Raw genomic sequence first — 60,948 nt, forward strand, 5'->3', positions numbered from 1 at the left:
TACTGGTGACAACAGACTGGTAGAACATGTGAAGGAGAGGCCGGCATTCTCCAAAGGACCTCAGTCTCCTCAGGAAGTAGAGGCAACTCTGGCCCTTCTTGTGCACAGCCTTTGTGTTGGTGCTCCACTCAAGTCTGTCATCTAGGTGCGCCCCCAAGTACTTGTAGGTCCTCACTACATCCACAACCTCACCATCAATAGTAACATTAAGGGCAGTCCACAGTGTTGTCACACTTCCATTCCCTTCAACTTACTAACTCATACATTTGGAATATGGGATGAAATCGAAGTACCTGGAGGAATTCCACACTATCAGAGGGAGAATGTACAGACTCCTTACAGAGAGCAGCAGAAAGTAAACCACAATCCTACAGCTGGTAGTGAAAAGCTTCACTACCATGCTCCTTCTCCATTTTAGATGTCTATTGGCAGTGATTCCCATGCACTGATGAGGATGTTATACATCCTCAAGGAGACTTTGTTAACATATTTAAATTGTTTCCTCTCCTCACTTGGCAATGCTTTTCTACGGTGGTATTTGAAATAGTGTGGAATTACAGCATGGGATATCAGAGTCAAAATCAACATCAGGTTCAATTTCACTGGCATATGTCAGGAAATTTTCTGCTATGTGACAGCAGTACATTGCAATATATAATAATAAAACTATAAATTACAGTAAGTATATATATTAAACTGTTGTGTAAAAAGAGAGAAAAGAGTGAAGTAGTGTTCATGGGTTCAATGTCTATTCAGAACTCTGATGGCAGAGGAAAAGAAACTATTCCTAAATTGTTTAGTACATGCCAACAGGCTCCTGAACCTCCTCCCTGATGAAGGCATGTCCTGGGAGATGGGATTCCTTAATGATGAATGCTGCTTTTTTGAAGCATCTCTCCTTGAAGATCTCCTAGATGCTAGGAAGCCTAGTGCCCATAATAGAGCTGACTGAGTTTACAACTTTTTGCAGCTTATTTCAATCCAGTGCAGTGCCTCTCTCCTCCCACAAAAGACTGTGATGCAGCCAGTTAGAATGCTCTCCACAGTACACCTGTAGAAACTTGCAAGTGTCTTAGTAACGCACCAAATCTTCTCAAACTCCTAATGAAATATAGCTGCTGTTGTGCCTTCTTTGTAACTGCATTGATATGTTAGGCACAGGATAGATCCACAGAGATGTTAACACCAAGATACTTGAAATTGCTCATTCTTTCCACTTCTGTTCCCTTGATGAGGGTGTGTTCCCCATCTTACCCTTCATGAAGCCCACAATCAATTCTTTGGTTTACTGACATGCAAATAACTTGGCCTATTCATCAGAGCCAATTGAGTTTTATTAGATCTTCTATGCTAGGGATGTTAGCCTGAGACAGGACACTGACTTTAGTTTGAATTTGGATGACTTTTCAGAGACTGCATTTCTCCTGAACTTTCAGAAAGCCTGCTGTAGGCAGTCGATGATCCACAAGCACGTGGGAGTACTGGGATGTCTGCGTCCCGGTAGAAAATGGGTTTTAATAAGAGGGTAAAAGTTTTTGCAGTGGTGATCAGGGATAGGTATGCTCAGTTTGATGGAGCAGTAGATAGTTCCAATTGCAGCCTTCAAAAAAAGAATAGGAGAAGTAAATAATGGCAAAAAATCAAAGAAATGTTGGAAAGGAGATTATTAAATTTTGAAAGACATTAGTGAAACCCATAAAGGAAATAAACTCTGTATTTAAAACACAGAAACCCTAAATGTACCTGTAAAATAGAATAGAGGGAAAAAACCCAGAAAAAAATGAATTGTCTCCAGGGGCTCAGCAGTATAATACTATCAATTTCCTCACAGCTGGTTCCATTAAAGTTAATGCACTGAATGTCACAGAGTGAGTATAGCTGGCAGCTGTACTCACCCACAAAGTGTTTTCATGCCAAAATGGCTTTCTCTCATCTGTTTCTCTAAATATATCACAAATGTTCTCAAGACACCTAGCTGATGCAACTCATCCTTACAGTTTAATCCTGAAAGTCCTGCTGCACTATAACCAAGCCTGAAAAGTCCATGCTGAAATTTTGAAAAGCTTAAGGGTCTCTTATTTTAAAGAGATTCACTATATTTGAGGCATACAGTGAAATGCATCAACTACATCAAATCAAATCAGTGAGGATTATGCTGGGCAGCCGCAAGTGTGCTTCCAGTACCAACGTAGCACGTCCAAAACTCAGTAATGCTAACCGCATGTCTTTGGAATGTGAAAGGAAAGTGAAGCACATGCAAGAAACTCATGCTGGTGCTGTAAGGCGATTGTGTTAACCACTATCCTACTGTGCTGCCTTACCTACCAACGCACCTGTAAAATAGGGAAATAGATTAAAAAAAAATGCATTGATGTGCTCACCTTGGAATCCCATGGAAAGTAGTTGGACCATAAGGTCATAAGACAGGAGCAGAATTAGGCCATTCAGCCTATTGAGACCTTTTTTTGCCATTCCTTCATGGCTGCTATATTACCCCTCTAAACCCCATTCTTCTGTTTTCTTCTTGTGATTGTTGCCACCCTTACTAATCAGGAACCTATCAATCTCTGCTTTAAAGATACCCAAAGACTTGGCCTCCACAACTACCCTCTAGAGACTGGACTTGTTCCTGGGATCTATGTTAAGTGCTGTCACAGGAAAGTAGTATCCATCATCAGGGACCATCACCACATAGGACATGCTCTCTTCTCACTACTGCCATCAGTAATAAGCTACAAGAGCCTCAGGACTCGTGCCACTAGGTTCAGGAACAGTTATTACCTCTCAGCCATTAGGCTCTTGAATCAAAGTGGATGACTTCATTTAACTTCACTTATCCCATCATTGAAATGTTCCCACAACCTATGGACACACATTCAAGGGCTCTTCATCTCATGTTTTCAATATTTATTGCTTATTTATTAGTATTATCTCTCTCTTTTTGTACTTGCTCAGTTTGTAGTCTTTTCACATGGTTGAATGAACCTAGTTGGTGCAGTCTATCAATGTTCTGTTATGGTTCTTATTCTATTATGGATTTATTGAGTATGCCCACAAGAAAATTAATCTCAGGGTTGTATACGGTAAACCTTATGTGTATTACTTTGAACATTGAACTTTAAAAACAGTTATTTGTGTTTAGAAGAGTGAGCAGTGATCAGCTGAGACATACGGGATTCGGAAAGGGTTTGACTGGTAGATATTGACGGGTTATTTCCTCAAGCTGAAGAATCCAATAGGGATGAACATAAATAGATGTCATGGTTGGTATGGATGAGGCCTGCTTCTGTGCTCTGCGTTTCTGTGATTCTATGACTGGGCGGTATAGAGCCAGATCTGAGGTGGGGTAAAGTTTCCTAACTCACAGGGCTACAGTACTTTGGAATTCACGGACCCAGTGCTCTGGTGATGTCCAATCATTGACATGTGATAGATTTTTGAAAGCAAATGAATCTTGGAGTATGAGGGACAAGAAACAGTGTGGAGTTAAGGTACACCGTTAGCTTTATCAGACTGAAGGGTAGAGAAAGCTCAAGGCAAGCTTGGCATACTCTTACTTCTTACTTTCTTCAGAAAATTACTCGGTGTTGAGGCCAGTTCTTTTTATGCTGTATATAAATGATTTAGATGATGGAATAAATGGCTTTGTTGCCAGGTTTGCAGATGGTATGAAGGTTGGTGGAGGGGCAGGTAGTGTTGAGGGAATGGGTAGGATGCAGAATGGCTTAGACAGATTAGGAGAATGGGCAAGAAAGTGGCAAATTAATTACAGCGTTGGACAATGTATGGCCATGTACTTTGGTAGTAGAAATAAATTTCTCTAAACAGGGAGAAAATCCAAAAATCTGAGAGGCAAAGAGACCTGGGAGTCCTTGTGCAGAACACCCTAAAGGTTAACTTACAGGCTGAGTCTGTGGTGAGAAAGGCAAATGCAATGTTAGCATTACTTTCAAGAGGTCTAGAAATCAAGAGCAAGGTTGTAATGCTGAGGCTTTATAAGGCACTGGTGAGGTCTCACCTTGAGTGTTGTGAAGTATTCTGGACCCCTCATCTTAGAAAATATGTGCTGATATCGTAGGGGATCCAGAGGAGGTTCACAAGGATGATTCCAGGAATGAAAGGGTTATCATATGAGGAACGTTTGATGGCTCTGGGTCTGAACTCACTGGAATTTAGAAGGATGTGGGGGGGGGGGGAACCTCATTGAAAGCTTTCAAATGTTGAAAGGCCTAGACAGAGTAGATGTGGAAAGCATGTTTCCCATGGTGGGAGAGTCCAGGATAAGAGATCACAGCCTCAGGAGAGAAGGGCACCCTTTCAAAATAGAGATGCAGAGAAATTTCTTTTGCCAAAGGGTGGTGAATTTGTGGAATTTGTTGCCACAAGCAGCTGTGGAGGCCAGGTCGGTGGGTGTATTTAAGGCAAAGATAGGTTCTTGATTGGACATGGCATCAAAGGTTACAGGGAGAAGGCTGAGAACTGGGGTTGAGGAGCAGACTCGATGGGCCAGATAGCCTAATTCTGCTTCTTTGACTTATGGTCTTATAGATGTGGTCTGAACAGTGCCTTTTAGTTTAATGTTTTACTCCCCCCACCACCACAGTTTGGTTTAAATCTATTTCTTGACAATATCGGTTACTTCTTTTTCATGCCATTGAAAAATTATAATGCTTGCTCTCAGCATATTGATGCTCTGTGATGCCTGGCTTGGTTTCCTCAGACTGTTGCATAAGGCTAAGGTGAACTGTGCATTAATGTTCTTTAAACTAGGCCACAGTTAGTCTGAGTGGTAATAGTATAATTAATAGTATAATTGTTCCGTTTGTTACTCTTCAGACCACAGTAATCATTTGTAATAGTGACAAATATGCAGTACTTTATGTTGTATATCTACTAGTATAATCTCTGAAAAAAATATTTATTCTCATAGACAAGGTGGTTGTTGATTTAACTGACCTCAATCAGAATAGGACACACTATAATCGTTTTACCTTGATCATTTAAATAGTTGTTACAAATGCTAGGTCAAATCAATGAATACAGATTTCTTTGCTTTTACAAACATGCCTGGTTATGTACATGTATAGCACTTTTCACAAACTCAGAAGTCAAAACACTTCACAGCCAATTGAGAATGAGAAGTGAAATCACCAATCGAAAATGCAGTTTTCATCCATCAGCTTCATTAATGTCCCCCAGGGAAGAAAATCTGCCATCCTTACCAATGTTATCCATATGTGACTTCTGATCCAACAGCTCGGTTAACTCCTAACAGCCTCGATGGTTTAGAGGCAATCACTGAGATTGTAAGAATGAATAGTAGGCTGGGGCAGCCATTCTCCCTCTTGCACCTCTCCAACATTCAATAAGCTCAGCATTGGTCTTTTGCTTCAGTGCCACTTTCCTTTTCTAATCTCATATCCCTTGCTACTGCATGGTATGGAAACACCAACGCTCTTGAACAGAAAAGCCTAAAAAAAGTAGTGAATATAGCCCAGTGCATCACAGGTAAAACCCTCTGTAATGATGACTGGGGCTCTGAGGAGGCGCTGGAGAGCATTTTCTGCAGAGGATTTTAGAACACCTGAATTGGTTAATTGTTGATTAATGATAATCATTAAGCATTTGGATTTCTTTGTTTGTTCCTGGAGTGGTTGGCCTTATCAAGAGCGACGAGGAGACGGAGTATAGAGAGGAAGCTGGTGGATTTGTGTGAGAAGGACAATCTGAGCCTGAATGTGGAGAAGACAAAGGAAATCATTGTGTACCTCAGGAAGGTGTGGACAAACCATTCCCCTCTACGAATACACGGCTCATCCATAGAGAGAGATAAGTCACTGGCTGGGGTCCTGAATGGTGGTGAGGGAGGAAGTGTAAGGGCAGGTGTAGCACTTGTTCCATTTACAAGGATAAGTGCCAGGAGGGAGATCGGTGGGAAGGAATGGGGGGGAGGAGTGGTCAAGGGAGTCGCATAGGGAGCGATCCCTGCGGAAAGCAGAAAGGGGGGGAGGGAAAGATGTGCTTGGTAGTGGGATCCCATTGGAGGTGGTGCAAGTTACGGAGAATTATACGTTGGACCCGGAGGCTGGTGGGGTGGTAGGTGAGGACAAGGGGAACCCTATCCCGACTGGGGTGGCGAGTGGATGGGGTGAGGGCAGATGTGCGGGAAATGGGAGAGATGCGTTTGAGAGCAGAGTTGATGGTGGAAGAAGGGAAGCCCCTTTGTTTAAAAAAGGAAGACATCACTTTCGTCCTGGAATAAAAAACCTCATCCTGAGAGCAGGTGCGGCAGAGACGGAGTAATTGCGATAGCATTTTTGCAAGAGACAGGGTGGGAAGAGAAATACAGACAGTCCTTCCAGGTGAGGTGACTCTTCACCTGTGAATCGGCTGGTGTGGTATACTGTGTATACCTTTTATATATTGGTGAGACCTGACGCAGACTGGGAAACCATTTCACTGAACACCTACGCTATGTCTGCCAGAGAAAGCAGGATCTCCCAGTGGCCATATATTTTAATTCCACGTCCCATTCCCATTCTGATATGTCTATCCATGGCCTCCTCTACTGTCAAGATGAAGCCACACTTAGGTTGGAGGAACAACACCTTATATACCGGTTGGGTAGCCTCCAACCTGATGGCATGAACATTGACTTCTCTAACTTCCGTTAATGTCCCTCCTCCCCTTCTTATCCCATCCCTGATATGTTTAATTTTTTTCCCCACTCTTCTTTTTTTCTCTCTCTCTCTGCGCATCACTCTGCCTGTTCTCCATCTCCCTCTGGTGCTCCCCTCCCCCTTTCTTTCTCTCTAGGCCTCCCGTCCCATGTTCCTTTCCCTTCTCCAGCTCTGTATCCCTTTTGCCAATCACCTTTCCGGCTCTCATTTTCACCCCATCCCCTCCGGCCTTCTCCTATCATTTCGCATTTTCCCCTCCCCCACCTACTTTCAAATCTCTTACTATCTTTCCTTTCAGTTAGTGCTAACGAAGAGTCTCGGCCTGAAATGTCAACAGTGCTTCTCCCTATAGATGCTGCCTGGCCTGCTGCGTTCCACCAGCATTTTGTGTGTGTTGCTTGAATTTCCAGCATCTGCAGATTTCCTCGTGTTTGCTGAGTACTATGGACTCACTTTCAAGGACTTCACATCTCATGTTCTCCATATTATGTATTATTTATTTTCTTTTTCTTTTTTGTATTTGCACAATTTATTCTTATTGTTATTGGCTGTTTGTCCGTCTTTCTTTATATGTAATTTCTCTTTGATTCTATTGTCTTTCTTTGTATCTACTGTGAATTCCAAGAGAATGAATCTTAGCATGCGACATGGTGACATGTACATACTTCGATAATAAATTTACTCCAAATTTTTGTAGCAAAAATATCTATTAAAAAACTGAATCTGTCATGATGTAATGAGGCACCAAGCCTTTGTAGTACTTTTAGCCAGAGGATTCCAAGAATCACATCTTTCTGGGTGAAGACTTTTCTTCACATCCCCGACTGTGATGAAGGATCTTCTGCCTGAAACATAAACTGTTTTTCTTTCCACAGATGTTGTCCTGGGATATTTTCAGAACATTCTGCTTTTGTTTCACATTGCAAGCATCTCCAATTTGTTTTTTTTTTAAATTTTCTTCTAATCTCTGTTCTGAATGGCTGACTTATTTTGAAATAGTGATCCCCACTTCTGGAGACCCGATCAAAGGCAATGTCAACTCTGCACCTGTTAAAACATTTCAATAACACAGGACTAGTCTATATAAGTCCTTCTCATCTCAACCTGGTATCACAGAATCAATCTACTGAATCTTTGCTACACTCTCCGTATCTCAAGCACTTGCATGCAATACTCCAAATGCAGTCTCTATGCAATTAGAACCAGATGTCTCAACTCTTATACTCAGATTCCCTCATAATAAAGGCCACCATATCACTTACTTTCCTAATTGCATGATGTACCTCAGATTAACTTTCTGAACATCATTATCATTTAAAATGGAACTGTTTTTCTCTTAAAATGTGGCCTCACATTTTTTACACTATATTCTATCTTTTTGCATGTCCCTATGACATAGAAGGAGGCCATTTTGGTCCACTCAGTCTATACCACTGAGCAGTCCCATTCCTAACTCATTTGCAACTCACAGTCAAAGGGCTATACTGCAGATATACAGGCACTTTGGCCCAATTAGTCCATGACGACTATGGTGTCCATCCAGCAAGACCCAATTTTGTGCATTCAACCCATATCCCTCCAGTCCTTTCTCCTCCACATACCTATTCATGTACTCTTTAAGTGATGCTATGGTACCCGTCTAAACCACTTCCTCTGACAGTTCGTTCCATATACTCACCACTAGAAAAGGTGCCCATCAGATCCCTTTTAAGTCTTTCCCCTCTCACCATAAACCTATGCTCTTTAGATCTGGACTCCCATAATATGGGGAAAAGACTGTTACCGTCCACCTTGTCTATGCCTCTGACTATTTTAAATTAAAAGGTTGCTCCACATTCTCCTGTATTCCAAGGAACAAAGATCTAGCCTGGCTAACCTCTCCCTATATTTCAGGCCTTCTAATCCTGGCAACATCCTTGTATATCTTTTCTTCACTCTTTCCGGTTTAACTTTGTTTTATCGACAACAGGCGGAGACCTAAACTATACATAACACTCCAAGAATCCAAATCCCCTCACATTTCCATCAACTAGCCCCAGATTCTACTACTCATCTGCACAGAGCCATTTTAAAATGACCAATAAACTCACCAGTCTGCACTTCTTTGGAATGGTGGGAGAAACTAGGGTAGCCAGAGGTAACCCAAGGTGCCGTCATTCTGAGAAAATGGAGGTCAGAATTAAACTTGGGTCACTGGAGTTTTGAAGCAGTAATTGTACAGGGTGAGCCATTGCACCACCTTGTCCTCACTCATTCATATAACCTGCCTTTCTCTCATGAAACTCCTCTATACCTCCTTCACAGTCCACACTGTCACCTAGCCTTGTATTTTGGTATTGCTATTTACATAATTGCAATTGGTTTATTATTATCACATCTATTAAGGCACAATGAAAAGCTTTTGTTTTTATGCTATCCAGACATATTATTCCATACACAGGTACAGCCAGATAGTACAGAAGGAACAATAGAATATGGAAAATAGTGTTATGGTTAAAAAGAAAATGCAGTGGTCATGATGAAGCAGATTAAGAAATTCAGAAATCATCATTATACAGTGCCTATAAGAAGTATTTCCCCCCCCCCCAAGGGTTTCATGTTTTATTGTTCTACAACAGTGAATCACAGTGGACTTAATCTTGTTATTTTTGACACTCCTCAACTGAAAAAAAGACTCTTTCACGTCAAAGTGAAAACGGATCTCTACTGTGTTGCCTTTATGGCAGTTATTTAGTTTATAATATTTTCACTTAGGAATTCATTTGTTAGTATTTTCTGGTTAGAATTAGAATTGTTTAAAGTATATTCATTGCCTGTAAAATATATCGGCATGCGATGACGTCACATCCAGTTTCGCCGCGTCTTGTGGGAAAATACCGGTTTGGGATCAACACAAGTGCGGGGGCTCGCACGAGGCAGACCCGAGCAAGAAGTTGTTTGTAAGCATTAGAAATCACAGTGAGAGCAACGCTGTAAGTTAATAGATAATCGATATGTTGAATTAAAATGTTAATGCCGATCCTGTTAAAAGTAACGACGGTCGATAATGTTTATGTTTTCGTTAGTTAAAGAGTTGCGGATTGTTTGCATTGAAGTGCATTTAAAACAGTCAATGGCGTAGGTAAATTCTACTGTATGCTGCACTTTAATGTAATGTAGTTATAGTTTACTTTTACAAGTATTTACAATGTAAATGTGATATCAAGAAGGGAACAAATACTGTATCAATCTTGTATTGTTTTATCAACAGTTTTCACCATATGTTAATGTGAAGAGTGAACAGTAAATGGTTAATCTTACTGCGACCTTGTTCTGATTGATTGGCGTTTAATTCGGCGTTTCCATTACACCCGAGCGAGAACGCTACAGTGAAAAAGCGGCATTATCAGGTGTTTCAAGTGCTGCAATGTCATCTCGATCCAGCATCAAGTCGATGCCACCCAGCGACAAGGGCAGTAGGGCATCATCAAGTAAGGCCGCCCAGGCAAGAGCTAAAGCAGATGCCGCCCATGTGCGGGTGGACTACGTCAAGCGACTAGCAAAATTGAAAATGGAAGGGGCTGCCAAAGAAGCCAAAATCCAGAATGAAGCGGCTGCCAGAGAAGCCGAAATCCAGTTGGAAATGGCAAGGATATCGGCAGAGTTGGAAGTGCCGCAGCTAGAAGGAGAAGAAGAAGCTGCCAAGGTGGAAGCAGAGTACATAGAAGAAGCTGAAGGAATGCACGATCTGGCCGACGTAAGATCTACTTCAGAAAGGACCAGATTGGAACGCACAAGCGACTATGTCCGATCTCAAATAGACAGGAAGGCTCGTCCTTCCTCTCCATACGTATTCGATAACATCCCATGTCAGGAGGAACCTCAGGGAAGCGCAATTGCATCACATCCATACGAGGAAGACAACTTACCCTCGCAACTCCGCGATGAAGTCAAGAATGAAAGAGCTGACGACAAATACTTCGACACCAAACTTACAAGATTTGGGGAGAAGAGATGCAGAGGTCGAATTCAGGACAGCAAATTCCATAGGAAATGTACGCTGTCAGTCATATACGCGCCAACGTACTTCTCCAGCCCGCATGCCACTTACAGTTGATCCCATGATGCAGTATTTAGCACGACGGGATCTCGTCACTTCGGGACTGTACCAGTTTGATGATAAACCTGAAAATTACCGTGCATGGTACTCCACATTCACCAACGCTATCGACGGAGTCCAGCACAGAGCAACCCAAGAGTTGGATCTTATGGCGAAATGGCTGGGAAAAGAATCATGCGAACAGGTGAGACGCATACGTTCAGTGTACATCAACAAACCCGAGCTAGCCTTAAGCAAGGCATGGGAGAGACTTTGGGAGGGCTTTGGGGCCCCCGAAATTATTGAAGCGGCACTATATCGATGTCTGGAAAACTTTCCTAAGGTGTCAGCCAAAGATCACATTAACTTAAGAGAACTCGGAGATTTACTCATGGAGATCCAAGGCGCCAAAGAAGATGGCTACTCAGCTGGTCTAGTATACCTAGATACTCCATCCGGGATTAGACAAATCGTGGACAAACTTCCATTTGGGCTGCAGGACAGGTGGCTGTCTGTTGCCTCAGAGTACAAGGAAGACCACAATGGTTGATTTCCTCCCTTTAAGCACCTCACTAGGTTTGTGTGCAAGGAGGCGAAGAAGCAAAACGACCCTAGCCTCACGGGTCCAGGAAGCAGTACGATTTACACCAAGCCAGGTAGATCCTCTTCGAATACTTTCAACATTGATAAACCTGTCTCAGTGCTCAAGACTGAAGCCTTTACAACTAACAACGACCCTAGCAAGTATTGTCCATTGCATAATAAACCTCACCCCCTCAAAGGATGCAGAACGTTTAGGGAAAAACCCCTTGAAGAGAGGATGGCCCTTCTCAAGGAGAAAAGTATATGCTTTAAATGCTGTTCCTCAACCTCTCACCTCGCCAGAGAGTGTACGATCACCGTGAAGTGTCCGGAATGTGATAGCACTAATCACGATGGGGCCATGCATCTCGGCCTGTCACCGCAAACCGACAACACTCCTTCAACCCCACAACAGGACGGCGGGGAGGGAGAGGCTCACTCCAGGACAACAGTGGTCAGCTCGAGCTGTACAGAAGTTTGCGGTCAAGCTCAGTCAAGCCGTTCTTGTTCAAAGATCTTCCTCACTAAGGTGTACCCTAAAGGAGCCAAAGACAAGGCCATCAAAGCCTATGTAATTCTGGATGATCAGAGCAATCGCTCACTACTCAGTCCAGAGTTCTTTAAATTGTTCAACATTGGGAGTGAGCAGTTCCCATACTACCTTAGAACTTGCTCAGGCAACATGGAAACTCATGGAAGGAAGGCAGAAGGCTTCCAGCTCGAGTCCCTGGATGGTAAAGTCGTCATCTGTCTCCCTCTGCTCTTAGAGTGCAATGAAATCTTGAATAACTGCACTGACATCCCGACGCCAAGTGCGGTGCTACACCAGCCACATCTCCGCCACATTGCCAAACACATCCCAGAACTGGATCCAAAAGCAGAAATACTCCTGCTATTAGGAAGAGATGTTCTACGGGTGCACAAGGTTAGACAGCAGGTCAATGGACCACACGACGCCCCCTTTGCGCAACGCCTGGATCTAGGCTGGGTGGTGATAGGAAAGGTGTGCCCTGGCAATGTACACAAACCGACGGTTAACACACTCAAGACCAATGTGCTAGAGAGTGGCCGCCATTCAATTTTTCAACCCTGCACAAGTTCCATGTGTATCAAGGAAGCACAACAAGGCGTTAACAAGCGCAAAGTAACCGACGAGACGCTGGGCCAGTCAGTCTTCACTCAAATGGAGCATGATAATAAACTTGCTCCATCAGCTCAAGACGTCTTCTTCTTAAAAATGATGGACACCAAAGTCTTCAGGGATGAAGCAAATAATTGGTCGCCCCATTGCCTTTCAGAGAACCACGCCAGCGCTTGCCAAATAACAAAGGGCAGGCAGTCAAGCGGTTCACGCTCTTGCAAAAAACCCTGAAAAGGAAACCTGAGATGCAGCAATGCACCAGATTGACCCACGAGGTACTGTGCACCCTAATGGCAGAGGTCACAGCCATTATAAACGCACGACCACTCCTACCTGTGTCTTCTGACCCAGAAAACCCCTTCATACTCTCGCCATCAATGCTCCTTACACAGAAGGCAGGAGCTCCCCCTCCACCAGGAGACTTCTCAGACAAGGATTTGTACACAAAGCAATGGAGACAAGTCCAAGCTCTGGCAAATCGGTTCTGGTCTCGCTGGAGACAGGAACATCTACCTTTGTTGCAACACAGACAAAAGTGGACAGAACCCCGCAGGAATCTTCAAGTTGGAGACTTAGTCCTGCTCAGGGACAAGCAAATCGCCCGCAACAGCTGGCCAATGGCCAGAATCACTGCTACGTTCCCTAGCGGGGATGGACATGTCAGGAAGATCGAGTTGAAGACTACCGACCAAGGCGATGTGAAAAATTTACCAAAGGCCTTTTACAGAAGTCATTCTACTTCTACCTAATGACTGATTTAGAGACTAAGTTTTGTATTCTGTTCATTGTGACCTTACGAAGGTCAAGCGGGGAGTGTGTTGCCTTTATGGCAGTTATTTAGTTTATACTATTTTCGCTTAGTAATTCATTTGTTAGTATTTTCTAGTTAGAATTAGAATTGTTTAAAGTATATTCATTGCCTGTAAAATATATCGGCATGCGATGACGTCACATCCAGTTTCGCCGCGTCTTGTGGGAAAATACCGGTTTGGGATCAACACAAGTGCGGGGGCTCGCACGAGGCAGACCCGAGCAAGAAGTTGTTTGTAAGCATTAGAAATCACAGTGAGAGCAATGCTGTAAGTTAATAGATAATCGATATGTTGAATTAAAATGTTAATGCCGATCCTGTTAAAAGTAACGACGGTCGATAATGTTTATGTTTTCATTAGTTAAAGAGTTGTGGATAGTTTGCATTGAAGTGCATTTAAAGTAGTCAATGGCATAGGTAAATTCTACTGTATGCTGCACTTTAATGTAATGTAGTTATAGTTTACTTTTACAAGTATTTACAATGTAAATGTGATATCAAGAAGGGAACAAATACTGTATCAATCTTGTATTGTTTTATCAACAGTTTTCACCATATGTTAATGTGAAGAGTGAACAGTAAATGGTTAATCTTACTGCGACCTTGTTCTGATTGACTACGGTTTATCTCGGCATTTAATTCGGCGTTTCCATTACACCCGAGCGAGAAAGCTACATCTACAAAGTGATCTAAATTAATTAAAAGTATAAAACACAAAATAATCGATTGCTTAAGTATTCACCCCCTTCAAGTTAGTATTTAGTAGAAGCACCTATACAGGCAGTGATGCAGCCAGTCAGGATGCTCTCAATTGTGCCCCTGTAGAAAGTTCTTAAGATTTGGGGGCCCATACCAAAATTGTCCTTGGTTCTGCTGGTACATGTTTTCAAGCTTTTGCACCTTTTGCCCAATGAAGGGAGGAAAAGGCAGAATGATCATGGGGGGGAGCGGAAGAATCCTTGATCATGTTGTTGGCAGCAGGAGGGGTAGACATAAAAAGTGGATGTGAGGTAGGTTTATATGAAGGGTTGGGCTGTGGTGCTTCCTCTGGTGCGACTGGGGATTATGTCATTCACAACAACACAGTACTGTACTGCAGTGTTGCTGCCCCCTAATGCAGGAGCACGTGCATTGCTAACACATCCTCCTTGTTTCTTACCGGGAAAGGAACATAAACTTTGTTACTTTCAGTTTGCTGTTGACAAATGTTTTCATTACCTGACGACCATAAATACAATGACACAAGACCTTATCAAAGATCAAGAATCAAGGATCAACTTTATTTGCCATATTCATTTACATATATCAGGAATTTGCTGTGATAGGTTGGTCAGGGCGGAATGTGCAACAACAAAAAATTCAACAATGATAAGAATGAAGAATTATATAAAAAATAAAGTTAGCAGTTAAAGAATGGATATGGAATAAAATGTACATAAATATATAAATACTAGCATGTATTTACATGTAAACAGCATTATAAACAGTGGTTTAAAGTGTTTACCGTGCTGTGCCGTGACAGGCTAACTGGAATGGTTGATCAGATACCTGCCTGGGAGATGAAACTTATAAGACAGTGTGAATTTTTTTTGTTTTAATAGTCCTACAATGTTTTCGAGAAGGAAGCTTTTGATACATTTTGATAACTTCTGATGCATCCATATGCATTGTTGTTACACTTTTTTGCAGCTGAGTGCAATTGACTCGTGGCGACCCTATGGATAGTGTAGTTGTCCGTAAGGTTTTCATAGGCCTGTCTTCCGTGCAGATGATCCTGCTCTCTTGCTTGGGACCCGGTCCAGTTCGAACTCAGGACCATCTGCCTCGATGTCCAGTGCTGACGCCACTACTCCTTTGGCTGGCCTGTTACACTTTGTACACAGACTAAATAAAAACATAATTTGAACCAATTGATTCAGCTCCAAATGAACCTCCATCCACTAGAGCATAATAGCAGATCAGCTGGCCCCTCAGGTCTGCCCCGCCTCTTAGTATAATCATTGATGATCTGTTTCAGACCACAACACTGTTGATTGTTAGTCTTACCAAAAAATCACCTCCCTCCTCTTTAAACTTCCTGTAAGGTGGCAGCAAACTTCGTCACAGTGGCCTCACTGGGCCCAACAAATGGTGATCACAAGACCCTGTTAGACATTGGTAATACAAAATAACAACCGTTCACTGGCAAGACCAATGATGGCGGGGGGCATGACCTCAGTTGATGCACGGGTCAGTCCTTATGCTATGGCATCGCCATTACAGCCACTCAGGGCTTTCGGTGCTGGGGGCGGTGTGAGAGAGAACAGGGGCATAATGAACATGCTAGAATCTGTGCTGGCTTGGCCGCTGGCCCCTGCAGGTCAGCTCCCCCGTCAGTGCTGCTCTCCAGTGTTCACTACCTGGAAGATAAGCTAGATTGCCTTCCTCTGCGGCTGACTCAGCACAAGACAAGAAAGTCCTGCATGCTTGTTCTTGCAGAAACTTGGCTCCAGGACAACGTCGCATGCACTATCACTCTTCAGGGTATGCCACTCAGGGACTTGTGCTAATATTATTTTAGCGACTGCATGTGATATCACAACTACAGTATAAGTGTTTTGTGCTGTGTGTGACTGTATGCTATATGTTGTGTACCTTGTCCCCAGAGGAAGAATGTTTCATTTAGCTCTATACATGTGAATGGTTGAAGGACAATTAAACTTAATCTTGAACTTGTAATACCAAAGATCAAAGGTTGATTGGAAGTCCAGGAGTTGAGGTTCAATGGCCAAAACACTGGGTCTACAAGTCTGAAGTCCAATGGGGAAGTCAAAGGCCTGTTGTCCATGAATTCACTGGAGGCTCCAAGGCCTGTCCTATGGTTTGAGAAAAGGGGTTTGTTTTGCTGTCGTTTTGTTGCTTGTCGTATTCTGTTGTTCTGTCAAGCCATATTGCCATCTGATTGTGTGGTGACACTTACAGGCTCTCCCCAGCAGATCCTTAAGTTGTGCAAATGATGCATTTCCCTGTATGTTTCCATGTACATATAATAAAAAAACTTATCTGAATCTGAATTACCTCCAAAGATCTCAGGGGTACAGAATTCCAGAAGCACCTTAGTTTTAAATGACTGCCTAGTTATTTCCTTGTTCGAGAGTCTCCTGTATTCTGTTACGTTCTCTTTGAATCTTCAATGTTTATTCTATATTGCATATTCTTCCTAAACTCTAAACAATACAGATCCAATTTATTTTGCCACTCTCGATAAAACAACCCTATCATCCTCGTAATTAGTTTGATGAATCTTTTGGACTACCTCCAACCCAGGAAAATAAGGGTAACAAAGAAAGTGTGCACCTTACATCATCTCATATCATACATTTAAAAAATTATATTTATTAAAAACATTATTAAATATCATATTATTAAACATTAATTGTACTTATGTTACTAAGGTTAATAACCTAAATATTTAAAAGCATTTATGTTATTAACCTTTGACACAGCATTATATTATGTTAGCTTGCCTTAGAGGGTTAAATCGTGTGTTTCATTAACAAAACATGGTTCTTCAAATTAAATAGAGACAAAAAGCCGAGAAATATTAACATAGAGCACAGTACAAGCTCTTCCTACTTTTTGGACCTTTTAATCTACTTTAAAATCAATCTAACCCTTCCCTCCCACATACATAGTCCTCAATTGCTCTATCATTCATTTGCGTATCTAAGAATCTCTTAATTGCCCCTAAAATATCTGCCTCTGCAACCCCCCCACAGGAGGGAGTTCTATGCACCTTTCACTCTTTATGTAAAAATCTTACCTCTGACAAACCCTCTAGATCCCCATTACCCAGCGCATGCCCTCACCTCATTTTCACCATTAGGGAGAAGGTAGACACAGACACAGCGTTTTAGGAACAGCTTCTTCCACTCTGCCATCAGATTTATGATAGTCACTGAACTCAAGAACACTAACTGATTATTTTTGCTCTCTCTTTGCACGAATGATGATCTACAAAGGGATCGTCTATTTGTGGCTCTTCAAGTGGCTGAAAAGGCTGATCTAGGATCCATATATTTCCGAAGGACTTCCTTCCAGACCACACAATACTGCCCCGTTCACCATTTGCTGATCATCACAGGACTTAATCAAGGATGTTAGGCTGAATACACTCAATGGAGTAGAACTGTGTGTGACTTTGTTTAACATGGGGAAGTTGATACGGGGCAACCATGGTCCTTGACAGATTGGAGTCAGAGTCCAGTGGCATGGAATGCAAGATGACTGGGGCCCCTTTACTGCTGCAGCCTTCCTCTGCCTTCACTACTGTTGTGATGTATGACCATCTTCCATCATATCTAAGGCTGAGGTCTTAGTTCACTTTGTCTGGAACCTCCCTCTTCACCTTAAGGCCATGTGCTACACTACCAGGAACCAAGAGCCAGACGTCTCAATCAGGATAAGGGTGACAACGCTCAGAGAAGATTGCACTGAACTACAGCCACAAAACAACAAATTTCACGACATACACTGTGATAGTAAACCTAATTTGATTCTGATTCCGAGTGGCATAACTGGTGAGGCTACCACACTGCACAACTGTATATTCATGACAAACAGTGGAAAGCTGATCTGTCTAATCCCACGAAAAAAGGCTGAGATTAGCTATCTAGTCATGCCACAAGGATACACCCCAATAAGTGAGTGCAGCAGATAAAGCTGATGTGCAACCATTTCATTGCACTCATGCTCCATAATTCATCTTGATACAAAATGATGAGGCACAGATTGAGAGGACAGCCAGAGACTTTCCCAGGGCAGAAATTACTAATATGAGGGGCCATAATTTTAAGGTGATTGGAGGAAACTATGATGGAAGCTGTCTTCTTGAAGCTTTTTTTTAAAAGATGTCTTTATTTTCCAATATACTTGTTGGGCACTTGGCATGCACTTCTACATCCCAGTGTTGGTCATGAGCTTGGTAGGGTGAAGGGTATAACAGATGACAATGTCACAGATAGTGGAGGAATACAATTGTGTTGTTACCTAAAACTGCATCAGCTCATGATGTCCAGTTTTGAGCTGCTAGATCTGCTCCACATCAGATGGCAATAGTGCTGCACAACATGGATGATGGAAACTTCAAAAACATTTCAAATTGACTAAATTACATTCAGTCAATAAAGCCAGTATTTTTCCTTTGGTGATGAAATATATAATTGTGCTAATCATATTGTATGGACCAATATACCATCCATTATTTCCCATGGGTTTTATGGAATTGCTCCATGTAAATTTTCTGAAACAGATCTTAAGTTTGATACCTACACATTGCATGTTAATATCGGTGAAGCCAAGTACACATTAAGTGACCATTTTGCAGAGCTTCTGCACCATGTCCACAACAACCATGTTGAGGTTCCAGTTGTATGTTGTTTTAACTCTCCTTCCCACTCCCACACTGACCTGTCTGTCCTCAGGCTTCTCCATTGCTACACAGTGGTCAAATGTAAATTGGAAGAACAAGACCTCAGATTCTGCTTGCATGGCTGTCAATGGAATGAATGTTGAATTTTCTAATTTTAGATGACTTACAACTGAGAGGTATTCTCCCATACACACGCTCATACATCCACCTAGTTTTCTTCACCTTCTGCTCACATTTCCTGTTCCTCTTCCACACCAGATTTTAATAATCCATGATACCCTCCCTATCTATCACCTATCAACCTCTGTCCCACCCTCCCTTGTACGGCTGTATACTGATAATCTTTCCTCTTACTGATGCAGGGTCTCTTACAAAGTCATCTTACTCCCTCACTGCTCAACCTGCTGAGATTATCTCCTTGGCTGTCCATTACTTGCCTCTGGTGCCTCTCTCCCCTTTTCTTCCTTCCATGGACTTCTATCTCCACCTATCAGACTCCCCCTTCTCCAGCCCTGCATCTCTTTCAGCAATCAACTTCCCTTCATCCCTTCCCCTCAAGGTTTCACCTTGTGTTTTTCTCTCTCCCCTCCCCCACTTTTTAAATCTACTCCTCATCTTTTAATCTCCACAGTTTCTGAAATGTTGAATGTACTTTTTTCTATAGATGCTGCCTGGCCTATTGAGTTCCTCCAGCATTTTGTATGTGTTGCTTGGACTCCCAGCAACCGCAGATTCTCTCTTGTTTGAGATTTTCCAGTGTTTTTTTTTTGGTTCCATATTCCATCATCTCGTGACCCTTTCATTTCAGTATTTTTATGACTGGTAGTGCCACTAAGTGGGGATCTGGAAACTGACCAATTCTATTGATTCAGTAGCATCATACTCTCATCTATCTTCACTTTTGATTGATGCTAAAGCCATACAAGGTTTCAAATTCTTCTAAGAGTTCAGATATACTTCATAAGAAGAAAAAATACATCAAACTGAAAGATGTAAGACCAGTTATATAATTGAAAGAGTTCACTACAAGTAGAATTGCATTGAAATTGAAAGTAAATTATTGACAGCCCTGAACAAAAACATGAACTATTGGAAGTCTTATTAAATCTACTAAAGACATTGACAGAATATAGTCAATCTACAAAAAATACAGGTAATCCAATATTGTTCTAAAATACTAATATTTAAAAATGTTGCAACAACAGATGCAAAATACTGTATGTATAGATTCATACACTGGAAATTAGTTATTTTCATGACAAGGTGTCACTTCCTCTAACCTGAAAATTAACATTATTGCTAAAAACGTGGCATTAAATAAAAAGGGAAAAAAAGCAATTTAGCTCAATATTGTACGTTCTCCCACATCATCTCAGTCCATCAATCTATGCTGCTGTTTATTTCTTAAATAAATTTAACTTGGTAATGTATCTACACTAGCCAACTCAATCATTTCATGCTCCACATTATCACCAAGCAGTGTAGAAAATATCCTCCTCCATTCCTTCCTGTGTTTATTGGGTTTCTAGATCTAAGACTTACAGAACATATTCAAAACTCAATAAAACATGCTATAGTATCTGAAGTTGCTATTTTATTTTCAAGGTCATTTGAGGAAACAGCAAGGTTGCTTTGTTCACAGTAGTCTTGATCTGTTGCAATGTTATTAGATATCTGGCAACTCAATGGAAATTCTCAGTCAACGAATTGTGACAAGTGTCCCATTACCAGACCATGATCTCTCAGGATTTTTGCTTGCTTATTTAAATGATGGTACCATGCTGGTGACATGCCTGGTGGTATATTTTGATACATTCTGGGTGGGGTAGGTCTTTTGTACAATCTACAATTAACCAGAATCATAAACTTAATGGAAGTTAAAGTGAAAACAAAAATTTGAGATTGGCTACTAAATTCTAACAGATGATATTTCGTTCCTACCCTTTCCACCCACCTGGTCTACTTGTTATATGACAATAAATACCAAATAAAATAGACATTCAATTTCCAACTCAGATCAATTTTAAATCCATTTACCCGTATCTCTTAAAGGCATAAAACTATTAGAAATCTAAAATAAACAGAAAATTCTCAGGATAGTTAACATTTGAACAGAGGGCAATCAGGTTTTATGTTTCAGATAAAGATAAGGAGAAAAAATACCCGAACGAATCTCAAACTTTTCATTTGGATACTGTTGGGGGGTTGGGGTGGTGTGACCCAGCAGAAGTTGGCTACTAAATTCTAACAGGCCTTTGGCACTGAGTCTGACTTGGCGATTCAGAAGGGAAAAGTGGAGAAGGGGTAAACTGAGGTGATAGGGGATTTTGTTAGTTAGGGGAACAGAAAAGAAATTCCGTGGACGAGAACAAGATTCTGAGTCGTATGTTATCTCCTGGGTGCTATGGACCAGGACATCCCAGATTGAGTCCTCAGCTTTCTTAAGTGGGAGGGTGAACAGCCAGAGGTCATGATCCATTGAGGTACCAATGACATTGGTAGGAAGAATGACGAGGTTCTGCAAAGGGACGTCAGGGAGTTGGATGCTAAGTTAAGGGCAGGACCTCCAGGATAGTGATCTCAGGATTGCTACCTTTGTCACATGACAGTGAGGCCAGAAATAGGAAGAGTATACAGTTTAGTACATGGCTAAGGAGTTGATTGTAGGAGGGATGGCATCAGATTTTTGGATCATTGAGCTCTCTTCCAGGGAAGGTGGGACCTGTACAGAAAGGACAGTTTTCACCTGAACTGGAAGGGGACTAATATCCTGGCAGGAAGGTTTTCTAGTGCTGCCCTGTGGGATTTAAACTAGAGTTGCAGGAGGGTGGGAACCAGAGCGCCAGAACAGTTAAAGGTTTCTTAATCAGTATGTAGATGGTCCAATGAGAGAGTATTTGATTAGGGAATGAGACAGGGCAGGAGACAGAAGTTTGTGAAAGGGATCTTTGCATCTAGTGATCACAAAGCCATTAGTTTCAAAGTAAATATGCAAAAAGATAGGTCCGGTCTGTGGGTTGAGATTCTAAACTGCAGAAAGGCCAATTTTGATGGCAACAGAAAGGATCTGGCAAGTGTGGATTGGGACAGGCTGTTTTCTGGCAAAGGTGTACTTGGTAAGTGGGAGGCCTTCAAAAGTGAAATTTTGAGAGAATAAAGCTGTCAGAATAAAAGGTAAAGATAACTGGTGTAGGGAACCTTGGTTTACAAGAGAAATAGAGGCCCTCGTTAAGGGGAAAAAAGCGGAGGTACGTAGCAGGAATAGGCAGGTAGGAATAAATGAGGTACTTATAGTGCACAAGAAATGCAAGAGAACACTTAAGGAAAAAAGAAGGCATGAAGTTGCTCTAACAGACAAGGCAAAGGAGAATCCTAAGGGATCCTAATTATGTTGAGAGCAAAAGGATTGTAAGGGACAAAATTGGTCATCTGGAAGATCAGGATGGTAATCCATGAGTGGAGCAAAAAGAGATGGGGAGATCTTAAAAGAATTTTTTGCATCTGTATTTACTCAGAAGTTGGACTCAGAGTGATGCAAGGCAGCGTCAACTTCATGGACTGTATACAGATTACAGAGGAGGAGGTGTTTGCTATCTTGAGGCAAATTAGTGTTAATAAATCCCCAGGGCCTGACAAAGTGTTCCCTCAGGCCTTGTGGGAGGCAAGTGCAGAAATCTCCGGGAACCTAGCAGAGATACTTAAATCATCGCTAGCAACAGGTGAGGAACCAGAGGATTGGAGGACAACCAATGTTGATCTGTTGTTTAAGAAATAATTAAAAAATAAATCAGGAGTTTAGAGGCCAGTGAACCAGACATCAGTAGAGGGAAAGTTATCAGAAGATATTCAAAAGGGCTGGGTATTTAAGTATTCAGAACAACATAGATTGATTAAGAAATGTCAGCATGACTTTGTGCGTGGTAGGTCATGTCTACTCAACCTTTTAGAATTTTTCAAGTAAGTTACCTGGAAAGTGGATGAAGGCAAGGCAATGGATGTTGTCTACATCCAAGGCACTTTACCCAGCTGTTCAAAGGGAGGTTGGTCTCAAAAGTTCAGTCGCTTGGTATTCAAGATGAGGTAGTGAATTGGATTATTCATTGGCTTTGTGGGAGAAGCCAGAAAGTGGTAGCAGATGGTTGCCTCTCTGACTGAAGACCAGTCACTAGTGGAGTGCCACAAGGTATGGTGCCGCGTCCATTGTTGTTCGTCATCTATATTACTGATCTGGATGATAATGTGATTAAATGGACCAGCAAATTTGTGGCTGATACCAAGCTTGGGGTATAGTGGACAGTGAGAAAGGCTATCGTGGCTTGCAGAGGATTCTGCATTGGCTGGAAAAATGGGCTGAAAAATGGCAGATGGAATTTAATGCAGAAAAATGCAAGGTGCTGCATTTCAGCAGGTCTTACACAGTGAACAGTAGGGGACTGAGGAGTGTGGTAGAACGAAGGCATCTGGGAATACAGATCCATAATTCATGGAAAGTTCTGTCACAAATAGATAAGATCATAAAGAAAGGTTTTGGCACATTGACCTTTATAAATCAAAGTACTGAATATAGGAGATGGGATGTTATGTTGAAGTTGTACAAGACATTGGTGAGGTCCAATTTGGAGTATTATCTGCAGATTTCCTCACCTACCTACAGGAAACATGAAAACAAAGTTGAAAGAGTACAAGGAAATTTTTCAGGGATATTGCTGGGTCTGGAGGACCCGAGTTATATGGAAAGATTGAATAGGTTAGCACTTTATTCCTTGGAACGTAGAAGATTAAGAGATTTGATAGAGGTTTAGCATGGACTAGATGGGCCAAGGGGCTTAGGTCTGAGCTGCACTTTTCCATGACACTATGTCTCTATCTGTCATCTGTATTTCTGCAGTGTTCTAACTCAACTGAACCTCATTTGGTGCAGCATGTTCCAGACCCTAAACCATTCCATGTGGAATTTGGAACTACCCAATATCCATTCTAGACACTATTGTTCTGTTTTTTTTCTCTGTCTTTTGTTCTACACTACACAATAAAGAAACTGACTCTCCATTTACAGAGTGACTCTTTCTTCATCTTAAATGCCTCAGATAGATCTCCATTTAATTTTCCTAGATTGTAGATCAGGGTATTAGTGAGGTTCACTGCTTCCATGTCTACTCTCCCCTAGCTTTACTGAATCAGCATGCCCAGAAAATAATGGATTGTGCCAAATACAGTCTAAGGACAGTGGCATAACTTCCACCACTTACCTCTTGATATAAATTCATAATGGTCCTGAATTAATTTTAATCACTTTAATGCTTTCTGCATGAAGTGGATATCCTCATACTTCTCTCAACATACCATACTTGTCCCCCATTCTGAAAGTTTTGTTTCTTTCTATGGCTAAATTTCTGTCTCCAATCTATTCACAGCTTTAACTTTTAGAAACAGCCTGGTCAGATTGTTGCCTTGCTTAATTTCCAAGATAAATGTTTTAATTAAGTGAACTGAGGAGATTTATCATGCACAAATGGATGCACAATATTCTGGCTGTGCAAGATGTCAGAAGAGTACAAGTCTCTACAAGGTTCTCCTGCTGAGGATGACATATTGAAAGGAACGCTTTTCACCCAAGGCAAGGAGAGCTGGTTAAACATTTAAAACCTAGGTACTCAACAGATCATTTCAACCAGCAAAACAAGTTGAGTCTTGAGAAGAATGGGATTCTATCTGTCTCCTGGCTTGAAGAAATGGCTGGGATCCAAAACAGAAAGAATATTACAAGTGCTATAGGTAAACATAGAAACATAGAAAATAGGAGCAGGAGTAGGCCATTCGGCCCTTCAAGCCTGCACCACCATTCAGTATGATCATGGCTGATCATCCAACTCAAAACCCTGTACCTGCTTTCTCTCCATACCCCCTGATCCCTTTAGCCGCAAGGGCCATATCTAATTTCCTCTTAAATATAGCCATATAGGTAGGAAAAGGTACAAAGAGATTCCAGGTTTAAAATCTCTTATTTTGGTTTCTTTAATTCTGCAACTTACAATTTAAAATAAGGAACCCCAGCTAAACCTAAATTAGATATTTTGTATACTTATTCCTGTTGTGTTGTAAAGGGATACTGCCTCTTATATCTTTTTAGAAAATCTTATATGGAAACATCCTCCAAACTTCGTTAAAATCTATTTATACACAAACCCTTTCCTTAACTTATATTCCTGACCTAGATTTGAGATCGCAAATGTTTGATGATTCTGGCATTCTTTTGAGGGTTATCGATCTTTGTGAACTTTTTGAAGAAAGAGGTGAACTAGATGTTGTTGTTTCTGACATTCCGCTGGACTCTGAACTCCTTTTAGACCCTGAATTGCTTGAACTTCCAATGGATGCAGATTCTCTCTAGAAGGAAAGGAATTCCTGAACAAACAGAAGATATTGCAATGTTCTCATAGAAAAAAAGGTTTATCACTTTATTTATTTGGAGATACAGCGCAGTAGTAGACCCTTCTGATCCAATGAGCTCACTGCCCAATTTACACCCTTATGACCAATTAACCGATTAAGCTGTACATTATAGGATATGGAAAGAAATTGGAACACCCTGAGGAAACCCATACAGTCATGGGGAGAACATACAAAGTCCTTACAGACAGTAGCAGGAATTGAGCCCAGGCTACTAGCACTATAATAGCACTCACTGCTACTCAACTGTGCTGCCCCTAACCACTATGCTATTGTGCGCTACAGTGCAGATTGCTTCTTCACACAGGCACATATAACTTCTAAGAAATTACATTTTGTTTTGATGCTAAGTTCCAGCACACAGAATAGCTTACCTTTGTCTGACAGAATCTATGCCAAGGTGTTTTGCCTCCGGACTTAACTGTCTTGAAATTATCTCTTTTCTACAAGAAAAACAAAAAATTGAACAGCATTACAAAGAGAAAGGAAACTCAATGCTAATTATCACAAGAACATTTTTTTGGCATTTTTTCCCAAAAATGTTCACTTATTTGAAAAGTTGAGAAGTTGAACGTAACCCTCCTTTTTTAACTGCTGCAGTCTTTATGAAAATGGTACTCCTACAGTGCAATTGGCTGGGAAGTTCTAGTCAAGTCAAGTTGCTTTTTATTGTTATTTAGACCATAAACTGCTGGTACAGTACACAGTAAAAATGAAACAATGTTCCTCCAGGACCCTAGCGCTACATGAAATAACACAAAAACTACACTAGACTACAGACCTACATAGGACTACATAAAGTGCACAAAACAATGCAGGGCAGTACAATAATCAATTAATTTTTCTTTTAAGTGGATTTGAGTTGGTGGATTGATGTTTTTTAATGGAAGCTTGTATGATGCATAGCTCCGGGGTTGTGCTCCCAATGGGTTTTCTTTTCCAGTCAGTAGGGTTTTTTTTTCCCTTATTTTTCTTTCAAAAAATACTCTTATTATTATTAATATATTGCTTAGCTTTGTTAATCAGTTAATTGCTAATTTAATTCCTTATTGTATATAACGACATATTGACTTAATGTATCTTTCTTGTTAATTTTCAATAATAATTAATAAAATATTTTAAAATGAAATGAAATAATAAATAAATAATAAACAACACAATAGGCACAGTAGAGGACAAATTTCAATATAATAATAAATGATGTAGATTTCAGTCTAGACTCTGGGTATTGAGGAGTCTAATGACTTGGGGGAAGAAACTGTTGCACAGTCTGGTTGTGAGAGCCCGAATGCTTCGGTGCCTTTTCCCAGATGGCAGGAGGGAGAGGAGATTGTATGAGGGGTGCGTGGAGTCCTTCACAATGCTGTTAGCTTTGCGGATGCAGTGTGTGGTGTAAATGTCTGTAATGGCAGGAAGAGAGACCCCGATGATCTTCTCAGCTGACCTCACTATCCATTGCAGGGTCTTGCAATCCGAGACGGTGCAATTCCCGAACCAGGCAGTAATGCAGCAGCTCAGGATGCTCTCGATACAACTTCTGTAGAATGTGGTGAGGATGAGGGGTGGGAGATGGACTTTTCACAGCCTTCACAGAAAGTAGAGACGGTGCTGGGCTTTCTTTGCGATGGAGCTGGTGTTGAGGGACAAGGTGAGACTCTCCGCCAGGTGAACACCAAGAAATCTGGTGCTCTTAACGATCTATACCAAGGAGCCGTCGATGTTCAGCAGAGAGTGGTCGACCCATGCCCTCCTGAAGTCAACAACCATCTCTTTTGTTTTGTTCACATTCAGAGACAGGTTGTTGGCTCTGCACCAGTCCATTAGCCGCTGCACCTCCTCTCTGTAAGCTGACTCGGTGTTCTTGCTGATGAGACCCACCACAGTCGCGTCATCAGCGAACTTGATGATGTGGTTTGAGCTGTGTGTTGCAGCACAGTCATGGGTCAGCAGAGTGAACAGCAGTGGACTGAGCACACAGCCCTGGGAGGCCCCCATGCTCAGTGTGATGGTGTTGGAGATGCTGCACACGATCTGGACTGACTGAGGTCTCCCAGTCAGGAAGTCTAGGATCCAGTTGTAGAGGGAGGTGTTCAGGCCCAACAGTTTCATCTTTCCAATCAGGTGCTGAGGAATGATTTTGTTGAATGCTGAACTGAAGTCTGTGCATAGCATTCGAACGTACGTGTCTTTTCTGTCCGGGTAGGTGAAGGCCAGGTGGAGGGTGATGGCAATGGTATCGTCTGTTGAACGGTTGGGACGGTACGCAAACTGCAGGGGGTCCAGTGAGGGGGGCAGCAGGGTCTTGATGTGCCTCATGACGAGCCTCTCGAAACACTTCATGATGATGTATGTGAGTGCAATGGTACGGTAGTCATTGAGGCAGGAAACTGAAGATTTCTTCAGCACGGGGACGATGGTGACGGCCTTGAAGCACATTGGAACGATGGCACTGCTCAGGGAGTTGTTGAAGATGTCAGTGAGAACATCTGCCAGCTGGTCTGCACATCCTCTGAGCACTCTGCGAGGAATATTGTCTGGTCCAGCAGCCATCTGTGGGTTGACCCTGCATAGAGTTTTCCTCACATCGGCCACAGTGAGACACAGCACCTGGTCATTTGGGGGGAGGAGGAGTGGTCTTCCTCGCCACCACATCATTTTCCGCCTCGAAGCTAGTGTAGAAGTTGTTCCACGCATCTGGGAGGGAGGCATTATCAGAACAGGCAGGTGATGTTGTCCTGTAGTTGGTGATGTCCTGAATGCCCATTGGTTGCAGCCTCCCTGAACACGTGCCAGTCAGTGTGCTCAAAGCAGTCTTGAAGAGCAGAGATGGCTCCTGCTGGCCAGGTTTTCACCTGCTTCTGAACTGGTCTGGAGCGTCTGACGAGCGGTCTGTATGCTGGGATTAGCAGAACAGAGATGTGGTCTGAGTAACCGAGGTGAGGGCAGGGCTCCACCCGGTACGCGTCGGAGATGTTTGTGTAAACAAGGTCCAACACGTTCGCCTCTCTAGGACTGAGAACTAGCGGAGGAAACAGTAATACATTTTCAAAAGAAACTGGCATGTGACTTGAGGAAAAGCTGCAGCTAGAGTTCCCATGTCTATACTTCCTCTGACTTGCAGGTGGAATAGGCCAAAGTTTTGGGAGGTGCTGTAGAAATAGCTTAGTTTGATTAACTGGAGTATATTTTGCAGACAGAACACAATGCAGCCAATGTGGAGAGAATAGATATTTATGTGGTGAATGAGGGCATTCAAGTGGGCTGCATTGTCATGCATGCTGTTGTTGGTTGAGAGTTGTTGGAGCTATACCTTTCTATGTCTGGCACAAGAGTCATTTTGACAAAGTCAAAGCTGGGGTGTCAGTGAGCAAATAACATACGAGTTAGGTAATACTTGACGGGACTGTTTATGCCAGCTTCCTTGATGATTAAGAATAGACTGATGAGGTGGCAATTAGTTGGATTGGAAATGTAGTGATTTTTTTTTGTGAACAGCACAAACCTAGGCAATCTTCCACAATGGAACAGCTTGGCTAAATGCTCTGGGACCAGATAACATGTGGTTTATCTACATGTAATTTACTACAAAAATTAATCAGAACAATATTTCAGCAGCAATTCCTCTTTGTAAATTGAACTCTCAACATGGGATGTCTTTTCCAATCAACAAATTAATTTATTATATCCCATGCAGATTTTTCTATTAAAGTGTCCACAGGTAGTTGTTACTTATTGCATCACTTTAGGCACTTATCCTTGCAAGCAGCCAATATGATGCCCCTGCCCATTCACTTTCTCCCTCACCTCCATTCAGGGCCCTACAGGTGAGGCAGCATTTCACCTGTGAACCTGCTGGGGTTGCCTATTGTGTTCAGTGCTCCTGATGCGGCATCCCCTACATTGGTGAGAGCTGTCGTAAGCTGGGAGACTGCTTCGTTGAGAACTTTTGCTCCATCTGCCAAAAATGGAACTTCTGGTGCCCGAGCATTTTGATTCCAATGCCCATTCCCATTTCGACAGGTGCCAAGAGGAGGCCACCCTCAGGTTGGAGGAGCAACACATTATATTCCTTCTAGATTGCCTGCAATCTTTTAGCATGAATATTGATTTCTCCTTCTGGTTAAAAAAATATCCTTTCCTCCCCCTGCCCTCTTTTTCTATTCCCCACTATGGCTTCACACTTGCTTATCACCTCCCCCTGGGTCCCCATTTCCTTCCCTTTCTCCTATGGTCCACTTGCCTCTCCTATCAGATTCCTTCCTTTCCAGCCCCTTATCTTTCTTACCCACCTGGCTTCACATCACCTTCTAGCTATCCTCCTTCCAATTCCCCCACCTTTTTATTCTGACATCTTCCCCTTTCCTTTCCAGTCCTGAAGAAGGGTCTCAGCCCAAAACGTCAACTGTTTATTCATTTCCGTAGATACTACCCTAACCTGCTCAGCTCGTCCAGCATCTTGTATTTCTTTTTTTCCAACCAATAAGAACTTAGTTACTAACAATAAATAACAGAGTGAATGGTAATATTCTCCACGAGGACCAGTGCTATCCTTATAATAAACTTAGGGCATTATGTCAACATTTGGGTTTGTAGCAAATAGTAGCAGGATAGTGAAAGATGAGTTGGTAGAACTGGAGGACAGTTGGCAAATGAAATTTAACTGAGAGGAAATTTAACAGAAGAATATGAAGCAATACTTTTTGGTGAGACTAATGATGTTTAGCAATATAAAGGATACAGTTCTGAAGGGGGGCTAAGAAGAGAGAGATCTGGTTGCATATGTACATAAATGATAGGGGTAGAACAGAGCAGATCTCTATGTTTATAAATAGAAACAGAGTATAAAACAGGCAGTTTATGTTGAATCTCTGTAAATCACTGGCTTGTTCACTATGAACTTGTTACATTCAATTCTAATCATTACCTCAAAGAAAGAAAAATAATAAGATGAAAACCCAAAAGAAATTACAGAATAGATCTCGTGAGTATGAGAAGGTGGGATTGCTCTCCTTACAGCAGAAAAAGTGTTGATATCAGTTCAAAATAATCAAGTTTTCAGACAAAACTAAGAGAAAGCCATTTAGATTGATGAATAGATTGAAAATTAGACAATGCACATTTAACTTAATTGACCAAAGATCCAATGTAATTAGCAGAAAATCTTGGCAAGCAAAGAGTTGTAATGATCTGGCATTCACTGCCTGAAAGGATGGTGGAGGCAGTACAAGTCTCTGGTCTCATTGGATAGATACTTAAGGGGAAAAATGCAAGTCTACAGGGAAAAAGCTGGAGAATGGGAGAACTCAGATGTTCAATATGCTGAAAATTCTCTTTCTGTGCAATAACAAATCTATGTTTTTGATATATTTTCCTGAGACAACAGTGTCTGTCACTTGAACAGGATCAATGACCTGCAACATTTTCTGAAATAGTATGCAATATTTTCACCAACTTAAATCAACACCTTTAAGATCTTAGAAAAGCTTATTCTAATTCTTAGGTGTCCTAGTGATATTTGGGCTTATGTGATGTGGATTAAAAATTTTGTAAAATAAGACTTGCATTTCGAAAGGGCCTTGCAAAATTTTAGGATCTCTTTAAATGGTTTATAGCCATGGTAGCACTTTCAGTACAGTCAGTGTTGTAATACAGGAAATGTGACAGTCAATGTATCCACAGCAAAATTTCATAAGCTGTAATTAATAATGACCTAATTATCCACTCGTGATAATTTGCCTGTTTTTCATAAAAATTGTACATTACAGTATTAGATACAACAGTCACTTGTACATTACTGCAAATAACTAATCAGCCTATCATGGCAGCAACTCAATGCATAAAAGCATGCAGGCGTGATCAGGAGATTCAGTTGTTATTCTGACCAAACATCAGAGTGGGGAAGAAATATGATCTAAGTGTCTTTGACGGTGGAATGGTTGTTGATGCCGGACGGGTGATTTGAGTATCTCAGAAACTGCTGATCTCCTGGGGTTCTCATCACAATGGTTTCCAGATATAACAGAGAATGGTGTGAGAAAAAAAATCCAGCGAGCAGCAGCAGCTCTGTGGGCAAAAACAACTTTTAATGAGAGAGGGCAGAGGTCAGAGGACTGGTTCAAGCTGACAGGAAGGTAAGAGCAATTCAGATAATGACAGTGGCGTGCAGAAGAATATCTTCAAATGCACATCACATGAAACCTTGAAGCGGATGGGCTACAGCAGCAGAAGACTATGAATGTGCACTCACTCAGTGGCCACTCAGGTACCTAATAAAGAGGACACTGAGTGCATGTCCACTGAAGACAACGTGGCTTTAATTTAATGTAATTTTTTTAAAAAAACAGAACCTCAAGAACTGAGAGCTCTTCCTAGACTCCACTATAGCCAAGTGTGTGCTGTGTAACATAATCCCGAAATTTCAGATTCAAAGCTGAGCAAGCTACGACTGAACCAAAGCATTAGCAGTGTAGATCTGTAAACCCTGGTTGAGACTGCAGCCATAGTAACTGATTATCAAGGCAAAGTTAGATGATAATGAACAATTGGATTGCAATCAGGTTTGCTCTGTACACTTGATTACAACTCTAGTTGATCATTGTCATATGCCTGTAACCGTCCCCTGCATTATGCCTGAATGTTACATAATGTGAATCTTACCAATCTTTTTCAAATAAAATTGCATTTGTTAACATTTTTCACACAGATAAAGTAATTGTGTTCATCTAATTATAATAATTATTCACCCAGCTGGCATCATGGCTAGGGCAACGCTATTACGGCTTGGAGGTATCGGAGTTTAGAGTTCAATTCCGGCACTGCCTGTAAAGAGTTTCTGTACATCTTCCCCAGAGAATGTGTGGGCTTTCGTCCGGTGCTCTGGTTTCCTCCCACAGTCCAAAGACATAGGGCAAGTTAATTGGTCATTGTGTATTGACCTGTGATTAGGTTAGGGTTAATCAGGGTTGTCAGGGGCTGCAGGTGCAGCATGGTTTGAAGGGCCTACTCCATGCTGTATCACTAAATAAATAGGTAGATAGATAAAATATTGGATAGTTAGATAAATAAATATATAATCTGCTTTTATTTTCTAAATACAATCACTTGGAACTCAACGTGTCACATAACACATATGGAGAAGAATTAACAATCCACGTTTTTGGCTGAGGCACCATCAGGACTGGAAGGGAAAGGGGAAGGAGCCTGGTGAAATGTCAACTGTTTCTTTCTCTCTAAAGATAAGGCCTGACTTACACAGATCCTTCAGCATTTTGTGTGCGCGACTCCGAACTTCCAGCACCTGCAGAATCTTTGTGTGATGGTATGCTTTGGCTTTCACTGTTATGTAATTCATCTATAAAATATCCCATCAATATCGGCAACAATCATGAAGTTCAGTGGACTGATATCACAGCTCCTTTACCTGTGTGAAGTTAACAATATATCCAATTTGGAATTATACATCCCTTTTCTTAAATTAAAGTCACAACTTATAGTTCTCAGAGTTATCCATGTGCATATTGTCTCTAATATTCTAGGAATTAGTTGAAATCTGTCCTTACTTTTTCTTCTAAAAGATCCTGTTTTGCGAACTTCCTGTCAAGAATGCGCTGTTTCCTTAAAGCCTCCATGTGGAATGCTGCCATGTTCAGACAATGCGTCAAGTAGATCTGATCATGAGCAGAGATAAATTGAAACTTAAACTTCATATTTCTTAGTCATGGACTAATTACTACTAGAAGTATTGTAATATGAGCTGTTAACCTTGCTGATTTTCTGATTTATGTTGTTTCTAGGCAACTTATCAGTTGAAACAGTTCTCAAATGTCTGTTTATTAATTCCTAGGCAGTAAGGATTATTGTTGAAGAATACCTGCAATGTTCATAGAAAAATACTGCAGCAAATCAAACTGTTCTGACCTTTATGCATATGCCAACTCTTTAAACGAACTATCCAGTTGGTAACATTCAATTTATTTTTCATCAAAGTTCTGCATTTTAAATTTGTGTATATTTACAAAATACAATTAAGTTGGTCAGTAAAACTATTGAAAATCTTTTCTTTGTACTTTTGTCAGTTAAATAAAGGTTCATTTTGGAAAATATCCCAACTTTTCTGGAAATGGGGTTTGTATTGTAAAAATGTAAATGATGGAAATCTGTAATAATAGAAAATCTTGGAATGACTCAGCAGGTCAGACTGCTCACCTTAACTCCCTGGTCCATTCATCCTTCCCCACCCCCTGGCACTTTTTCCTGAAATCATGCAAAGTGCAACACTATCATCTAGGGGCCCGGACAGTTCTTCTAGGTAATGCCGAGTTTCATTTACACCTTTGCTAACCTCTTTTACTGCATTCAATGCTCATGATGTGGCCTTCTCAACTTCAGTGAGACCGAGAGCAGACTAGGTGAGTTCTGGAAAGTGTCTGTGCTCCATTCTCAACAGCTGACAGGAGCTTCCATTTGGATGTCATTTCAACTCCCCTTCCTATTCCCATACAGTCTTACAGAACTGGAAGTACAGTAACAGAAGGAAAAATTTATTTCATACAGTAAGTGATTGGAGCCTGAAAAAACAACATCATGGGTTGTAATAGAGACAGATTCAATTGCAGTGTTCAAAAGGGAGCTAATTTAGTATCTGAAAGGAATGTGCAGAAGAATGTGGGGCAAGGAAGTGGAACTAGCTGGGTTGGTTGTTCTATAGACGATGGCTTTCTTCCATACCATACTTCATTAGGAGTTTGATGAAGTTTGGTGTGTCACCAGCAAACTTCTACAGATAGACTTGGAGAGTACTCTGAGTGATCGCACCAGTGCCTGGTATGGAGACTCCAATACACAGAGTCAACAACGGCTGCAGAAGGTTGTAGACTCAACCAGCTCCATCATAGGCACTAGCTTCTCCACTATTGAGGACATCCTTAAAAGACAGCACATTGGTCTCTATTGTGGACTGAGACTGGGAAGAGGGCAGGGAGAGGGGGAATCATGGTTGGGACAATGTGGGAGAGAGAGGGAGCAGGAAGCCGATTCTGTAATGATTATTAAACCAATTCTTTGGAATCAAATAATCTTGCCTGGTGACTCAGGGCTGGGTGTGTCTGCACCTGCCCTTGGTAATCCCTGCCCATGGCATTCCTTCTCTGCCTCCTGTCCCACACCCCTTTCGTGATGCGCCACCCTCACAATTCCTAACATACTTTGCTCCTGCAGATTTACAAACCTGCTCTCCACTGGCAAATACAATAACATGCTAAACTCTCTGTTTTTTATATACATACGCCTAGGACATCTGCATAATACTAAAGTATATTACTAGTCAAAACAGCAGTACAAAATTGGCAGGCATATATCTTCCATTATGATACCAACTACATTTCAAAAACATCTGATTAACTGTAAATTACTTTGGATCTGAAAGCTTCTAAAGTGAAGGACTTCTAGGGAAGTCTGACAAAGACTATGGCAGAGGAGGTAGAGATAGATAGTCTACACGACATGCAATGAAATGAAAATTTAAGTCTTCCATGAAGACTTCAGGACACGAATAAACAGATTCAAGAAAGATGAACACAAGAGATTCTGCAGATGCTGGAAATCCAGAACCTTCTTCTTCTTAAGCCTATCGCCCCCTACTGGGCCACTGACAACAGCTCTCCAGAGTTCTCTGTCCAAGGCCAAAGGTTGATCAGCCCTGTGGTTTCTACATTCACCACACAACTTCATATGTCTTCTTGGTGAAAATTCTTCCTCTCCCTGGGATAAGGTCTTTGGAGATTCTATTGGCTTTTCTGGTATCTCTGGATTTTTATGGGATGGGGTTACTAGCCTGATGCCTAACCCTCCTCCTCTCGTAGCCAACTTGGGGCCATCCATGGCGGAACTGGAAATCCAGAATAACACTCACAAAATGCTGGAGGAACTCAGCAGGCTGGGCAGCATCTATAGAAAGGATTTAAGAGTCGATGTTTAAAGCTGAGACCCTTTATCAGGGCAAGAAGGGCAAATTTCACACTACCCTCTCGGTCACATGTTAAAAAGTAAAATAGCAAGTTCAGACAGCTGAGAACAAGGTTGAAAAGTGTGACGTTCAGAAAAAAAATTTCTGTTTTACAGCCCATTGGCATCATTTGTCAGGGAAAAGAAGAGCTTTTCTGCTCTGTTGGGTTACATCTGAAAAGGAACAAGACAAATCTACTGGTGAAATTGATGAACAATTTTAATTCAGGTGGAAGGGAAGTGAAATATGAAATCAATCAGAGAAGGTAGAAAGTGGATGAGGTCAATACGTAAATAATATGAATTAGCACAAAAGGCTGCATGTAGCGTTGTGTGAGAGGAATAAGATCACTTTACCTGTTTCAAAGTGAAGGAACAAGCAGTTCCTCTGAATGAAACAATGAAAAAGTGCAACTTTGCTGATTAAATAAGCTCATGGACATCAATCATCCTGGAAAATCAGTCTCAGGAATTAGAAACAATTATATCACAGGAAGTTAAAGACTTCCTTCCGTGAAAAGAAACTTGGCTTCCAGTGGTTATGAATTTTTTTTTAGGAGAGGCTGAATAAGTAAAAGCAGTGAAACTAGGAATGTTTGCTGCAGGAAAGGTTGTATTAATATGGTATTCAAACTCCTGGCCTGTTTGTACATCACATTCTGAATTACGAATTCTAACCTGGTCAGGCTTGAACAGAATGATTTCTTTTTGTCTCAGCTGTAAGCTGCAACCTCTCCTTCCAGCGACATCCTGTTAACCATTTTTCGTTTCCAAGCCCTCACTGGGTTCCACTTCACTAAGAATGTTAAGCCTCGGTATATATTTCTCCTCAACCAAGACATCTTGAGGATTCCCTATTTATCCTTTGAGAGGCTCAAATGGCCCATCCTCCACCCAACTGAACAATCTGACAGTAAAGATCTCCTTTTAAGGCATTCAGTGTCTCTGAATGAAAGGTGTCATGGAAACCAATATGATCACAAAAGTCGAGTAAAATGTTCTTCTAAGGGGTTGTCTATTGCTGGGTTCTCATGTAGCTGTAGAGGCAGACCCAGGATCTAGATATTCTGGTATAGTGTCGGCAAGTGTAAGTGGTGGTTGATCCTGGCAATAACTGGTCCGCATATGGTCCAGTTTCAATGCTTTCCTTCAATTTCACCTCCTGCTTAATCTGGGGGTTAGATATAAATTGACAAACTACTACAAAAACTAAACAACTACTGTACTACAAAATTCAAAGTTCAATTTAAACATATTATCAAAGAATATATATACTTCACCATTATAACCCTGAGATTAATTTTTTTGCTGGTATACTCTATAAATCTGTAATAGATTAATAACCATTGTAAAATCAATGAAAGACCATACCAATTTGGGCATACAACCAGTATGTAAAAGATATCAAACTTTGCAAATACACAAAGAAACAAATAACAATACAGTAATAAACAAATAAGCCATAAATATTAAGAAAATGAGACAGAGTCCTTGAGAGTGAGTCCATAGGTTATAGGAACATTTTGATGATAGGGCAAATGAAGTAGAGTGAAGTTATCCCCTTTGGTTCAAGAGCCTGATGGTTGAAGGGTAAGTACCTTGATCAAATTTTCTACAATCTTGATCTTTGCAGGAATTCTATTCCATTCCGTCATTTTCTCTGTCTGCATTGATAATAATATCAACCAAATCAGTATTTTGGATTTTGCATTTTCTTTTGTGGTTACACATTGGACCCTGAATCCTGTTTTACAATTCACACACCTCCCACCACCCCAACATAATCATGACCTCTTGACCTCAGCTACTAATCATCAGACTAAATGTTTAATAGATTATCTTAAAACATTTGTCACCAACAAAAAATCTTCCCAACCCACCATCCACATTGCGACAATCCAGTAGGATTATTTTCTTTGGATTATTTTTGAGTATTCTGCAAGCATCCTCAACAAGCATGCTCCTCTCTGTACTTAGAAACAAGGGCAGGAGGTGTGAGACCTGCCTTTTTATCTCCACTCTCACAAGTAGATAAAAATGTTTGGTGACTTGTCCCAAAACATCGACAGTTTTTTTCCTTTCCGTAGATCCTGCCCAACCTGCTGAGTTCCTCCAGCATTTTGTATGCATTGCTCTATATTTCCAGCAGCTGCAGAATCTCGTGTTGATAAAATACTTTTCAATGTTAGACAAGCATTTGCTTCTTCTCCCTTCAATTAACTGTAATTTATTCACTACAGTACTCGTAATACTTTTCTGATTGAAAAAATCAAATGCAAATGAGCAGATTACTTTGTCGAGCACCACTGCCCAGTCCTCAAATGTGATCTTTGGGTACTATACATTTGATTATACTATACTATACATGCCTACTTAAATTAGCTGACGAAAAGATTAGGGAACAGCACTCTGCTTTTCCATTTGGCACCTTCTGATCCTGGGATTAGATATCCACATGAGTAGTGGGCACGATGGCCGGAGACCTCCCAGGTAGACGAGTCAGTGAATCTGGAGTTGGAGGCCTGGAGCTTTTGGTCCCATCATCAGCGAGTCTGGAGTTTGTGGTCCCGTCATTTGCTAGTCCTGGAGTCAATACCAAAGACTGAAGCCCAACGGTCAATCTGAAGTCCAGAAGTTGAAGGGCAATGGCCGAACCTCTGGATTTCTATTGGAGAAGTCAAAGGTCTGTGGACTATGAGTCTACAAGACTACTGGAGGCTGCAGGCCTGTAGATGGACTGTCCTAGACTTGGAGGACTGCCTCCATGTGTGAATGAATGCGTGTGCTTGGAAGGGAGTAAAGGGGCTGGTTTTGCTGATGTTATTTTGTTGGTTGCGCTCTGTTTGGATGCATTCTATGTTGTTCCATCGAGCATTGTGTGCATGCTACATTGGTGCCAGAATGTGTGGTAATACTTGCAGACCACCCCCAGCACATCGTTAGGTTGAGCTGGTCTTTGACGCAAACGATGTATTTCACCATGTGTTTCGATGTACATGTGATAAATAAATAAACTAAATCCGATTATACAGATCTTTCAAGAAATACTGCCTGAGAAAGTTCCATCAGACTCAAGAATGGCTTGTCGTTAGAATCTTGGATGAACCTCTCAGGGTCTAAAAGATGAACTCTTTATCTCCCAATCTACCCCATTGTGACCTTTGTATTTTAATGGTCCACCTGCACTACTCTTTTTGTAATGTAATTACAACACAAAATTGTAGTGTAATTATAACACTATCCTGCATTATGCTTTTCTTTTCACTACCTCAATGTAATTGTGTATAATATGATCTGTCTGGATGGAACGCAATACAAAAGGTATCATGTATCATGGCCATGGAACACGATTAAACCAATACCAATATATCAAAAACCATACAGATCTTAATAACCCGTTACCTTCTGACTACAGATAAAATAAGCTATTGCTTCGACCCAGCCACAGCACGAGAGTTGATATCTTACCTTGCTGAACATTGAGGGGATGTTTAAAATAATTTAGCAATGACGCTGGGCAGCATTTGTGACATAACTAATCTCCCTTTGACCGATCACATTGAAATGAGTAAAAACATGGCAAATTTTTCCTGTTGCCTCACAGTTTATTTTCTACCTTAGATATATTTGTTACCGTGAATTGCGTGATGCTTCAGAAGTTCTAACACATTTTTTTTCAAACCATTCCAACCACACATAATCCTAATTTGGAGAGGGCACAAACACTGCCCGCCTTTCGTTTGTCAATCAAATCTGTCCTGCAAATCTAATTGGCTATTGCTTGGTTGTCGGCTTTCCCGGCAACCTCTCTTTCCCCCCCCCCCCTCTACGGGGTCTCCCGCCTCGTTAACAGCTCCTGGAGCCTTGTCGGTCCACCTAACATGCTAGCGGCAGTGCCCGCCTTCCTTCTCCGTTTCCATTGGTTTACCTCTGCAAGACCTCGGGCCGCCGCGGCCGCGGATTAACTGCCAGCGTTGTCAATCACGCTGCCTTTCGCTATCAGGTTAGCGTGTTAACGCTGCCGGCTCTCTCCTCCACGGTGCGGGGTAATTTCTTTGAATCTTGAAATAAAACTCTTTCCCGGCGCCGACTGAGGTCCTCGGGGTCACGTAGCCCCCCTCCCCCCCCGGGTCAGTGCTCGTTCGATTCATCGGAGTCCCCAAGCACCCCCCCCCCATTCCTGCGGTGAGTGAGTGTCGGGGAAGTCCGGGCGCGGGGAGGAGGCCGAGGGCCGGGATGGTTGCCGTTTTACCACAGACCGGGGCCTCGCTTCACAACCCGCCGCGTGGTTCCTCCCCCACCCCGGGGACGTAGGTAGGTTCTAATGCGGGTGGGGAGAGCCTGCGAGCCGTTGGCCTCCTTCATGACGGCGCCGCCGGTTATGGGTGGAGGCCGAAGTGCCGGGCCTTTTGTTCCTGCCCGGCCTTGGCTTTCGGGTTGGAACAGCTTGGGGGAGAAGGAATGGAAAGCGACCTATACTTTTATTCCCCGCCTCCCCCCACGGTACCACATGGACGGCCGCTCTCCCGGGTACGCGGCGGGCCCCGGGGCTTTAGCGTGGTCGCACTGTTCTAAGCCCCAACCTACTGTTGCATCGATTTGGGGCATCAATATCGTGGTGCGCGTCGGAGTGTTGCGAAGCCCCCGCGCTTCCCTCCCCTCCCACTTGCGCATGTCTCCATGTTGCGGCCTTGCTTTCTCTCCACGTGTTCGCCTCTTGGCCTGCCTGCCCTTATTCCCGCAATGGATCCCTCGGCTGCAACCCGTGCCGTGAACCTCTTGCACGTCTGATAAGGGCGGACGGTTGGGGGGGGGGGGGTCGAATTAAAAATGGGGGGGTGGAAGGAGAAAGGCATCCAAGGGCCATATGTTGTCCGCCAATCTCTGCACCCTTTTCACTCTCTTTCTGTGAGCTGGTGAGTGGTAAGCGTTTCAGCTCTTAGGAAGGTGTTTTCGATTTAACCGTGCCATTTTAAACGTGTTGAGAATGGATCCAGCGCACTGCATCCGTTAAATTTGCAGACGAGAACAATGCCTGATTTTCCCTGTCATTTTGCAATTAAGTGAAATGGAAAGCCCTGTTGTTTGACGGCACCGCTTTGATAAGATAGTCGAACAACAATTTTAGTCTTCCATTTCTTTGAAGAAGATTGAAAATCTTTTTAAAAAATGAATTATTTGGTTTTAAAAATTGCGCTGTTTTATGACAAGCTAAACAAAATTTGGAAACGGGGTATCCGAATCCCTGCATTGGTCGCTGAATTATTCAGCACGCAACTAAAGATTCGAAAGACATTTCCTATCTCTCATGGTCATTTGGGGAGTGGGGAAACAAAAGGGAACCAGCGTGCAGTGCAGTTGATTGTAGGACTGTTGGATTTAGCTGGTGTGCCTCACATCTAACCATGTAACTATAGGCACATAATCTGGCTATTGAAAGACAGCCGAAAGAAAAGTTAAACTTTTTTTTCATAATTTTGCTTTTTCATTTTTTGAGCAATGAATCAGATTTGGTATCACTGACGTGAAATTTGTTATTTAGTGGCACAAATGCAGTGCGCAGGCATAAAAATCTGTAAATTGCAAAAAGGTAGTGTTGAGGTAGTGTTCATGGACCATTCAGAAATCTGATGGCAGTCTCCAAGCATACTGTTTATAAGTGATATGGGTAGCTATTTTTAAAAAGTGTAAAGCATAAATATCGATTTCTACTGAGCTATTCTGGTACAACTTTGCAGCAAATAGAGAAAGTAAGCTGACGAAAATATCAGTGAAAATCAATAGCTAGTCTTAATGACAGCTAATTTCAAGTATACACAAGTATTGTAGAGATCAATCTACAACTTAGATAATACCACTAAGAAAATATGAATGGAAAAGGTGTTGATGTCTTCAGAATTTAAACATCCTCATTAACTTGTAAGCATTTACTTTCTCCCTTGGCTCTACTTTAAACCCAAGTATTAGCAATCCCACCTTCCACTGATTTGAGAGCAAGTCCAATTGAGTAAGGTGAATCATTTCACCAATGGAGTTGCTCATGGTGATAGCTGGTTGCATTGGGAGATTGTGATACCAGAAACAAGCTCTTAAGTTTATGATGCTACTGAGCCTATTGTCTTGTAATTTAGTTTGCTTAAAAATCTATAGTGTTGATAATAATGCTACATCTGTGTACTGAACACCCAAAGGATTTTATGGATGTTTTCTGAAATTGCAAGGACGAGTACCTGAAATTCAATATTATTTATATAAAAGTTGCAGCACAGCAATGAGCCATTTGACCCAAGTATTTGTGATTGGGTCTACTTGAACGCTTTTTATGTCCCCCTAGTATCATTCTTTTGTCTACTTTCTGGGCTTTCCCTTGACATTTTTGCTAATTGAACTGTTCATTTTGATCCCCTGATTTTAAAAAAAGTTGAGTCCCAGTTGGATTTATTGGCTACTTGTCTCCTTTTGTTTTGGGGCCACTTTGTCAAATGTTGACAAAATGAGTCATTTTGAAAAAGCAGTAGGTGCTGAAAGATCTTTTGCAGACTATTCTCAGTATCTTATGCTCCAGTTTTTAAATGAAACTGTTTTCTTGACCTCAATGGGGTAAATGTGCATTTAGGATCAGGGTAACCATGGATTTCAAAATTCAGTTGTCCCTTCACTGAAGATTTCAAATGTGAGACGTGTGTTAACTGTGGAATTAATTAAATGTTTCTTTCATTTTAGTTCATTCTGGGTTGAGTGCTGAACTAATAAGTTTCAGGTTATTGATTTGCATTGACTAGAATTTGGCTTGAATTTTCCCTGGATTATTAGCTATGAGTTTTAATACCCTCTATTAGTAAAGGTCAGTTCAAGTTAAACTAGTGAGTCGCGGTTACCTCAACACTTGAAACGAGGAATACCATAGCCAGAGTATGGAACATTTAGGGAGCCAGGTACTACCAATTTGGATTTTCACCATCACGCATATCACATCTTCTTTACAACTTTTGTTGCACATTTCCAGTTTATTACTACAGTATGCTTTTCACCCTCAACTAAATTTGGTTGAGCAGATTGGGTTTATGATACTAATACCATATTTTCTAAATTCTTACAGCAACTCTCAGTTGACCAAAGAGATGGTGATGGAGAAGCCAAGTCCCCTGCTTGTCGGGCGGGAATTTGTGAGACAGTATTACACGCTGCTGAACCAGGCCCCTGACTATTTACACAGGTAAGCTAGACTTCTTTGGTGCAGGCTTGTGTTTTAATGTGAATGAAAGCAAAAGTGTCTTTTTGTCCTCTGAATGAGAGAGGCTTATTTAGTCTGTCATTGCCAGACTGGAGGTTGTTGGATTGATTCTTGCTACATCAGACTATATGAATTACCTGGCTGATGGTTAATGCCAAAATATGTATTTTTGTTGGCCATGGCAGCAGTATTCTGAAACTTTGGCAGGAACTAATTTATCTTTTAATGTCTTATAGCTTTGTTTTGTACCGACTTGTTCTGGGTTGGCCTCTTCGACTAAATTAGAATATAACACAAATTAGATATTTAACAAAATTAATTGCAATTAAGTTAATAAATATAATTTGCATTAAATGCTTTTTAATTAATCAATCTGACGTTACTTATACATGGGTAATATCTATCTTTTTGGTATTTCTACAAGGTTCTTATCCATGTTAAGATATTGAAGTGGACTGCAGAGAAGCTAATCCAGAACTGTCATTAGTAGTTCTTTCCTTGAGTGGAAATATTCTTGTGTTATTGCTGTTATCTGGAATATCCTATATTTTAAAGCATAAAAGTAAAGTGTCAGTTCATAAGCTGTGCACATGTTTATAATTTACAATTTTTCACTATTGTGCTATTTTCTAAATATTCTATGATAATTGCAAAAAATAAGTTTTGTTCACAGTGACATGTATTTTCCCTTTCACCAATATTTGTTGACCTGTTGTATTAAAATATCTTGTAGGTTTTATGGAAAGAATTCTTCATATGTTCATGGTGGTTTGACTTCAAATGGAGACCCTGCAGAAGCAGTGTATGGACAAGCGGTAATTAATCTTGGCTGATGGACATACAAATGTATAAGATTGCACACAGAAGCATCTGTTTATTCCAGGCATATGTGAGATTTGCAGCTGCTTGCTGTGGTTCTGATGCTTTCAGCAGTGGTTGCAGTTCAGAGGGAGACTACAAATTAAGCTCTAGTACAGGGGTGGGCAAACCTTTTGACTTGTGGGCCACAAAGGGTTCTAAAATTTGACAGGGGGCCAGACCAGGAGCAGATGGACGGAGTGTTTTGGTAATACACCTCACAAGAGAAAATAAAATATCATGGGATATATAGAAAACATGTGCTTTAATTTCAATTGAAAATGAACAAATGCATTACAACAAAATATCTGTCTTTGAAGTCCCATGGTATTTAGCTATTTATTGAAATGACTTTTAAAACACTGAAAATTAAATGAATAAAATACAACTTTTTTAATAGTAACAGCTATTATTTTAAAGCACTGAAAATTCTGTTATCCTTCAAGATATTATCATCATCACTCTCCTCCTGACTGTCTTTATTTCAAAAACAGCAGGAGATGCAGGTGTACTTGTCCTGCTCCTTCTTATTCAATTGTCCCCTGTGCCAAAACTCAACAACGACCAGCACAAGGACAGAACAGTGACAGCGCACCAGTATGCGGAGCGCGTTATTTGATCTGGAGCGCATTTTTTTTTATTTTGAGAACGTACGTGCACCTGCGCACTACTCATGTCCATCACTTAACAGAAATGACATGTAACATTTAAGGCTTATTGAAAAAAATATTTTCAAATGCATTTTTTACATAACACAAGGCAGAAACTTATTTTTAATTTCAGTGGGAACAGTGTTGTTGGTCTCCCTTTTTAGCCAGCGCATCAAAGTCTAGATTAGTTTTGTTGTGGCGATTCTCAGGATGGATCTGAGGTGTGGGTCAGTTAACTTGGATCTGTGGCTGGCTTTTTGTTGATGTTCATGATGCTGAATGCCTGTTCACACAAATAGGTCGAGCCGAACAAAGAGTAAAGTGCTAATGTGGAGTAATACGCTGCACCTCAACAAAGGTCAGTGTATATAGAGTGCGTCATCTATTGGGAAAACGCCAGAATTGCGAGGAAAAAACGTTAACAAGGTTTATTAATATAATTTCTTCATGTTCTTCGGGCCGGATTAAAAAGCTTAACGGGCTGCATATGGCCCCCGGGCCGTAGTTTGCCCATGCCTGCTCTAGTGAAACAGATTTGTTGTTGTAACATTTAGGATTCAGTGCTTCTTAGCATTCTGCAATCCCTGTGCTCTGTTACTGGATGACTTGAATGTGTTTTGTCATCACGGTTTGTTCTGTTACTTAATAACCCATCTGCTAAAATGAACATGTTTGAACTTGCTCTTGTCACTGTTTGTTCAGTTAGCAACTAAAATCTTCATTGTTAAAGTAATGTAAACTGTGTTTGCAAGGGTGATAGTTGGTATGTCTTTAAATTTTGTATTGTTGATTTAGCAAGTGGGCTAGACTATGGAATTGCTAAATGTCATTGTGCTTATGACTGACAGAAAAAGCAAGAGGCTATGCTAAAGGTATATGTTGATTTAAATTATTGGGTCCTGACTTTTATTAAAATATAAACTGAAATCACTTGAGGTATAAATGTAGAAACTGAGTTATCACTTGTACTGTAGACAGGCTTTAGTAATTGCCCTTTGTGGGTCACATACTGGTAGAAAGTATGTGTGTCAGTCATGATAATGTAATTTGGCATTTATTACTTCCACCATATATCTTTTGAACAATAACTATTTTTGTGTTCGTTTTTTATGTTGCATGGTTGCTAGTACACTTCCCAGATGACTGCTGCTTCCTTCTATATCTTGAATCATGTACGCTATTCAGATATGAAAGTCCCATTTTTTTCTAAATGGTACAACATTTCAATATCAAAGATTGCTTTCATCTTGACTAGTTTTCAAGTTTAAAGCAGTAATGAAGAATCATGGCCTTTTTAATAGATACATTTAATGTCAGAAATGTCAGTATACATCCTGAAATTTTTTTTTTCGCAAACGTACACGAAAACAGAGGAATGCTCCAAAGAATGAATGGCAGTTAAATGTTAGATCCCTCAGCTCCCCCTCTGACACACAAGCGGCAGCAAGGCAGTGACCTAGCCAACCCACCCACCCACCAGCGAAAAAGCATCAGCACCCTCCATCGAGCACTCGAGCATGCAGCAAAGCATCAATAAAGATACAGACTTGCAGTACTCCAAAGACTATTCGTTCACCTGGTATTCGACATACCACACGCTGTCTCTCCCTAATAAGGAATGTGGCCATTTTCTTTTCATCTTATCAATTCCCTCCCCTCTGCTCTCATTGCCTCCCAGAGTTCCCTGCTCATTATCTTTCACCACAGTCGGCTCACTTTTCAACAGATCATTCTTTGCAATTTCTGCCAGCTCTGGTGTAATCCCATGACCAGACAAATTTTGCCTTCCATTTCATTCCAGCCTTTCAAAGAGATTATCTTTGCTGCTCCTTAAATTGTTCTTCTGTCCTTAACCACCACACCATATGGTGTTTCGCTAGGTAACTGCAGGAAATACAATATCTGTCCCTTTGCCTCTGCAATGCCCACTGTCCTAGGACACAGTCTTTCAAAGGTGAAGCAGTAGATCACTTGCTCTCTAAGAATTGTAGAATTTTGATTATAGGCTATCATCATTTTATAATTTTATCTTGTTTATTTCTGTGTTGTAGGAAATCCACAAAAAGGTTATGTCACTTCAGTTCCGAGATTGCCACACAAAAATCAAACATGTGGATGCTCATGCTACACTGAATGATGGGGTGGTAGTACAGGTTATGGGTGAGCTGTCAAATAACAGACAGCCCATGAGGCGTTTCATGCAGACTTTTGTCCTAGCACCTGAGGTAAGTAGAATAGTTGTAATTATCTTGGTTTCTTATGATTTGTGAGACTTCCAATATTGAGAGGTAGAATGCTATAACAAAGGGTTTTAATTTGCATTGGGTTTTCTTGCTACATTTTCCCCACATTTTTAATTATATTTATAACTTCACATAATACATTAAGTAACTAAAATATACTAGAAGTTAAAGATGTTAAACTTGGGAGGACTTAATTGATCTTTATCAGGCTGATTTAATTATTTTCCTGTAGTAGCATGTTTTATACTGTAACAAATTGTTGTCCTGGTGACTCACTTAAAACACCAGAATTCTTGTTTTCATTTGGTGGACTACCGAAAGTACCCCTATCAGCATTATGTGTGAGAAGATGCTAATAATCACTATAATTTCATTAAAAAGTAGACTTGGTTGATGTAATAAATGAAAGCAATAGAATCCTATTTCAATGTGCTGTCTCTACTTTTTAAAATTTGATGGGAAAATTATCTCTATTGGTCTGGTTTTTTTTCCTTTTTGGACTAGACTTCATTATCTAGTGAAAGAAAAACAGATGCGAAGTCCATAGTCCTAACACATTTTAAGAAGAACACACTGATTTTTCTATTATTTTCCTATTGTCTTGTCAGGGTTCAGTTGCAAACAAGTTTTATGTCCACAATGATATTTTTCGTTATCAAGATGAAGTGTTTGGTGATTCAGATACTGAACCTCCTGAAGGTGAGCAAATGTATTTTACTAATTTTTTGTTCAGCAATGACTAAATCCAGTCATGCTGTCTCTCACCAATTATGTAAGTTTTACATTCACTGTACATATACATTAGATTTGATTTGTAGTTTGATTTCCTGAAATGTAGTTCAATATCTTTAACTGTAGGGAGTTGTGTGCTTACCAGAAGTTTTGACTGTTGTATGTTTACAGTGATTGTCATGACTAGCTAAAGATTTTATATAGTTGAGAGATTTTACATTTAACTTCTTTGTAGGAGAGTTTTATGTTGCCATCTGGTTAGTTTTTAAATTATAGATTTTGATTTTTTTTTAGTATTTTTAAAACATTTTAACTTGTTTTCCCTGCAAGATTGGCTATTGGTTTTCTTTGCACCTTTATGTATGAAGACTATTATTTGCCTGATATCTGCATTGTTTTGATAGTGATAGGGTCACTGCAAAACTATCCTTGTTGTCCTATATTGGCAGCTGATCCCCAGCTGAAATTTTATATTTATATCTTGTTTTTGTTGTTCTCTGACCTTGCTCCTCTTTGCAACCTCCTTTGTCTCTAACCCTTTATTTCCCCTTTGTATCCAACAAGTTCTTGGAATGTGGCTTATCAAAGATGTAAGGTCAAAGTTGTCTTTAATCTGGCCTTACTTTTGCCCTATCGTGCAAACCATGCTGCTATTAAAGGCGCATTTCACAGATTATTTCCAATATGAGGAAGTTCTAAAATGGTTTAAATAAATTTAAGTAATATGCATTTATTCAATTCAGTTAAAATACTGTTAAACCCTGAAAAACCTGCAACTCATTTGTTGGAAATCAAATTGTTTCAGCATTTGGCACACTTGTTTTTGTTTCCTTTTAATCCTACAAGAGTCCTGTTAACCATGCTCTCTTTAAACTCACTGCATCCACTGCAAAATTAATTATACTGTGTAACAGCTTAAAAATGAATTGGTATGTTTTTCATATCTCCCCCTGTTGGGCCCTTAGTCTGCCAGTCTGGAATTACAAAAGTCCCAAGGACGTCAGAATTAGTTTTCCTGTGCGTTAATTTTCAATTAATGAAGTGAATATAAAGTGAGTACAAAGATAAACTGACCTTTAACGAAGATCACAAAACTATTGAGAAGAATGGCCAGCTCAAAGCTGAAAAACCAGATGAAATGTGGACCAGGTCTGAATGATGTGGAAAGTTCTGAATGATGGAGATTCAGTGGCCAATGGGGAGGTTAGATATGCTGCTAGTCTGATTTCCAACTAGCTTCTGACTAGACTCTTGCTATCTTCAGAGAAAATAAGAGCAGGAGTAGACCATTCACCCCTTCAAGTTTGCTCTACAATTCAATATGGTCATGGCTGTTCCTCTGTCAATACGGTATTTATGTTCTCTTATACCTTTTGTGTTTAGAAATATTACCTCCTTAAGTATGTTCAGCAACTTGGCCTCTGTAGATTTCCCTGGTAGAGAATTGCATAGGTATCACTATTTGAGTGATGAAATTATTTCCTCGCATCAGATATCTTGTACCATGCCCTGAGACTATGACTCCTCATTCAAGCCTCATCCCATCTGTAACACTGTCAGAACTGTTGAATTTTTCAATGAGAGCCACTCTCTTTTAAACACAAGTGTATAAAGGAAGAGTCAATACCAATATTCATTCAGTGGATGTAGTATTCATAGACTGGACCTGCACTTAATTGCTAATTCCTGGTTGTCTCTGAGATGGGGGTGCTGAGCTGCCACCTTGAACTGCAGCAGTCCTTGAAATGGGGTGCCTACAAGCTTGTTGGGGAGGTGTTATAGGATTTTGACCATGTGACTGAAAAATGGATACATTTCCAAGTTGGAATGATGTTAGGCTTGGGCAACTTCCAGGTGTCAGTTTTCCCATACCTTTGCTGTCCTTGCCCTAACTGCCATATTTCATGTTTAAATAAACTGAGTTTCCCCATTAGAATTAAATACCAGTAATTAGATATCACCTTGAGTTTTGATTTGGATTAAGTTCTAACATTTGATCTAATCAAAAGGTGTAGTTTAGGAAGAGGCCCTAACTAAACATAAGTGTAATTGAACACGTAGTCATTTTGGGGCATATGTATAATCCTATAGGGCTTTGTATTGTGCTACTAGAAGTTGCTGATTGTTTTATTTATTACAGAGTCTGAGGAAGAAGTAGAGGAACCGGAAGAACAGCAGCCATCACCAGAGGCTGTCCAGGATGATAGCGGAGTTTACTATGACCCAGCTGTCAGGTAAAGGAATTTCCAGTGTTTTGCATTATACTTTGAATTTCATGCTCCAGGTTTGTTTATTTGGCTTTGTTTCTGCAGTTTATGTTTCTCATTTGTCAAGAGTTCTTGCTTTCTATTGTCAAGTTCTATTTTGTTGTTTGTGGACTACCTTGTATAGGCTTAGAGGAATAAGTAAAAGAACAGATTAACAAGTTCTTATTTATTGTGTTTACTCTTATAATTGAGGTTCTCAAGTATCATCTCTTGGGACTTGGTATTTTAACTCATGAATATTCAGTAATGTTTCCTCCATACTGCCAATTTTTTCTTGTGTGAATAATGCAGAAAATATATTGGTATATATTAAAGTATGAAGCCTCTGCTTTATTTGCAAGTTTTAATAATCCTTCATTGCAAAGGGATTGTTTAAGAATGGGGAGATTTTGTTATAGCTGTTCAGCGTGTCGGTCAGGTTACATCCAAACTGCACTTGGAATGTTGTGTGCAGTTCTGATCGCCACACCATAGGCAAGTTATGGTTAATCAAGGGAGGATGCAGAAAAGGTTAAGATGTAATCTGATTTAGTGGGTTTGGATAGGCTGTTTTCCCTAGAACCAGGAAGGATGAGAGGTGACATGAAAGAGGCAAATAAGATTAAAAGAGAATTGATAGTGTATGCTTCCTTTAGGGAACTAAAGAGCAGTTTTAAGGCAAAACAGGGGAGGTGCAAAGGAAATCAAATCAGATTTTTTAGACACTTGAATGACCAGAGCATAGAGGGATATGGTTTTATTTCAGTCAAGTGGGATTAGGATCGATGGGCGTGATAGTAGAGTTGTGGCTAAAGGGCCTGTTCTTATGCTGTTTGTGACTCGAAATCAGCCATGAACTTCTTCAAGAGTGGAACAGGCGTGAGGTACATGATTGACTACTGCTTCTATTGTGTTCTTGTGCTCTTTGCATGTTTTGACCATTCAGATTGCATTGGTTGCTTAATGAGGTTGAGTGATAGTTGTGGTACTTAATTATTCATATTCAGTTAAAAGAAAAAGAAAATTTCAGTTCTATAAAGAAGTGCAGTGTTGGAATGGGAGAAAAATCCTTATTAATTATGGAAGGAAGCTAATGTATGTTTTTAAACTGTCATTCTTGCATTGCTGGGCAGCTAACTAAAATTTAATAGTATCCAGATATACTAATTTCTTGTATTGCCCTATTACAGTAATGGCTTAGAGGAGCCCTTGGAAGAACACATTGTTGCATCAGAACCAGAACCAGAGCCAACTGTGGAAGAAGTAAAACCTGAGCCTATATTGGAGGAGGAAGTTGCTGAGGAGCCTGTGGTAAAATCTCCATCCCCTCCACCTGCTGACCCAGCACCTATTGTAACGGAGGATTCCAGGGTAGGAACATTTCTCTTGTAATTTATTTGCTATGGGAAAAAGTCTGTCCAGTTACATGAACCACTGAATTAATTGTTTTCATTCTTTCACTTCTTAATCTTATTATGTTTCTGAGCATCTGTGTAAAAAAAAAAGCAGATTAAATTTGGTGTACATTTTTAATTGGTCAAGAAGATTTATTGCTAACTCCATTTTCCTTCAGAATTTAATTTTATTGATATGTAGATTTCTTTTTGTTGCCATTTGGCAAATCAGAACACTTTCTACCCAAGCACTGAGCTTTATAGAATTTGGTATACTTGGCCTGTTAGAGTTATTATCCACAATAGCTTAGTGATTGACGTAATATTATAGAGCCAGCGATCCCAGTTTAATTCCTACTATTGTCTGTAAGGAGTTTGCAATTCTCCCCATGACTCTGTGGGTTTCCTCTGGCTGCTCCAGTTCCCTCCCACATTTCAGAAATATGGGTTTGTAGGGTAATTGGGCAGCATAGACTTGTTGTCCCAGAAGGGACTTTTACCATAAAATAACATTTTAGCTGAATTATGTGCTTGAATTGTAATCTGAACTTGAGTATCTTCTCATTGAATCTTAATTTTTGTCTCTTAATAGACTTTTTCCTGGGCTTCTGTAACAAGTAAAAATCTGCCCCCTAGTGGCATTGTTCCAACAACTGGAATTCCACCTCATGTTGTCAAAGCCCCTACACCACAGGTAATGATTGATTATTAATCCTAAATAAAGTTAATTTTGGAAAAAAGATGTTTGCTCAATTTACAGTTCACTGCAGCTTCCGTCAGTCCAATTTTGACAAATAGCTCACTGTATAATTGCACTGCGGCTTTCTGGTCAATAATTAGTCAAGTACACTGCATATTTTCCCTCATTTAATTGGCTACATAGTCTGACTATTTATACCTGCTGTAGTTCAAGCACTGAGTATTGATGGAGGATCCAGTCTAGAGGATATTAGCTGTGTGATTTTGAAGGAACTTGAGATTTAATAATACTTGTATACTTAACATTCTTCCTTGCATGTGGCTTATCTTGTTTTATTTTGGTCCTGAAAACAGCAAAGTATTATACGTTCTGTTAATCTGAAGTTATGTAGGCCGTGTTGGAAATATTCACTAGGCTAGGCAGCATCAGTGGAAAGAGTTAATGTTTGGGGTCAATTTTGTGAAAAAAAATTACTTGCCTATAAACAAGCTTTGCGTTAATATGCTTCTGAGTAAACGACCATTGCTTAACGGCACTTTATGTAGTTTTTGAATCATTGTTTCAGTACTTAACAATATTCAAGCAACGGGTGGTTAATACATTATTTATTTACAGCCCCGGCCAGAGACAAAACCAGAAATACAAATTCCAGCCCCAAGGCCTCGTGATCAACGGATTAGGGAACGGCAAGGTATGCCACCACGAGGCCCCCGGCCAGGTAACGTTCTGTTATACATGATATTTGCTTGTGTTCGTTCTATAACTATTACAACTCAGCTACAAAGTTACAATGGATGCACTGCACAGCTCTGTTTAGTCTCCAGCTGTGGACCAGCTCTTATCTACCACAGCCTACGTAGTAGCCAGCGATTACCAAAAACCAGACTTAGTCCTAATATTCTTTCTTCTAAATATTCACATTAAAGTACTATGTTCTGTTCTTACTATAATATCCCTCTGTCCACCTCTATTTAACCCTTGAAATCAATGTTTTGCTAAACCTATACTGTGTACCTATGAAGTGAGCAGAACTGAACTGTCCAAAGTATTCTGCCCTCAGGAGGGCTTTGGATAGGTTTTGTGTAGTACAGTCGGCCCTCCTTATCCTCGGGTTCCGCATGTGTGGGTTTTACCAACCGCGGATCGAGAAAACCTGGAAGTTCTCTCTCCAGCACTTGTTTGAGCATGTACAGAGTATTTTTTTCATTATTCCCTAAACAATAGAGTATAACAACTATTTACATTGTATTGGGTATTATAAGTAATCTAGAGATGATTTTAAAGTACAAGCAGTCCCCAGGTTATGAATGAGTACCGTTTCTGAGTCCGTCTTTAAGTCGGATTTGAAGTCGGAACAGGTACATCCGGTATTATTTAGCGTCAGTCAAACGTTTGTCTTAGTATATTGTATATATTTTACCTTCCTATGCATATAAAACACTTATGAAACGTATGTATTTCAATAATTAAACCCACTGTGTTGCTAAGTAACAATTGTAGCTTTCATCAGGGCAGGGCCTTTCACATGCTCCATTAAAATTGTTCGGATTGTTGACCAACGTAGCCTAACGTTTTTCCAATGACCAATGGCGTTTCACCTCTTTCTGATCGCTTTAGTACAATAGAACCATAGAACACTACAGCACAGTACAGGCCCTTCAGCCCTCTGTGTTGTGCCGACCCATATAATCCTTAAAGAAAGTACTAAACCCACACTAACCCATAACTGTCCATTTTTCTTTCATCCATGTGCCTGTCCAAGAGGCTCTTAAATACCCATAATGTTTTAGTCTCTACCACCATCCCTGGCAAGTCATTCCAGGCACTCGCAACCCTCTGTGTTTATTTATATATATATATATATAATAATAAATATAAAACAATAAATAAAAATATATAAATAAGTAACAATAAATAAAATATATAAATAAAAAAAACTTGTCTCCCCTAACCTCCCTTAAATTTATACATATGCCCTCTGGTGTTTGCTATTGGTGCCCTGGGAAACAGACACTGACTATCCACCCTATCTATGCCTCTCATAAACTTGTAGACTATCTAAAGTCCCCTCTCATTCTTCTACGCTCCAAAGAGAAAAGTCCCAGCTCTGCTATCTTGCTTCATATGACTTGTTCTCCAAACCAGGCAACATACTGGTAAATCTCCTCTGCACCCATTCCATAGCTCCATTACTTCCACTTTATTTTCAGTCGTGATCCTCATTATTTTCATGAACATAAACACTACAGATTCAGAGCTGCACCGCCGGGTCCTAATGTCCAGTGCACTGAGACAGGTTAAATAAGGTCCGGGGTTCTTCTGGGTCCTAAAGACAACCACATTGAGACAGGTTAAATAAGGGACTTGAGCATCCGCGTTTTTTTGGTATCCGCGGGGGGGGTTCCCGGAACTAATCCCCCGCGGATAAGGAGGGCTGACTGTACTCACTATTTGCATTCTGTTCCGTTTTGATTATTTTCAGCAAAATAATTATTTGCTGTGTTTCAAAACTTCTAAAGATATACAGGAAATCTGAAGTTTGAAACAAAATGCTAGAAATAATTATAGTTCAAGCAGCATCTGTGAGGAGAGAGAAGGGTTACTGTTGAATAAAAAGCCTGAGCAGTCATTAACCTGAAATGTTAATTTTTTCACCGTATTTATCCAGTGTGATCAACTGAATATTTCCAGCATTTCTGTGTATATGTTTTTCCAGTTGGTTATGCTACTTTGTATATGATTTTCTGATGTGTTGGGAGGATGAGAAGTGACCCGAGAGAGCTCTATAGGTGGATAGACAGAACCTTTTCCTTGGATTAGAAATTTCAAATACTAGAAGGGGTAAAGTTTAAAAGAATGTAGGGAGGTAAGTTAGCACAGTGGTAGGTAGCTAAAATGTGCTATCAGAGGAAGTCGTGGAAGCAGACACAATAGTGACATTTAGATAGGCCCATAAACATGGAGGAACATGTACTTTGTGCAGGCAGATAGGATTAGTTTAATATCACAGCCAAAAAGGCCTGTTTCTGTGTTGTCCTTTCCCATGCTCTGCATTCTATATGTGTGCAGTGTTCACTTTATTTGAAAACGTTCTCTGTATTGTACTGAGTGTAATCAGTTTATTTGCCTGGACATAACCCATTGAGTTAGGTAACCTGACTGCATGATGGAAGACAAATATACCTAGGTGTTCAAACATTATATACAATATTTGCAAAAGCTGTAGGGATGCCCTAAACAGCATTGTTTGTAATTTTACTACAATAGTAAGTTTTCAACAAGCAACTCCTAAAAGTTTTTTTGATTCAGGTCGCAGTGAAAATGAGACGGGAGATACTGAAACTCGCCGCACAGTCCGATACCCAGACAGTCACCAGTTATTTGTTGGGAACCTGCCCCATGACATTGATGAGACAGAGCTGAAAGAATTTTTCACAGGTTTGTGGAAGCTTTAAATTGTTGTAAGTAGAGTGTTTGCATACAGGGTTTATCTAAAATGCTTCATATTGGAATCTTTCTCTTCTGTTGCCCTGTAGCATTTGAAGCAAAATGTACACAACGTGCGATCTTGAACCACTTTCCTACTCTGATAAAGTACTGACTAGTGCTAGAGTACACTTGAGATGAACTGCAAATTTCTTCAGAACTACATTAAGGAGAATGATTTGTCCTTATGCTTTGCTTAATTCTGTACTCCTGATGCACATTCCATCTCCCTCCCTTATACACAATGTTGTGTTTAACCCTCTTAGAATACTTATGTAACTTTCTTGGGGGCTGCTCTGTTTTGGCCTTTATTCTCTCATAACTTTCTCCTCCACTTTACTACCATCACTATTTTTAGCAACCCAAGCCTGGTGCTTTCAGGTTTTGTTGTAGATAATGATTTGTATGAATACTGTGTGTCTGTGTGCTTGTTGTGTCATGTTGACGTGGGTTTAATAGAATGCTTCCTGTTTTCTAAGGTAGTCGACAGAAGAATTTTGTGTACATTGATGCTTTAGTTTTATGTATGTTCTTGTGTATTAAATGAATAAGATGTCATAAGAAACTTGCAGAAGTAGGCTATTTGACCCCTTGTGTTTCTGCCATTTGGTGAGATTGTCTGACTTTCAACTTAACACTCATTTCCCTGCAATAACTCCATAATCCCTAATAAATCAAAATCTATAAATCTATCTCAAATAGTATTAATGGCTAATTGTCGTAGCCTCCATGGGTACTGAATTCCAAAACTCAATGTTGTGGATGGAGGAATTGTTATTGTTTCTGTCCTGGAAGGCTGAACCGAGGCAGGGAAGTATCAGCTTCATATCTACCTACCATCCAAAGAATTGATCTGGTAAACATTTTCTGCACTCCCTCTGTTGCAAGTATATCCCTTCTTGAATAAGAAGGTTAGAACTGTGCATGATATTCCAGATATGGGCTCACCATGGATGGCTCCAAGTAATTGAAGAATGACAGACCAGTTGATATTTAAAGTAAATTGGTTTTGTTTAAAAATAAATTAAATTGGGGCTTAAGTGCACCGCAAACTTATCTGATTGGATGCAGTTGTGCATCTGTGAAATGTCTGTCCCTTTTGTTGAACTGGATCAATAACATGCATCATGTTGGAATGTGCAAAACTGCAAACTCGGTCCAATTTGAAGGCATAAATTGTATTCTTAAGGTTGTAATAACTACTTAGAGAATTGGATGTAGAAATATGTGATTTGGCATTGAAACAGTTAATCAAGAGTATAGAGAATTAATTTGCCTGACTAGAACACTGTATTTTGAGCTTCTAACATGCATATTGAAATTAGAGCTACTGTATCTTGAAAGTTACAGTCTAGCAATTCCTTTTCCTTGCAGGTTATGGCAACGTGGTGGAACTCCGTATTAACACAAAGAGTAGTGGTGGAAAATTGCCCAACTTTGGTTTTGTTGTATTTGATGACCCTGAGCCTGTTCAGAAGATCCTGAGCAGCAAGGTATATATAATAATAGCACTGTTCATGCATTTCAAGAATTTTTGTTTCATTCTGGTATTTTTGTTTCTGTGGTCCCACCAATCTTCAAAATAAAACTTATGATTTTCTGTTTGTGGGAAATGTAAACTATTTGTGCACAATTTCTGATAGAATGAAAATACAATAAAACAACAGATTACAATTTGCAACTTTAATGGAAAAGTGCAGAGGACTGACCCAGGTTTATATTTTGCATTGGCTGGGATTAAACAATTTTTCAGTGTTTCATACTTGTTCTAAGTTTGTCGCTCTAATTTTTGCTAACTAAAGTAAATAGCATTGTTCGTATGAACCAACCAGAAAACGTTCTAATAATTGACTGCTTTGTATCTTTACAGCCCATTAAGTTCAGAGGAGAGCTTAGACTAAATGTAGAGGAGAAAAAAACACGACCTATTCGTGAAGGTGAACGCAGAGGCGATGACCGACGAGAAAATAGACCAAGAGGACCTGGTGGACCCCGTGGTGGACTTGGCGGTGGAATGATGCGTGATCGGGAGGGCCGGGCTGGCCTGTCCAGAGGAGGCCTAGCACAGAAACCAGGAGCAGGAAGAGGAGGTGGACAAGGAGAGTCTCGTTTCTCAGGGCCACGTCACTGAAAGTACCTTCACTGGCTATTGGTCTGAGCTGATGGTACTAATGTTCTCTCTCATGCTCTTGTGATTCAGCTTTGTTTTTGGAATGTGATTTCGACCTGTACAGATTTTTTTCCAGTACAGAAAATGGCCTTTTTTTCCGTTCTCGACTTGTGTAGTAGTCATCGTCCCACGAAACATCCTATCTGAATTTTTTAAATTTGTTTAAAACAAAATGGATTTTAAAATCAGAATCTCCTGTTTGAAGACAGATTCTTATTGCAGTGGATTGGGGTGACTAACAGCTATGAACTGGATTTTCGTATCTGCTGCCTCCCAGCTGCTCCGGGAACGTGTTGGCCCTTACTGACTGAAATTTGGTGCCGAATTTTTAAATTGGAAAACTGGTTGCATTTTTATTTCCACACAGACATTCATCTTCAGAAAAACTTGTTATGTAGCACTCAACAATTTTTAAATCCTTGTCTATATGGCACAGTGTTCTCCTATTTGATTCTGGAGGACATGGTGCTATCTGTATTTGGACCGGAACCAATGTGATTACTATATGCTTGGTAATAAGCTGCAATGCTGTAAACTGGAGAAAGCTACCAGTTCCCTTTCAGAACTGCTGTGCTATTAAGATCAGATTGGACAAAAACAACAGATGTGAGTCATCGTTTTTCTTTTCAATCTTTTAGTTTTCATCATTGGAAGTTCTCTTTCACAGTGGGACTTTTAAAACATTTAACTCTGGCATACTTGACATCAAGACACGTTTCCTCTGGAATTGTGAATTTTTTTTAAACTGTAAATTGCAGAAAATCTTTTCTGGTTTAGTTTGTATTGTAAAGCGTATGGTTGTGCCTTCTATTTATCTCTCATTCCAATCTTGGCAAAGTTGTACAAATAAATGTAGATTGCTTTATTCAATACGTATGGCTTTGTGGAGTTTGTTCAGAGAGGATGCTGTTTTGGAATGGACATTTCAAAGGCTCATTGAGTAAAACCTTAGAATATTACAAATTAGTTATACTAGTACTTTAGTATAAATTATCATGCAATGTAGATCCATGCTTCTGTTTTGAATTTTATCCTTCACAGGCTTGTTTATAAAACATAATGGTTCAAAACATTCCTGTTTTTGTTTGGCACATTGGAATTGCAAATGTAACTTAAGATGATGTAACACAAGTCATGATGAGAATTTTGTTTTTAGCTGCATATACGGTTCTACGATTAATAGCGGCAATTTATTAATTGACTGGAGGTAGGGCAGTTTGTAGGGCTAGTATTCTTGCATTCCTTTTGTAAACATAATCTGCATGCACAGATTCAGTTCAATATTTACTCAGTTTAAATTTTGATCTTGAGCTCCAGCTTTATTTGTTATTAGACTGTATTAAGATAGTTTTCTGTTCATTGGACAGAATTAATGTTAGTTTTTATTTCAAGCAAGAATTAATTCAGTGAGCTTGCTTGCTTTAACACTACTTCTTATTTAAAAACGTATTGAGGCAGAACAGCAAATGCTGGAGATTCTGTTTTCTAACAGTTTTCTCTGTTTTCTAATTTGAACTTGAAGTAGAACAAAAGTTAACAAATAGGGCACCACTGTAGTAAAGCAGTTAGCACAGCACTATTACAGCTTGGAGCATCAGGGTTAAATTCTGGAGTCCTATGTAAAAGGCTTGTCCTCTATGTTCCTTCCCATGGCTGCTCCAGTTTCCTCCCACTTGCCAAAAGGCATACTGGTTGGTAGGTTAATTAGTTCATGTAATTTGCCCTGTGATTAGGCTAGGGTTAAATAGCTGGTGCTGGGCTGGAAGGGCTTGTTCTACACTGAAACTCCAAAATAAATCTTTTCAAAAATGGACGTCAGCTTTAACTTACTAATTTACACTTAAAGCAGTTTAAACTGATTGCAAGCTTGACATTTGGCTTGAGTATGAAATTACTATTAATAATCTAAATGGAGCAGGGAAAATAGGGATTTCAGATTTGAGGGATTTAATCAAACAATGATTTGATTTATGTATGTATTCCATATTTGGTGAGCAAAGCACCTTAACCCAAGATCGGAAAAATTAAGGCAAAGGTTAGCATTCTTCAAGCTGTAGATTGCCAAGACATGAAATGTTTGATCAAAGAGTAGAGAATAATTGGTTCCATGTGGGAGAAGGTTAAACATCTGACAAATCAAAATGCTGAATTACATGAGCACAGAATAGGAATCCCTGGAAAACCTTTTACTGTTCTTTTCCCAAGAACTGACATGGGAAAAGATGACCATATGGAACATATAAAGTTACAGCATTCCATGTTCTTGAGTATATTACTTTTATCCAAACAAAGCAATTATATGTGTCTACAGAACAAGTGTGCTGTGAAGTAATACAAAAGCACAGAAATAGTATAATGTAGCAACTTACCTGTTCAGTGGAAAATTAAAACTATTCAAGCTGGGCCAATGGAAGAAAAAAAACCTGGCCAAAAGATTGGAACCAGTTTCATAGGTGGTCAGATTCTAAAATGTAGCTGTGAGAGGCCCTTTTCTTATGTTGCTGACTGTTGTGTTCAAGGTATGATTTCAGAATTGAACTGTGGGCATGCTATGTTGGTGTTGGAAGTATGGTGACACTTGCTGGCTGCCCCAGTACATTCCTTGGAATGTATTGGTTGTTGACACCTCTGATGTATTTCACTGTTTTGATGTTTCTAAGTGTATGGGACAAAGCTAATATCTTTATTTTTATGTGATGAGCTGATGTGCATGCTTACATGCTAAACAACTCTGAGTTAAAAGATTGTCCATGATCTTAGTGAATGATCAAGAAGGCAAATGGTGCAGCACAGCGGAATGCTATTTCCTCTGGCTCTGTGCAATTTAGTTGGTAGGAATTTGTAATTACTATTCTATACTGAATTCTGTTTAATCTAGAAAACTGGCCATTTAGACTCTGCCTCTCTCTTTTATGTATAGATAGAAACCATTAATCAAAATTGATCAGTTGCAATCTAAATGTTACCACTAAAGTGGATGATATTGCTATTTTATTTCGGTGGAAGTAGAATTCGTATTCTAGATGACTTGAATAATGAAATTTTAAGTTTTCAAATGGCAAACCTATGCGAGATGGAAGTTTGAAGTTATGAAGATGATTGAGACAGTAGCAGTAACAAATATGAAGTGATCTTTTTTCAGACCTTCAAGAGATGAAAAGCTAAAGGCTGTGAGGAGAAATCTCAGTAGTGTTGCACTCCTTGAAGGTGAGGGTATAAGTATTTTGTAAGCTTCCAAAATAGTTACATACAGTAATAGTGTGATAACCATAAAATAGTGCCAACTGGGTTAACTTGCCATTCAGGTCTGGTAAATGTACTGCCAAAAGTGCCCAAGATTGATTTTATGTAATTGTATGAAGCTCCAACACTCGTTCCACTTTCTGGTGAAATCATACCAAGTAACATTGCTTGTTTTTTCACACATGCTCTTTCCTTTCTAAATGGACATTCAGTCAATTGTTTGCTTGTACGTTAGATTTGCCTGTTTTCAAATGCAGATGAAAAGTATTTTCATTAAAACATTAGATTCTAAGGGGTCATGATACTTAATCGATTTTAATTACAGCAGAATATGGAAGAATGTTCTGTAGCTAACAAGTATAATTATGGGATGGTTATAAAATCTGCAGTTTTAAAAATAAACTTGCATAATCAGCAATGTGAAGTGGCAACTCCATGCCAATTGATTATATTCTGCAATGTAGAGGAATTATAAACCCATTTATCTAAGGTTGCCTTTTTGATTTTGTTGTATTGTTTGCCCATTTTGCCAAGTGCTGAATCTGAGCAGGAAGCCAAACAGCTTTGAAAGAAATGTTCCTTCTGGTTGTCCTTAATGTACTCCTGCACCTGTTCCATGTGTAAGTACTGCTGGTTGATTGCTGGCACTGCAAGATTATAATTAATCCAAGCCATTGTTGGGATCATTGCCAAATATATAGAGTACCAGTTCAGGGAAGTGATGTCTCAATATATTGGCATTTGTGAGTAACAGTATAAAGTATGTTTTAAGGGTTTGAAATAGAAGGTCTTGTTTGCTAAGCTATGAGGACAAGGCAAATGAAGGAAGGTTAATCCT

The 60,948-nt window shown here is 40.2% G+C and overlaps 1 protein-coding gene across 4 annotated transcripts; it reads left to right on the forward strand.

Annotated features, from left to right (window-relative positions):
* Window positions 1-39,028: 39,028 nt before the first annotated feature.
* g3bp1 (GTPase activating protein (SH3 domain) binding protein 1) lies at window positions 39,029-57,737 on the forward strand. 4 transcript variants are annotated; one of them, XM_059990509.1, is made up of 12 exons: window positions 39,029-39,157; window positions 42,254-42,370; window positions 43,122-43,203; window positions 45,948-46,121; window positions 46,748-46,838; window positions 49,012-49,105; window positions 50,308-50,488; window positions 51,104-51,205; window positions 51,827-51,929; window positions 54,521-54,649; window positions 56,072-56,190; window positions 56,568-57,737. In XM_059990509.1, exons 2-12 carry the CDS (start codon window positions 42,276-42,278, stop codon window positions 56,826-56,828), a joined length of 1,431 nt encoding a protein of 476 aa, XP_059846492.1. In that variant the 5' UTR covers window positions 39,029-39,157; window positions 42,254-42,275; the 3' UTR covers window positions 56,829-57,737. The 4 variants fall into 4 exon arrangements, with proteins under 4 accessions (XP_059846492.1, XP_059846489.1, XP_059846490.1 ...); XM_059990506.1 differs by having other exon boundaries at window positions 39,049-39,200; XM_059990507.1 differs by having other exon boundaries at window positions 39,091-39,193.
* The last annotated feature ends 3,211 nt before the right edge of the window (window positions 57,738-60,948 follow it).

The sequence above is a fragment of the Hypanus sabinus genome, chromosome 15 (genome assembly GCF_030144855.1).
Source record: "Hypanus sabinus isolate sHypSab1 chromosome 15, sHypSab1.hap1, whole genome shotgun sequence".
In the NCBI taxonomy this organism is placed as follows: domain Eukaryota; kingdom Metazoa; phylum Chordata; class Chondrichthyes; order Myliobatiformes; family Dasyatidae; genus Hypanus; species Hypanus sabinus.

Excerpts from the sequence above, each read along its gene's own strand:
- g3bp1 (XM_059990509.1), top strand. The coding sequence starts at position 42,276 with ATGGTGATGGAGAAGCCAAGTCCCCTGCTTGTCGGGCGGGAATTTGTG. Across the intron at positions 50,489-51,103 it reads TTGTAACGGAGGATTCCAGG|ACTTTTTCCTGGGCTTCTGT; the intron begins GTAGGAACATTT and ends GTCTCTTAATAG. Across the intron at positions 56,191-56,567 it reads AGAAGATCCTGAGCAGCAAG|CCCATTAAGTTCAGAGGAGA; the intron begins GTATATATAATA and ends GTATCTTTACAG.